Genomic DNA, 70,015 nt, shown 5'->3' with positions numbered 1-70,015 from the left:
CATGTCCAAAGTCAATCAGTGCCATTACTATGTACACCCATGTCCTCCTGCTCTGAAACTTTAACCTCAGCTGCACATGGAGCTGAAGACGTTAAAATATAACAAAGCATCAGTGGGATTCTATGAATTATTGATGCAACGACGTAGACTTTAGTTTCACCTGAACATTCACTGCTCAGATTCACTCTATGTACAGGTTTATTTACAGTTTTTCAGTCTGTCCTTTCCACTTCCCAAAGTAACTCTTTAGCATTTATGACCATTCTTGCAGAGGGGTAATGGAAGCCACCACAGCCCCCTTCCTTTATACCAGTGTTTTTCAGCCTTGGGGTCGGGACCCCACGTGGGGTCACCTGGAATTCAAATGGGGTCACCTGAAATTTCTAGTAATTGATAAGAATAAAAATAGAAACTTACTGATAAAAATCTGTGTTGCGTTGACAGAACCAATACCAATCCATAGCAGACAAACTGTGAGTGTGAAACTGAAGCACTGCGGTTCTGTTTATCTGTCAAATGTTCGTTGTGGTCGGTTTCAGATGCTGCAGCTCTTTCATAATTCATAGCAAGGTTATTATCGTTAACAAAAACTAATGAAATGACGAAAACTAGAATTGTAAAAACATTTTCGTTAACTGAAATATATAAAAACTATAACTAAAAGAAAGAACGATAACTAACTGAAACTGTATTGTGTGCTTACAAAACTAACTAAAAAGTATAACAATTATGGATAAAATTCCCTTCATTTCGTCTTTGTCAGTGTTGGATTGATATGAAATCGATTTATTTCCCTCAAGCAATTTTAGCTGCTGGCACCATATAATAATAATAATGGATTGGATTTATATAGCGCTTTTCTAGACACCCATTATTCATTCGCTCTCACATTCTCCCTCTGGTGGTGGTAAACTACATTTGTATCCACAGTTGCCCTGGAGTAGACTGACAGAAGCGTGGCTGCCAATTTGCACCTACAGCCCCTCCGACCACCACCAAACATTCATACAGCAGTGTAGGTGGCACTGGAGGCAAGGAGGGTGAAGTGTCTTGCCCAAGGACACACCGGACTGACTAGGACAGAGCGGGATTCGAACCGCCAACGCTTCGGTAATCGGACAACCCGCTCTACCACCTGAGCCACAGCCGCCCCTGTATGATATCTAACGGTCCGTCACTTGTCGTCATTTGTGGTTTCCAGTCGTCTTCTGGTCCCCACTCTACCTGGAAACATGGAGACTGAAGTTGGGAGAAAGCAGCAGAGTCCTGTCTGGGATTTATTTGAATATGACAGCGAAGAAGATAAAAGACAAAACTAAAATTAATACTAAAACTAACCTAAAACTAAGCATTTAGAAAATAACAAAAACTAATAAAAACTAGCAAACCTGCTCTAAAAACGAATTAAAACTAACTGAATTAGAGAAAAAAAAAGTCAAAACTAAATCAAACTAAACTATAATAAAAAATCCAAAACTATTTTAACCTTGATTCCTAGTTTGAGTTCTTGTTTGTTCAGTATTAATTGTCAGCCTTGTAAATCCAAGCTGGACTGACTGTACATATCCTGACCAAGGAAAATGAAATTCTCCCTTTGTGCAGTAATCTACACCTGGATTTACTGCCTCCGTCCACAATAATATACATTATATAGACTAAATGTCATCTAAAATTAACCTGTGTTTGAAACATAGGATAGAAAACTATTACAGGATCAAAAACAAATTAATTTTAGCAAAATTAAAAAAAAAAAAAAAAAAGGCTCTGTTTTGAATGTCTGGGGTTGACAGAAATTTGTGATGTTAAAATGGGGTTGGGAGTAAAAAAAAAAAAAGGTTGAAAAACACTGCTTTATCCACTGGCTCACAGATGTTCTGTATTTTCTCAAATTGGAATAAATGAGAATGACACTTCATGCCTCTGCTGAGAAATTCTCACAAATCTGGAATCCTCTGTTTCAACTAGTCAAAACAAATTCTCATTTCCCTTTGTTCCACATTGACCTTTACGATAATTTTTCCGCCTGGTCCTCTTCTTTGGTTTTCTTTTACCTTCTGTAACACATAACGCATCAGTATTCTAAATGTGAACCTTTCAAGCCTTTTTTGTGTGTTAATGAAGAAGGTTGGTGTAGTTCTTGGGTTTGTTTGTTTTGTTTTTGTATACATGTAAAAAAAAAAAAAAAAAAAAAAAAAAAAGGAAATTATGCAACAGTTCATTTTCAGTTGTTTTGTCACATATGATACAGTGTTTGTTTTGGCCAGTTTCTGCAAAACTCCAAATAAACAAAGGTTGGAAAAAAAACAAATTTTCATTCTGAAGAGGACAGACTTTACATCCAATCCAATCCAACTTTATTTAGAAAGTACTTTAAAACAACCACAGTGGACCAAAGTGCTGTACAGAAGAATAAAAAACGTTACAGTTCTGCTGCTGGTCTGTAAAGCTCTGAATGGTTTCGGACCTAAATCCATCAGTGACCTCCTGACCCAGTATGAACCCACCAGACCCCTCAGCTCATCTGGATCCGGTCTGTTGTCAGTTCCCAAAGTCAGAACTGGACCTGGAGAAGCTGCGTTCAGCTTCTATGTTCCACATGTCTGGAACAAACCTCAGATCAGCTGAAACACTGCGTTTATTCACAGACCCACCTGTTCTCAGCTGCATTGGAATAGAGCCTGGATTCATCAGGTCAGATCTGCACTGTTTCTATTAAGATTCAAGTTTTTATTTGTTTATCTGCTTTTAGGGACTGAGTCCTGGAACAGCACAGCCAATTGTATTTAATTTGTTTTGTCTTTTTTTTTTTCTTACTCCGCTCCGTTCAAGCGGAATTTGACCCCCTGAACATGCTCAAAAACACACCAAATTTGGCAGGCATGTCACGTTGGCGAAAAATTTGATAAAATGTAAAAATTAGCCCCATCAGTGCCAAAATGTGCTCTCTTGCACCACCTATGAAAAAAAAAAAAAAAAATGGCCCTAGTTTTTTTGTTTGTTTGTTTTTCGTGCCTGTACTTTTTATTGCTTCCCTGCTGTAATGCTTATAATGTTTTATATAAAGCACTTTGAATTGTCTTGTGTTACCGTTGGTGTTGGACTCTGCGTTGTGTTTTTAAGGGCAAGACCTGCATGTACAACTTTGGAGGCAGTCTCCATTTATTGTTTTCGGCTCCTGACAAAAGTGGCATAGACACAAAAACCTCCAGTCTAGAGCTGCATCTGATTAATTGACTCAAAGGGATCCAAAAAAATAATTCAACCACAATTCTCCTGAATCAAAGCTTTGTTTCCTTCATTTCTCTGCTGTTAAACATTGGTTCCACTGTTGTGTTTCACACGGATGCTTATTGTGACGCACAAAGAAGCTTCAATTCAGGAAAACTGCAATAGAATATTTCCCTTCAGTCAATTCCAGTCGATTAATTGAATCGTGAATTTTTACATTCGCTTCAAGCACCTAATCGATTAATCGGTTGCAGCTCTACTCCAGTCAGCGACCCCCACAAAACATGCCCCGACACAAACCAAATGATCCTGAAATGTTTTTCAGCACATCATAAGCACCTCATACAGTTTGAACTAGCCAATTCATTTAACACTGAAATCAGCAGAGGTTAAACCAGAAATTTCCCCCGGACTGCACGGCTGCTTACCTCTCTCATAGAGATCAGGAACAAAAGCGAAGAGGTAAAGGCACGAAAACGGTAGCGCTAGCGGGCAGTGTCACACTGTAAATCACTCGTTGGGGAACAGACCAAGGTGATAATAGTTTTGGATTTTTCATTATAGTTTAGTTTTATTTAGTTTTGACTTCTTTTTTTCTCTAATTCAGTTAGTTTTAATTAGTTTTTAGAGCAGATTTGCTGGTTTATATTAGTTTTCATTTTTTTCTAAATGCTTAGTATTAGTTTAGTTTTAGTTTAGTATTCAAATAAATCCCAGACAGGACTCTGCTGCTTTCTCCCAACTTTAGTCTCCATGTTTCCAGGTAGAGTGGGGACCAGAAGATGACTATAAACCACAAGTGACAAGAAGTGATGGACCATGAAGTGTTGTATGATGCCACTAGCTAAAATTGCTAGAGCGAAATAAATTGATTTCGTATCAATCTGACATTGACAAAGACAAAAATGAAGGGAATTTGATCCGTCATTTTTATATGTTTTAGTTAGTTTTGTAAGCACACAATACAGTTTCAGTTAGTTATCATTTTTTCTTTTAATTATAGTGGGGTTTTTTTTTATTTCAATAACGAAAATGTTTTTACAATTCTAGTTTTCATCATTTCGTTTGTTTTCGTTAACGATAATAACCTTGGAACAGACTCAAACTAAAAGTTCCACATACTGACTCAGAGGTCCATAATGTCAGGCATTAACCAAAACAAATGAAATTAAAATGAACAGATTTTTGTGTAATTATAACAACAAACAATACACAATATCATCTGCATACCCACATTGCTGCAGAATAATTGACCCTGTTACACTTGTACATGAAATGCCTGCCTTGGCTTGAATTCAGTTTCCCCATTGGACACGAGAAACCAAAGAACATGAAGTTCTTGTGTCTGATCAGAGGAGCTGTTTGGTCTTCACCTGGACTCAGACCCAGGCTGTCTGATGACCACCAGACCGTGCACATCTTTCCTCTTGAAAAGCACGTAGTGGTTGTGACAGGAATGTAAAGTAGAGAGGCCGGGGTTCTTGAATGCAGCCAGACTGGGATGTGTCGGGTTAATGATTGACCCGATGGCATCTGTTTAGTATGAAGACCAGGCTCTGGGTTTGAAACATGGGCACATTAGTTCAAAGTGTTTTTATTAAATATGGAGTCATCCTGAAAAGCATAAAACAGTCATTGTTGTTGTTTTTGTTGTTTTTTATACTCAAACCCATGAACATTCCCACCCTGTTGCACCATAAAAAAGATGATAATTGACAATAATGATAATAATAATAATAATAATAATAATAATAATAATAATAATAATAATAATAATAATAATAATAACAATAATAAATAAATAAATAAATAAATAAAACGGACCTTAGATATTAGTCACAGACTCGTATTAAAAAGACTACTGTGGAATAAGTAATGGATCGACTTTTTTTATGTGATTCAGAACAGGCTGAAACATGGTCACATTTGGAAGGTCGTCATGTAGAGCAGAACGTCAAACTCATGTTAGTTCAGGTTCTGAATATGATCTGAAGTGGATCAGAACCAGTACAATAAGAACAGGGAAAAAAGATCAATGATATTATGAAAATGTTTACATCTACAAACTTCCTTAACCCTGTAAAGTCTGAACCATTAAATCATTGACAGAAAATTCCAGTTCTTTGAAACAGGAGCCTTTATTGGTCCTTTTTTTCAAACATCAATTGTCCATGTATGAGTTTCAGTTCTGTATCATATTTGATCCATCACGTCTCCATGCTCAAATATTCTTACTTTTGAACAAACAAAAACATGATATAACACAAACACGTCTAACAAAGTGTTAATTCCTTTTCTAAATGGTCCCAGTTCTGCCTCCTTCCTCATTAATGACACTCTTGTAGTGTCACTGGAAAGGCCCCTGGTGAATGCACTTCTCCCCCCTGGTGGATTATTTGTGTATTGCATGTATCTAATTGTATACATCATGTTTTTCAGGACAAAAAAATATCACACTGATCATGTAGAGGGCTTCAAAACTCATGGATCAAATATGATATGTTTGGCATTATAGGGTTAAAAATCTGAATAACATGAACGTCCTCAAAACATCTTAAGAAAAATAACTATTTTAACCTTTTTTTTAATGCCTCAGTTTATCTTATACACATGTTCATTACAACTTACATTACTGTTAAAAATACACAAAATATTTAGTAACAGCAAAATATTGGTCAAATTGCATTTCTGTTAAGACATTTCAGGTTCGTTCAGATTATTCACATTTTTTGTAAAAGGATACTTTGTAAATTTTCATGTAATTTTACATTTTTATACTAAAACAAAGAGAAGATTTGCAGTTTTCTTTATTTATAGGTTAGGATGGATGGATGGATGGATGGATGGATGGATGGATGGATGGATGGATGGATGGATGGATGGATGGATGGATAGATAGATAGATAGATAGATAGATAGATAGATAGATAGATAGATAGATAGATAGATAGATAGATAGATAGATAGATAGATAGATAGATAGATAGATTTACTTTAATAATCCTGAAGGGGAAATTCAAAATACGGTCGCCACTCCACAGAAACAGTCATAACCACATCAACAACTAGAAGCACTCGGAGAGCGCAGACCTCCGCCAACGCTGATCAGTGGCCCCCCTCGTGGGCCCCCCCACCCCCGATCACCACCAAAATTTAATCATTTCTTCCTCATCCCATTTCCAACAAACCCTGAAAATTTCATCCAAATCTGTCCATAACTTTTTGAGTTATGTTGCACACTAACGGACAGACAAACAAACAAACAGACAGACAGACAAACAAACAAACAAACCCTGGCAAAAACATAACCTCCTTGGTGGAGGTAATAAATAACTAAATAAATACAGAGTGTAAAGAGCTAAAAATAAGTTATCATAATGTTTTACTGGTCTGACCCTCTGGTCTGAATGTGGAACCTGAACTAAAATGAGTTTGACTCCATTGATTGTCAATATCTTCAGTGTAATCTTTTGTATTTCTCGGATCGGACCCTTTGGACGGCCGGTTTTAGCCCACGGACCTCATGTTTGACACCTGTGATTCAGAGCACAGAAACAGTTCCTTTTTACAGGTAATTTAATGCATTAAATGTTGAATGAGTACCGTCCTCTTGGCTCCAATAATCCGAGTCATTTCCAGGATGATTGATTAAGCAGAATAAACAGACAGATTTCTAAAACTTGCACAGGAAGTCCCAATAAACACAGTTTTACTACTAACAACAAAGCTCACTGGTGGAATATGTAAACATTTCCTGTCAGTGTCTGTGGTGAGTCAGAGGAAGCTTTTAATTTTACAACCACATGTGCTTTTGTCTTCATCTGGAGCCACTGACATGATGATGTTTGTCCTCCTCTAAGCTCTGACCCACTGACTAAAACCTACAAAATAATAATCAAGGTCAAGGTTACTTTATTTATACCCGTAGGTAGATTTGTTTTGCAGTCTAGGTGATTGCCTTGGCATTACAACAACACATACATTGAACATGCAAGACAGGCACTTGATCACACTTACAGACAGGACAAAAAGACAGGACAAAAAGTGCTCAGTGTTCCATCATTCATCGGTATAGCAGCATGGATAAGTAAAAGAATAAAATAAATAACATCAAATAAATAAAAACAAGATGCAATAAAAACACAATAAAAACCAAAAAAGATAAAATAAAAACAGTCAGGGATAAAAACCAGGATAAGAACATAAAATTTAAAACTTTAAAAATTTTAAAAATTTGAAGTCACAATAATAATAAATAGAGCAAAGAAATGGAATAAATAACTAAATAAGTTAGTAAAGTGCAATGTCACTATTTCTTATTGAGCTCAGTGATGGCGACAGGAACAAAGCTATGTGGCTAATGTGGAAAAAAATAAGCAAAACATTGACATCAAATAAAGTAACAGAATAAAATAAGGATCACAATGAACAATAACAGTTAAACTAATGAATGAAATCAACAAGAATTAATAATAAATCAACAAAATAATAAGTAACATGAAGACGGTGAAGACTGAGTCGGTTGTTTCAAATGCAAATGCTGCACTAAATTTTCCTCTAACATGAAAATATTTAAATGCATTTCAGCTCAAATTCAGTAATATTTCAGATATTGTTGAAATGGACAGAGTTTAAATAAGAACTTGAAACAAATGTTCTTTTTCACAGGAAGAGGCAACAGCACAACAGCCAAAATGGAGCTTTTTAAATAAATTAGTTTCTTTATTTTATTGGATGTTGGATAAAAAAAATGATGCTGACTTTCATTAAACTGAATATGATGTCTGATAAGTGACCAACCGGCAGAAAGCAGACAGAGATGCAGAAATATGTAGAGAAAACACTTCACCATCGCTCACATACCTTCACTACTGTTTAATCAATATTGTTTTGTGGTTATCATTTGTCTTTTTCACATATAGTTACTTTAGAACATTGTTCTGATCTCAACAATAAACGGTGTCTGAGTGCCATAGGTCTGTCTGTCCATATTCCATTTTTAATAACTATTATAATGATAATGATCCGATATTTAAAATTATTTAGAAATATTAAATTGAGATGGTAGATAGGAATTTTTTGTTGTTGATTTTTTTTTTTTTTTTTACAGTGTGAATGTTCGATGCTTGATGTTCGATGCTGTTCATATTTACTTTGATGTAAGCGCTTTATCAGGTGAAAAGGATAGACAAAAAAAAATAGGCTTTTGCCTCTAGCCTATTCCTTTTTTGTTTTTTATGTTTATTACGATTATTGTACCAAGTGCAATGATTGTTGTACAAACCAAAATAAATAAATTCATTCATTCATTCATTCATTCATTCATCCATTATTTAGCAAAAATGCAGACTCTTTAGTCAAATATCATCCAGTTCTTCCACCTCTCCGACCCCTCCTGCCTCCACAGCACTGACCTCATAAACCTGTGGAATAGAATAGAATAGAATAGAATAGTGTAGTGTAGTGTAGTGTAAAGTAGAGTAGCGTAGAGTAGAGTAGCGTAGTGTAGAGTAGAGTAGTGTGGTGTAGAGTAGAGTAGTGTAGTGTAGAGTAGAGTAGTGTGGTGTAGCGTAGAGTAGAGTAATGTGGTGTAGCGTAGAGTGGAGTAGTGTAGTGTAGTGTAGTGTAGAGTAGAGTAAAGTAGAGTAGTGTAGTGTAGAGTAGAGTAGTGTGGTGTAGCGTAGAGTAGTGTAGTGTAGAGTGGAGTAGTGTAGTGTAGTGTAGAGTAGAGTAAAGTAGAGTAGAGTAGTGTAGTGTAGAGTAGAGTAGAGTAGTGTAGTGTAGAGTAGCGTAGAGTAGTGTAGTGTAGAGCAGAGTAGAGTAGAGTAGTGTGGTGTAGTGTAGAGTAGCGTAGAGTAGAGTAGGGTAGTGTAGAGTAGAGTAGTGTGGTGTAGTGTAGAGTAGAGTAGTGTGGTGTAGTGTAGAGTCATGTAGTGTCGAGTCGAGCTGAGACAAGTAGCGTAGAGTTGAGTAGCATAGAGTAGCGTAGCGTAGAGTGGAGTTGTGTAGTGTAGAGTAGAGTAGAGTCAAATAGAATAGAATGCCTTTATCGTCACTATACACATGTACAATGAGATTTAAAAAATAGCTCCTTTCAGTGCAAAACATATGCATAGAATAAAAAACAGATTTCAGTACTAAATAAATGTATCTTGAATAAATAAATGTTTCCTGCTGTATCCATCTGCTGTTCAGTCTATAAATCCAGTCTGAATGTCTGCCCTCTTCTTCTCACTCCTCTGTTGTTTCATTCTTTCAGGAGTCAGCTGCTGGTCTGAACGATGCGTTTCTCTCTCCATCACACCTGGAGGTAACCCTGCTTCATCCCAGCTGCTCCCCCCTCCCTGTGCACCCCTTAGAGGACATGGTCCACTGGTCCACCCAGTGGGGGACATGTGTCTGTCTGCAGACTCTGCTGGCCTTGGCCGGGGCCACCTGTCCCTCTCTGGCCCCCAGTCCCGCCAACTTCTCGGTGGTTTACACCATGCCCTTCTTCCAGGCCCGAGGTCCCATCCAGAACATCGTCAACAACTCACTGTTCCAGGAGGTCTACGTAGCATCTGTGAACGTCATCGAAGCTGTGAACAGGAGTTTGGAGAAGGTGTGGCAGCTGCGCACGGGGCCGGTGGGAAGCCCCGACTGTCACATCTGTCATCTGTGTGACGTGGAAAAGGATCCCAACTTTCTGGAGGAAACGAACAATCAGGTGTTGTTGTTGGACACGTTCTTCATGTATTTATATTCTTGTGGAAGTTCTCAGTACGGCGTGTGTTATTTCCACCAGCTCAACTCAGATGGACAACCCCCTGCTCTGTCCAAGTGTCTGTTCAGAAAAGACTCTAACTCGGCTGCGTACTGTCCAGATTGTGTGTCCAGTCCTCTGGGGACCAAGGTCACCATGGTGGAGGAGGGCCAGACCGTCTATTTCTTCGTCGCTGCTTCTGTTAATGACAGTGTGACCCAACGTTACGGTCGGAAGTCCTTATCGGTGCGTCGTCCTCTGGCCACGGAGGACGGTTTCTATGGAGACGTCCGCGGCCTGACCGTCCTGCCCGGCCTGCGGAGGACGTATCACATCGAATACGTCTACAGCTTCTTCACTCAGGAGTTCGTCTACTTCCTGTCGGTCCAGAGAGAGAGCCCGGACCAGGACTCATCCCCCTTCCAGACCCGTCTGGGCCGACTCCCCAGGAATGAGTGGGAGATGAAGCGCTACAGGGAGGTGATCCTGGAGTGTCGCTTTGAACCAAAGCGCCGCAGACGGAACGTGGTCAGTGAACCTTATAAGGACGTGGTCTACAACGTGGTGCAGGCCGCGCATTTTGGCAAAGCGGGCCGGGAGTTGGCGGAGGAGTTAGGGGCAGAGGAGGAGGATGACATCCTCTACGGGGTTTTTGCCGTTACTGATGACAACGGGGTGACAGAGCACGACTCGGCCCTGTGCGCTTTTCCGATGGACAACGTCAACAAAGCCATAGTGGACGGAGTGGACGACTGCTGCGAGTCTGGGCCGGAGCAGCTGTCCAGGGGTCTGTGCCACTTCCAGCCCTGTGAGAGCTGTCCACATGAGGTGAGCAGAGGTTCAGCCTCACACAGGTACCAGTCATATGAAGGAGACGAGTCCAGACTGGAGCACAGACACCAAACTAACACACAGTTTAGCATAGTTTATGAACCTGCTCATCATATGGAAACTATGAGAGGCTGTTTTTACATTTTGGGGATTTAAATCCAAATATTCTTTTCCCAGAACATAGTGCACAGGTGTTCAGTTTTTACAGACAAGTTGTATGAATAAATGCATGTCAACAATAAGCACATTAAGACAAAGAGGAGTAAAATGAAATAAAATAAAATAAAATAAATAAGATAAGATACGATAAGATGAAATAAAATAAAATAGAAAATAAACAAAAACCAAAAATAACCCCCAGTCACTAGTCTCTTTTCCACTGACCCTCAAACTGCACAAATAAAACTTTGGGTTTTAATTTTTTTGGTTCGCCAACTGATTAGAGAGAAGATCATAACAACTGTGTGACAGGAGTGTTTAATTTCGGAATTAAAATAGTGGAAGACCGTTTTATGGAAGAGTTCATGAATGGTTTGTAAAAAAATGATGTAAGAAAAATGATGTAAAAGCCATAAAAAGATGAAAATGATGTAAATGTCTCTTTTTAAACAACAGGGGTGTCAAACTCATTTTAGTTCAGGGGCCACATTCAGCTCACTATGATCTCAAGAAAAATAAGTGCAATTTTAACAATATTCTGCCTCTGTTTATCATTAGTCGCTTTTCCATTGACCCTCAAAATTTACCTATAATAATAATAATAATAATAATAATAATAATAACTTTATTTGTATAGCACCTTTAAAAACAAAGTTTACAAAGTGCTTTGACAGAGGGCACAACAGCAGGATACACGAAGCAAGTAAAAACACTAAAACAGAAGCAACACAATTAGAGAGATGTATGAACAAATTACTAATCAAACAGGATCAAATTTAAAAATTAAAATTAAAAATTAAAAGTTAAAAAGGGACAGACATCACATAAAAGCAAGTCTATAAAAATGTGTTTTAAGAAGTGATTTAAAAGATGTCACTGATTCCGCAAGACTTATCTCCTCGGGCAGGCTGTTCCAAAGTCGAGGGGCCCTGATGGAAAAGGCTCGGTCACCTTTTGATTTCAGCCTCGACTTTGGAACAGCCAGGAGCCCTCTGCCCGAGGATCTAAGGCTGCGTACTGGCTCGTAGTCAACTAGCATTTCTTTTATATAACTTGGGGCCAGGCCCATTCGGGCTTTAAAAGTGATTAGTAAAATCTTAAAATCAATTCTAAAACACACAGATGCAAGGATGCAATGATAGGAGTGATATGATGTTGTCTGTTAAAACCAGTGAGAATACCTAATGGAAAAACCACAATGTTGCCAAAAGTCAAATTTTTCGATTAAAAGTTCTTGCGCTGGCAAGAGGTGGTTTTCAGGTGTAGCGCAAATGGTATATCACGCAAAACTGGAATGGAAAGACCTTCTTTTGCACCTAGAGTCAGGTGAATTAAAAAAAACGTATGTTGGCGTACGCTACAACAAGAGAAGAAGAAGAAACATGGTGCAGTATGTGTGGACACACCAGGAAACCCAATCATTTTAGAATTCAGTAGGAGATAGAGGGGTAATATATAATAATAATGAATATATCTGTAAATCAACACCATATTTACGTTCGTCACCATGTTTATGGAATGACTTATCGAGATATCTCGCGATAATAAATAAACAAATCACTGCATTTGTGATTTAATGGCAAAACCGACATTACGCACTTCTGTTTTTTCAACATTTAGTAAATATCGGTAAAGTTTTGTGCAGATGTCCAGTGGAAAAGATATTACTGCCAGTGAGTTTTGGAATATCAGTATTCCAGGTAAGATTAGATTCAGATCTTTAATTGTCAGTATATTGTACACTTTTTACCACACACTGAACTTCAACCTCTGCTTTTAACCCACCTCTAGAACATGCAGGAACACACCACACACTAGGAGAAGTGCACTTGCAATAGCAGGCACCCGGGGAGTAAATGGAGGGTTAAGTGCCTTGCTCAAGGGCACATCAGCCAACACCTTTTTCTGCCAGTCTGTGGAATTGAACTGGCGACCCTTTGGTCACAAGCCGACTTTCCAGCCCTCTGGGCCATGGCTGCCCCCAGAAAGTTAGGATCATGTCAAATGTTCAGCCTGAAACAAATCTATTTCAGGTTGTACTCCACTGTAAAAAGTCTATTTCAGGGGTACTCCACTGTAAAAAGTATATTCCAGGGGGTACTTCGCTGTAAAAAAATATATTAAAGGGAGTACTCTATTGTAAAAAGTATATTTCAGGAGGTACTCCACTGTAAAAAGTATATTAAAGGGGGTACTCCACTGTAAAAAGTATATTTCAGGGGGTACTCCACTGTAAAAAGTCTATTAAAGGGGGTTCTCCACTGTAAAAAATCTATTTCAGGGGAAACTGCTGTAAAAAAGTCTATTTCAGTGGTACTCCACTTTAAAACGTCTATTTCAGGGGGTACTCCACTTAAAAAAGTCTATTTCGGGGGTATTCTGCTGTAAAAGTCTATTTCAGGAGGTACTGCACTGTTAAAAGTCTATTTCAGGGGGTACTCCACTATGAAAAGCATATTTCAAGGGGTACTGCACTGTAAAAAGTTAGAGAACCACTGTCATATCCCAATAACTCATCCATGCTCCTAAATTTATGACATTTCAAAAGTACATGTGGGTGGTCTGCTTCAAGTTCAATTTCATTCTCTCCAACATGATAATTTTTTACTCAAATATTTACTCTTAACCTTAGGTGTGATTAAAAAAAAGAGTATCAAATTCTTCCCAGAGAACTCCCTCCATATAGGTGAACGTCTGTTGTATTTTCCACATTTCTTGCCAGTCACCATCTGAGCAAATGGGGGGTTAAGTGCCTTGCTCATCAGCCAACAACTTTTTCTGCCAGTCCGTAGAATGGAACTGGCAACCCTTTGGTTACAAGCTGACTCTCCAGCCTTCTGGGCCATGGCTGCCCCCAAAAAGTTAGGATCATGTCAAATGTTCAGCCTGAAACATGACATGTTGGTGTTGTAACATGTCTGTCAGCTGTTATAGTTTATAGAACTCATATACTGCCCTTAAAGTAGGAATCAACTAATTTTTAAATCTGTTTTCATGAAATGATTGTGTCAGTGGGACTTATTCTTGTGGAACTGGGCTGAGTATGTGATCATTGTCTCAGGTCAAAGGTCATGACTTGTGTATAAATAGAAATAAAAAGAGGAACGCATGTGAGAATAGAATTATTCCAACTTTATGGGCAGCGGCGTATGTAAAACTTTTATTTGTTGAGAGCTCTGGAACACAAATAAAAACTGCGGTTCAGGTTTTGTAAACAGCAGCTATTTTCAGCAGATGTGGGTCAAACATGCGGCCCGTGGCCCAAAACCGGCCCATCAAAGGTTCCAATACGGCCCACAGGATGAATATGCAAGTAAAATAATAAGATAATAACTTATAAATAATGACTCCAAGTATTGTTTTTGGTTAAATGTGAAAAAAATGATATTACATAATGCCTATGATTAATAAGAACTTCCATTTTCTTTCTTTGTTTTAGTGCAAAAAATAACATTAAATTATGAAAATATTTATAGTTATAAACTATCTTTTAACAAAATGTGAATAACCTAAACAAATATGAACAAGACGAACTGCCTACAGAAAATTAGGTATAATTTTCACAATATTCTACCTGTGACTAAATGTTTTGTGGTTTTGTAGATCTGATCCATAATATTGTTAAAATTGCATTGATTTTTCTCAAGAAAGTCAGTTTTTTTCAGATTGTTCATATCTTTTTTGTTTGAGTAGTTTATAAATGTAAATATTTTCGTGATTTATTGTTATTTTTTTTGCACTAAAATAAAAAGAAAAGTCTGGAGCTGTCATTATTTAAGGCAGTTCTGCTAATATTTTACCAGTTTGGTCCAGTTGAGCTCAAACTGGGCTGAACGTGAACCCTGAATTAAAATGAGACTGACCGCTGTGACATAAATAATGAAGCCTGTGTTCTAATACTGTACATAACAATACAATAAATACAATGTACACAGACAACACAATAAACTGATAAATAATAATTAACATGACATAATTTATATCATATGATAATATACATTTTATATTATATTATGGTCATTTTCTTTGGTGGTTATGATTAACACAATTTAAATTTAATACCATGATAACTATATATATATTTTGTCTTTGTGCTTTTCTTTGCTTTCATTGTCTCATAAAACATTAACTGTTTCTTTGTCGTTTCATTTAATTTTTTTTAACATTGTAGAAACATGATATTACCATTTTGTTTTCAATGCTTTACCTCAAAATTTCTGAACACCATAAATAACTACATTGTTTTTTCAAATGTCACTCATGATCTGAACTTTTTGCCATGACAGTATTTTTTTTATATATCCGACCCCTAATGACAAACACCAAAAGGACTGAAGTATTTCAAAAATAATATGGAAATATGGAAATACAATATGACATGATAGTTTCCTGCAACTATTTATATATAAATGAACAGAGATGGTTATTATGATGATGAAAAATAACTGTGGTTACCTCAAATTGCACTATTACTGCTACAAAAAGGACAGAGTTTACTTAAATGGGAAATGCTGCTGCAAAATGGACAGTCTATCCTTGATATGTACAGAAATTTTGTGTTTTGTGTAGGAATTTAGGGTCAGTAGAAGGATGGGGTACGGGGGCGGGAGATTATAAATTAAACTTCATCCTAGTCCTTTTCAAATGTTGGATTTTCTTTTACGTAATTCTTTTGTTGTTTGGTTTTAATGCAAATTCAAAATAATGAATAAATAAACAAACAAATAATAAGGTGATTCCGCAATAATTAGGTCTAGTTGAAATTATTTTAGTTTATTTCAACAGTAACTTCCATTGATAAAAGCTGCAGATGAAGTGAACCACGCTGAGATGTTTACAAACCTTCACAGATAAAACCATGTGACTCTTATATCAGACGAGTTCAGACTGGAAGGTACAGAACAAAGACGGATTTATTATGCGTGACTGATGTGGTGAGTATGAAGGAATGTCCATAAAACCACTGATACATGAGCATCAGTGACTTTCAGAATGACAGCTTCCTTAAAATAGAAAAGATCTGAGGTTTTATTACCGTTCAGCTGGTACCTCTGCTGACTCAGTATGAAGGTGTCTTAATCTGAGGGGCGGAGCTTCAAAAGCAGGTTTCCGATAAGTATTTGTTGTTGTTTTTTTTTATTATGACCCTGGACTCATAATAATTAAACCCCAGATGCACCACTGAGTTGATCAGTAACAGTTTGACACTTTGAAAACAAATAATGAAAGTAATAAATAGGGTTCAGTTCAATGGAAGTACTGCTCTTATGTAATGTGACGTCTATCAGCATAAAAAAAAAAAGGGAAGTGTGGTATTAGTTTTGTGGAGACAGGACAGTTTATGGGTTTATTTAATTTTTAATATTTTCAACATTTATTTTTGTAAAAATACATTAGATAAGTCATCATCTACTGAATACAAAATAAATAATAATGAGAATTAATGCTGAAAAAAAAACCCACAATAAATACATTCATATAATAGTTTTATTGTCAATCATCCTGTTGAAGCTTTGGTAACATTTGAAGAACATTTATATTTTATATGATTCAAAATGAGTTTATTTGAGTAGACAAGGAATTACTTTTGGTTGATGAAAGGTTCATTTATTAATTAATGACCAATTTATTTATTTTTCTTATCAATGAAAGAGGGCACTTTTAGTTCATATTTTACACAAAATTTACTTTTAAAAATGTGTTATTTTTTATCCATTACAGTTAAATATATGTTGTTTGTTTATAAAGTTTTTGAAATATAAACAGACACATTTGGCACAGGAACACATTTGGAATCTTGTTTTTTTTTTTCAATCAAAATTGCTGAAGTGAGAGTTGAGGGTACTTGGATAAAAAAGTCTATTTCAGAGGGTACTCCACTGTAAAAAGTCTATTTCAGGTGATACTCCGCTGTAAAAAGTCTATTTCAGGAGGTAGTCCGCTGTAAAAAGTCTATTTCCGGGAGTACTCCACTATATAAAGTATATTTCAGGGGGTACTCCACTGTAAAAAGTCTATTGCAGGGGTACTCTACTGTAAAAAGTCTATTTCAGGGGGCACTCCACTATAAAAAGTATATTTCAGGGGGCACTCCACTGTAAAAAGTATATTTCAGGGGGTACTCCACTGTAAAAAAGTATATTTCAGCAGGTACCCCACTGTAAAAAGTCTGTTTCAGGGGTACTCCACTGTATAAAGTATATTTCAGGGGTTACTTCACTGTAAAAAGTATATTTCAGGGGTACTCCACTGTAAAAAAGTATATTTCAGCAGGTACTCCACTGTAAAAAGTCTGTTTCAGGGGTATTCCACTGTATAAAGTATATTTCAGGGGTTACTTCACTGTAAAAAGTATATTAAAGGGGGTACTCAACTGTAAAAAGTCTATTTCAGTGGGTTCTTCATTGTAAAAAGTCTATTTCAGGGGTACTCCATTGTATAAAGTATATTTCAGGGGGTACTCCACTGTAAAAAAGTACATTTCAGGGACTACTCCACTGTAAAAAGTCTATTTCAGGGGTACTCAGCTGTAAAAAGTATATTCCAGGGGATACTTTGCTATAAAAAAGTATATTAAAGGGATACTCCACTGCAAAAAGTCTGTTTCAGGGGGTACTCTGCTGTAAAAAGTATATATCATGGGTACTCCACTGTAAAAAGTCTATTTCTGGTGGTACTCCAATTTAAAAAGTGTATTTCAGGGGGTACTCCACTGTAAAAAGTCTATTTCAGGGGGTATTCCACTGTAAAAAGTATATTTCAGGGGGTACTCCACTGTAAAAAGTTAGAGAACCACTGTCATATCCCAACAACTCCTCCATGCTCCTAAATTTATGACATTTCCAAAGTACATGTGCATGGTCTGCTTAAATTTCTCCACATTCTCTCCAACATAATCATGTTTTACTCAAATATTTACTCTTAACCTTAGGTGTGATTAAAAAAAAAAAAAATCTAATTCTTCCCAGAGAACTCCCTCCATATTGGTGAACGTCTGTTGTATTTTCCACATTTCTTGCCAATCATCATCTGAGGTTTTTGTGTTAAACTCTGCTCCTCACTTTTCTTTTATGTATTTAGTTGAATGTTTATTTAGCATCAGGTTCTTATATAGAGCTGATATGATTCTAGTTTTAATTTCTTTATATGAAATGATTATAATTTGGGTCTTAGTTGCAGATACTGATAGAATTCCTGTTGACAGTTGATGTTTTTAATGTAAATTTCTTTATCCTTGCTTTGAAATCATGCAAATTCCTTCAAAAGTTCAGTTCTTTTTGGGATCCGTCTTATTTTGCACATCTGGACCACTTCTGAAATGTCCAAACTCCCATGTGCAGCTGTGTTTGGTTCGAATGTGTCTCATCCCTCTAATACAGACTCGGTGCAGGTTATTGCATCAGACAAAAAGTGAAAGTGTTTGGATTTTCCGTGACTCAGTGAGAAGGTCATGACCGGTCTGTGTGCGTATTTACAGGCGTGTGTTTTCCGTGTGATCAGTGTCAACAGCTGATGGAGGCGGTCCGGGTTCATCTAAACGTACTGTCAAACATTTCCTCTGTTTGGGATTTTCACCATGTGTCAGCGTTTCTAGATGACCCCAATAAAGCCGTTTGATCTCCAACAGGCAAAGGAATGCAGCCCAAGAAAAGCAGGATAAATGTGGAAAAAAAAAAAAAAAAAAAAGTCTGCCTACACATTTGGCATCCTGCCCCCGCTACTGTGGAATGAATATTGGATTAGAGCCTGTTGGGAGGAAAGTTAGTCGATGTTTTGACTTGTTTCCTTCATCGGTCGTATATATGTGTTTCTCAGATCAGAACAGGAAGAGGCTGTTTTAATACACTTTTGCTTTTTCTCATGTCACTCACAGATACACTTTCATTCCTTTTAATATAAACGTCTGTCCTTTTAAGGCCATTCTGGCCTTTTGGACATACTGGAGATTTTATTCAAATCAGTCTCAATGGTAATTTTCTTGGGAAACTGCAGGAAAATAGCATCAACAGAATGGTAGATGGTAGATTCTTTGAACCCTTAAAGACCCAAACATCCACCTTTAACCCTTAAAGACCCAAACGTCCACCTTTAACCCTTAAAGACCCAAACGTCCACCTTTAACCCTTAAAGACCCAAACGTCCACCTTTAACCCGTAAAGATCCAAACGTCCGAATTTACCCTTAAAGACCCAAATGTCCACCTTTAACCCATAAAGATCCAAACGTCCACCTTTAATCCTTAAAGACCCAAAAATCCACTGAGAATCAAACCATCTACTGATCTAAACTGTTTAATACCTGTTGATCCACTAATCCTATCAATCCATGTCAATAATTGGTGTAAAATACAGTTCTTCATCTTTTCATGGTCATCAGATATGACCCATTTGGACGTTCAGAGGCTCCGTAGTTACCTATGGAAACACCATCATCTTCTACAACATTGATTCACCAGTAAAACTAGGGATGCACCAATGCCGATTAGGGATGTCATGATACCAAAAATTCAGGAATCGATACCACTAAAAGTACATAATTCTCGATACCAAATTGATACCATGGTTAAAAAAAAAAAAACACAACAACTAGAAAAGCACTTGGAGAGCGCAGACCTCCACCACGGCAGATCAGCCCCCCCCCCCCCCCCCCCCGATCACTACCAAAATTTTATCATTTGTTCCTTGTGCTAGTGTCAACATTTCCTGAAAATTTCATCAAAAACTGTCAAAAACTTTTTGAGTTATCTTGCTAACTAACCAACAAACAAACAAACTCTGATGAAAACATAACATCCGCTGTTCCTTGGTGGAGGTAAAAACCAGAAGAGCCCATAAACTTCAACAGAACTCCTTTCAGTATTTCCATATAAATGAATCTTGCTGTTTGCTCTAACTCTCTCATCTGTTCCACTGTCAGTCACAGTTTACTGCTTTGAATGCCCACACCTGATTGGCTGAGTGGGATCATGTGGGATGGTTCTACATACATGTCGCTGGTCTGTGTGTTTCCTCATCTACTCCACCTTCAGCTGCTCTGGTTCAAATAGAAGTGCTCCACCACCGGCTGAAGATCCAGGTCCATATGGGATGGCTTCTGGGTCCAGACCAGGACCATGGTCCCCCTGTTAGTGACCGCTGGTGTAGTTTCAACATTTGGTATGGGCTGTGAAACCTGTGTGGGGCCATTGGACCAGAACCAGTGTGGAGCCCTGATGGTATCACATGTCAGATGTTTAATGTTGAAGAACAGAACTCACCTTGGATTCTTTAACCCTTTCATGCATGAATTATAAGAACCTTAGTCAAGATTTTTTTCCCGAGTGTTTTTATTCCTCTTTAGGCATGAAAAAGCAAAGTGATTGAAATTTTTTTCAATCTACAAAAACGTCCACTCAGCTGGACACCATGCCTTTAATTTTTGAAGGTAAGAAACCATCATCAGAAAGTGATATACAGTGCAAAAACTATGAAATAAAAACATTTTTAATGCAGCTCATTGGATGTTTTCTTACATTTTAATGTACTCTAATACTATTACTCACTTCATGGAGATTATATGCACAAAAAAACCTTTTGATTAAGAAAACTGTTAATTACAGTCTAATAACAGCAAATATTTACATTAAAACATAGTACTGCAGATTCGGTTTATTAAGAACAGCAAAGTTACAGTAATGGTATGAATTGCAGTGTATGGGATGGTGCATAAGTGTCCACTGTGTTGGCTGATACGGAACTAAAACAACAAAACCCATGACTGTACAAGAGAACACCTGGAGAATAGCTGTCCACTGGAGTGACCACTATGAATGAAAGGGTTAAACAGATCTGGGGGTCTGTCTACAAGGTGGTTTGATAGGTTCGTGCCCCCCCCATTTGAATTCTGCGGTGTAAGCGTTTACACCAGGGGTCTCATACTCAACTTACCTGGGGGCCGCTGGAGGTAGAGTCTGGGTCAGGCTGGGCCACATTATGTGTTCCACAAAAAAGGGTTTCTTTACATTACTTGCAACTAGTAACATGCATTTTTTGATGAATGATGGATTTCCAGCCCTAGCAGCAATTATCTCAATCACCACGTAGCTAGCTTCAACTGCTGCCTCATTCTCTTTGTTTGCTTTCTTGAATAAATCCTGTTGCCTCAAGAGACATTTTTTAAGATTGGCGACCCAGTTCTTTCTCTCATCACCCTGGTATTTTGTACACTCCTCAGCATGTCTAGCTGAGGCATGATGTCAGACGTATTCCTTATACACCGCAACTGTCTCTGTGCATATGAGACGTGTAGAGGTGCCCCTGTGGTCCACAAACAAATATTCTGTCTCCCACTTTTTCTGAAATTGCCTGTACTTGTTGCCAGCCTTTCTCTTCATGGCATGTTTTGACAGAGACATGACTTGAACTGGGTGATGGCAGATATTTTCCGTCCACTTGGTGTCACTCCGGAATATGTTTCAACAAAGTGACTAATGTTCATACTTCCCCAAGTACCTCGCGGTTGGCTAGCTTGACAACTGTTGACAACAAATGCCACCAGAAGCTGTCACCAGACTATCTATGGTAGCCAATAAGTGATAAAAATTAATAAAATAAAAGTGTGGCAACACTCAGCAAAAAGGTACGTTTGAGAACTTCATGTGGTCCACACTAACACTAAACTTTGATGTCAAGTAGGGGGCCACAAAATATCATCCCACGGGCCCCGAGTTTGAGACCCCTGGTTTACACAGTGGCTTATGGGTGTCCATAACCACATCATGGTCGTCTACCTGAAATACTTTCACACATGACTGTTGGTCCTTTTGTGTCCATTAGAGGAGGCGGAGCTTTAGCTACAGCTGTGTCCATTAGGGGAGGCGGAGCTTTAGCTGCATCTGTGTCCATTCTTTCACCAGTTCCTGTACCTGTTCCATGTGTTCTGTCGGAGCGGACTGACCACATCAGTTCTGGAACAGTAGTACCCTACCCATGGTACCAATTCTTACACAGGCATCGGTTTTTCCATTTATTAAAAAAATGAGTATCGATGATTCTTTTTTCCTCATAGTATCGAATCGTATCGTGAGTATTGGTTCTCATGACATCCCTAATGCTGATATCAGTATCGGTCCAATACTGAGCATGTGTACTTCTACTCATACTCGTAAAAGTGCTTTGATACAAACACACTGATACAGATTTTACAGATCTTGTGACTCTTCCCTCCAGTTGGAGTCTTTTCTTTCTCTGAATTCCTGAATATTTCCTCTGAGCTGTGTTCTGTTGTGTGGTTTTGCTACTGCTCTGACAGTTGTGTAACCTGCTGGTGGGATTGTCCAACATTCTGAAACCCTGGTTCTTCTCAGCAGATGAACACATACTTACCAGTAAAATAATCCTCTGGGTTTAAATAAACTGAAAGTGACTGTTTTTTCTGCTGCTCACCATGTTTAGTTTATTAGTTTGATCCCCTTTAGCTGCTGCTCACCACAGCAGCTGTTACATCATCATCATAAGAGGATCATGGGAAATAGAGTTCTGTCCGTTACGAAGTTACAGAGTTTTTGTTTTATGGAAATCATGAAAAGTAAATAATCTAGATCAGTTGTTCCTTGGGAGATTTTTCCAGCTCAACAACAATTTTAAATACACTTTTTTTTTTTTACATTGATTTTTAATGTGCCTGGGAATGGGCGACATGGTGGTGCAGTGGTTAGCACTCGTGTCTCACAGACAGTCTTGGTCCTTGGTTTGATTCCAACACCAGTTGAAGGGGGTGGGACCTTTCTGTGTGGAGTTTTGCATGTTCTCCCCGTGTCTGCTTGGGTTCTCTCTGGGTACTCTGGCTCCTCCCACCATCCAAACACATGCACTGATAGGTTAATGTGTTAATCTAAATCACCCATAGGTGTGAATGTGAGAGTGACTGTTTGTCTCTATATGTCAGCCCTGAGGTGAATTGGCGACTTGTCCAGGGTGTACCCCACCTTCATCCATAAGTAGCTGGAATAGGCTCCAAGCGACCCCTTTGACTCTAGTGAGGATAAAGTAGGTTCAGAAAGTGAGTGAATGGATGAATGATTGTGAATGTGTTTCTTTAGTTATTGCCTGGCGATTAACTCATAAAGACCCAGCGCTACTTTTATGTCAGTTCCCAAATGACATGTTCTCTATATCTAACCTTTCTTAAATGATTTATCACCACTTATTTATAATGTAACTTGTGTAACTTGTATTTTATCTGTAAAAATCACGTATTTTCCTATATTTAATTCACTGATCATGTAGATGTTCAGTAAGCCAATTATTTTTTTCTTCCTGACACTCATAAAAAAATACTAAAACACAAACACAAAATATCTTACAATGTTCTACCAACCATATTCCCTCCATGAGACGGAGCATGTTATTCATATTCTATTTTATTCCTAATTACTGTCTTTATATCAGCTGTGAACCTTTAGTGTTTAGACTCCACTTTGGGGTTCTGATGCTACTTTTTTCTCCTCTCAGATGTAAAACCGTCCCTTTAATCAAACACTGACTCGTCCTGCTCCTGTTTGAAGACACAAACCCAAACCCTCTGGTGCATAAAACAGCACATCCTCCTTCATAACAGCCTCTTAAATTGTCAAATGATCATATTATAACACATTATCCTTGTGCTTCTGCTGCTGTGCAACACACTTTATTTTCCCACGGTCACCGTGGCAACCGCCGCTGGTCCTACCATGTCCTCACGCAGCTCGACCTCTGCTCTTATGATAATATAGATAATATTAGATTATTGTGTAAATATTATATCCAGGAGCCTATAACGGCCTCACAGCTGAAAACACCAAATAAATGCTCCTTTATTTAGATTCTATTGTTTGGATGGAAAACTATGAAAAATGTGATGCTGAATATTTAATAAATCAACTGTTTTTCCCACTAATTAGCATAATTTAACCCTTTTTATTCAGATGTTCAGTAGGTTTTTTACAGGCTGAATAAATACATGACTGGGTTAGTCCAGTTGTAAATAATAGTACTTCTCCTCGCTCTTTTCTCTGTTTTATCTAATGCACTACCTGTCACAATCATGATATAATCACCATATTACAACCCTGTATTATTTTGGGATATCGTCTTCCATTCACCTGCATGAACATAACATCCATCATTTCTAGTTTTTAGCATCAGTCATGTCTTTGTGAACATCAGCTGAAGCTTTTATATGTTTGTTTATGAAAAATCTGTGCAGTGACTTTTTTATAATCCTAAAAATCTAAATAATAATAATAATAATAATAATAATAATAATAATAATAATAATAATAATAATAGATTAGATTTCTATAGTGCTTTTTTTGGGCACTCAAAGCACTTTACATTATTGACCCATTATTCATGTGAAAATGTAGCTTTCATGTATATATCCCAGCATTCAATGGAAACAAATTGCTCTTCTTTTTAATATATTTTCTATAAATATGTGTATACAGTAAATATACTATTCATAGTATCAGCATATTCAATCTTCCATCTAGTTGTATTATTCAGAATCATCATACAGAAACATGACAACTAGAAAAGCACTTGAAGAACACAGACCTCCACCAAGGCAGACCCCCCCCCCCAATGCAGCTCAGTCTCCCATGCTGTAATCTACTAAAAATAATACCTAACGAAAATCACTTTTTCAGAAATGGCGGTTTTCTCCTGGATCTACCTCCATAGTTGTTGAAAACAAATCCGTTGACACACTTCAGATTTCACACTGTCATGGCTTTTGGTGTTTGTTGCATGTCAATACCATAATTTGTTCCCTTGTTAGGATGAAAATTCCAAAACTCCACTATTTTTTCCTGTTCTGGATCATGGTATCCAGAATTTTGTAAGGATCCAGATCAATCTTCAATATCTTGTAGAATCTGTTGGGAACTTATTTTGTGTTTTTTTTTTACCAAGCACCCTGACCATTCATTATGGAGTTACACATACATATGTTGAAAATATCCCTATCTCCCAATGATAAAGAATCCTTTTAAAAATTCCTGGATCCAGACAGTGATCCAGATTATTCCCTAAATGTAATCATTTGTTACTCGTCCCATTTCGGACATTTCCTGAAAACTTCATCAAAATCCGTCTATAACTTTTTCAGTTATGTTGCTAACCAACCAACCAACCAACCAACCAACAAACCCTGGCAAACATAACCTCCTTGGTGGAGGTAATAATAAACATAGATAACAAAAATGGGTTTAGATAAATACAAACCCTTTAAGTCTCCTTTTTGTCAGGTTCGTCATCTTGTCTGTGTGTTTTTATCAGAGCATGGAGAACAACGCCACATGCAGAGACCACCCCACCATGGTGTCCAAGCCCTACTACAGAGTGGACCTGTTCAACAGACAGATGACAGACGTTCTCCTCACATCCCTCCTGGTTACAATCATCGAGAACAAGACGGTGGCCCACATCGGTACCTCCACCGGACGCCTCCTGCAGGTACGTAACACAGGACACTGGAGATTGATTGGAGGACTGTCTTTATCACATGATCTGCAGCTTTTGTGTCTGTGTTTGTAGCTGGTGTTGACCAGATCCAGCCCGATTGTCTTCGCCAACTACTCTTTGGTGGAGAACCAGAGAATCTCATCTATCGCTGCTGTATATTCATCAGAGTATCTTCTCTTTGTGGTTGGAGACAAGGTACAAAATCCATCTATCTGTGAAAGTCTAAAAGTGAAAAGTCTGAGCTAAAGATAAAGGTGTGATAAAAAAAAAAATCTAAAAATAAATAGATAAATAAATAAAAAAGATATAGGTGTGAATAGTTTTGTCATCTGATGCAGTGTTCCCCAACCTTTTTTGGGTCGTGACCCCATTTTAACATCACAAATTTCTGGCCACCCCAGACATTAAAAATAGAGACTTTTTTTTTTTTTTTTTTTGCTAAAATAATTTTTTTTGATCATGTAATATTTTGCTACACTATGTTGCAAATAAATGTAAATTTTTGACAACATTTAGTCAATATAATGTATATTATTATGGACGGAGGCAGTAAAGCCAGGTGTAGTTTACTGCACAAAGTGAAAATTGGATTTTCCTTGGTCAGGATATGTACAGTCAGTCCAGCTTGGATTTACAAGGCTGACAATTAATACTGAACAAACAATAATTCAAACTATGAATTATGAAAGAGCTGCAGCATCTGAAACCGACCACAATGAACATTTGACAGATAAACAGAACCACAGTGCTTCAGTTTCAGCTTCACATTTTGTCATGTCTTTTATGTACTGTGATTGTTTCTCTCAACTCACCATATATTTTTTTTGTAAATTTTTTTTATCAATTACTAGAAATTTCAGGCGACCCCATTTGAATTCCAGGCAACCCCACGTGGGGTCCCGACCCCAAGGTTGAAAAACACTGATCTGATGACAAGTGGAGTGTGGGATCTTAGGTGGAGTCAGTGAGGCTGAATGACCTCATCGTATAGTCAGCTTCACTGTGTGGGCTATTTCATGCCTTCACCCAACACATGTGGAGCCTGGACCAGCACACTTATGGTGCAATACATACTACGGCTGAACCTCAATTCACCCCTTGGCCCCTCCCCCTAACCCCTTCCCCTTCGTTTTTCACGTATACGTGAAGGGGTAGTGTTGTCCCGTTTCTCGATTAGATGGAAGGGAGGGGCTAAGGCGGGGGGGCTGTGATTTTCCAGGACCACACTACGAATGCAGGGGTAGGAGAAATTTCCCATAATTCTGTTGGAATCATTGGTCAGATGGAAGTAAACACAGTCAAAAAGAGCAGCAGTGAAGAAAGAAACACACAAATGTACGCATTTTCTTCGTAAAACACTTACTCATTTGATCATCCGTTTAATGCCATTTCAATGTGTTATAGATCGCATTTGTGTGGTTTTTAGCATCTGTTTATAGTGACATCGATGACTGAATGATGATGGAACAGGTCTGGAAGGGTTGGACCATTTCATAGGAGAATGTTTACACCACTACCCTTTACAACTGTGTTTAAAGGGGTTGTGCCAAGTGCAAGGGCTAAGGGGGAGGGGCCAAGGGATGAATTGGGATTGGGCCTATGTGTATTCTGTGTACTATGTTCCAGTTGCTCTGTGTCTACGGTGGCCGATAAGGTCCAAACACACTGCACCGACCCAAAGCGTGTCAGTTAGAGAAAACAGCTGCAAGTACAGAAACAATGCAAATTCACAAACTCAAAAACTCACTCACTGAATGGTGATAAATCACACTGGAAAGGTTAAATATAGAAAAAAATGAATTTGGACGTTATCTTAAAAAGAGCTCTAGACCTTTAAGGGTTAAAGGTGTAAAGGTCTTCAGTGCAGCTTAGTATCACTTTACATGACTGCACTTTGAAAGCCATCAATTATTAAGTAGAAAATGAAGACCATTTAACTCTGCTATATTTATTTCATACACACCAGCCTTAGATACATGAGAAGAACCTGAGAATGACTTAGAAAACCAAGACGAAATTAATAAATGGTTAATGGGGCTAATAGAATGTACATGTTACATTAAATTTTTTTGTTGGTATGTTTTTTGTTGTTGCAAGTGAGAAATAATAGTTTGTTTTTACCTACCCAAACGTATTAATGTAAAAACTTGGGATTATAATGATTAAACATTTCATACAATTTCTTATATTAACTAGCGCGTTGACCCACTGGTTCTATATGTGGTCGTTTTGATGCTGGGTAGAGCTGACTTTTGGGAAAAATGTGAGTCTATATTTTATAAGTACTGACATAAACACTGTTTGGAAAATCATTCATTAAAATTTAAAGGACAATTAATATATTAAAATATTAATACCGACATCTAGGGACTGAAGTTAGTAAATGCGTCGTTCCTGTTTTTAACGTCATATAGAATAGAATAGAATAGAATAGAATAGAATAGAATAGAATAGAATAGAATGTCTTTATTGTCATTGTACAGGTACAACAAAATTAAAAAGTGCAATCGTCCTAGGTGCCATAAAAAAAACATATAAATAATGTATATAAAAGAGTATAAATACTAAAATATAAAAGAAAAACCCTGACGGCATAGATATCTTAAAAAAAAAAAAAAAAAGCAGCATACAAAAGAGTGTTACTAGAAGTATAAAAGAAACATAAAACACCATCATATACTGTGGACAACATTCAGCATTCCACACAGTTAATTAATGTCCAGCAGTATTCAGTGTAATTATGGCCCTGGGATAAAAACTGTTTTTTAGACAGTTTGTGCTGGACTTTAGCGTCCGGAAACGTGGGTAAAAGTTCAAAAAGTTTCCCGTCATGCAGCATGGTACTGCACTTCCCATCAGCCATCATGGCCATAGCAACGTGATTGTAAGGATATTGTGTTCCAAAATTACTAAGATCTGCCAAAATATTGGTCCTATCAACTTGCTGTTTTCACTCATCTGTTCATTGACCAGAAATACAAAAGTATAATAACACGCACACGCACATGCACATGCACATGCACACACACACACACAAACTTCCCTTTTATAACGTAAAGATGCAAAACTGTACAGAACACCTGTGGACTGTTCCTCAGATGAACTATGTTTCCATAAGTCTGTGTTTTTGCTGCAGATGTTCCAGGTGCCTCAGAGAGGACCAGGATGTCAGCATTTCCTGACGTGTGCCATGTGTCTGACGGCTCCTAAGTTCATGGGCTGTGGTTGGTGTTCTGGAGTGTGTTCATGGGAGAGCGAGTGCCGCAGCCGCTGGAGGAACGAGTCCTGTCCTCCTGGGATCACCGGGGTGAGCTTCGATCAGCTGAAGCTCTTCTGTCCGTTCTGTTCAGGTTGGAACTATATGTTGTGTTTTATCAACGCAGTTCTTTCCACGGACCGCTCCCCCTGATGGTCAAACAGAGGTAACGGTGTGCGGATGGGAGTTCCAGTCGCCCATAAGACCTGTGATTACGTCCAGAACCCACCAGGTCCGACTGGGTCAGACCGCCTGCACGGTGCTTCCACTCAAAAGCAACAACACACAGTGAGTGACCTAGTTTGTTCCAGGTACACGGTGTTCTGAGCCAGCGATGCTGTGGGAAGTCGACTTAAAATGAAACAGATTAAACTTTAAAGGTTTGGTATTACTCTACCAGAAGAGAAAGGAACAGAGCAGGACTGGTCTGTTCTGCTCCAGGAAATAGTCTGATCACTCCACTGTCTGTTGGAAGCAGAGTCACACATGTGTTAAAACTCTAGTCCTGGGGGGTCAAACACATTTTAGTTCAGGTTCCTCATCCAACCAATATGATCTAAACTGGGACGAATCAGTAAAATAAGTTAAATTACATTATGAAAATGTGTACATCTACAAAAAAATCTACTTTAAAAGACATAAATAACATGAACGACCTGAAGAAAAAGGTGCAATTTTAACAATATTTTGCTTCAGCTTATTATTTATGCATGTGCATTACAACTTCTAGATCACAGTGGATCTAGAAAGGAGTAAAACATTTAATAACAGGTTTAATGTTGTTAAATTTGCACTTATTTCTCTAAAGACATTTCAGTTTGTTCATATTTGATCAGGTTAATCACATTTCTTGTGAAAGGACAGTTTGTAAATAAAAACATTTTATTTTTTTACACTCAAACACAGAGCAGATTTTGGAGTTGTTATTATTTATGCTACTGTTTGACGGGTCTGATCCACTGGAGCTCATATTGGTCTACATGTGGAACCTGAACTAAAAGGATTTCAACATCCTTGATTGTTCATATCTTCAGTATAATTTTTGCATTTCTTAAAGCTGTGGGAGACTTTGATGAAAAATAAAAGCTGCTCCAAACAAAGACAAGTATGACTTCAACAAGGCACTGTTTATTATTTTTTTAATAACATATAATCATTCATGAGTTGTGCGACATCAGAAACCCTGCTGTTACAACTTTAGATCAGTTTAATGGTTAAGGTTTGATTAGTGGAGGAAGAGGTGGCAACGCTGAACTCCTTAAGGGTGCCGGAGACTTTCATGACCAGTTTTTCATCAAATCTGTAAAACCCCAGTGTTATCCTCAGTATCATGAATCCATTAGTCTTTCTGTGATTACTCATCTGAATCTCTTCCCTCACAATGAACAACTTCGAAGTGTACTCCAACATAAACAAACCATTTGTTTACAAAAAGAGCCGATAGGTAACTTGGGCATTGTTACACCCTGGCTAGGGGACCCTAGGGCATGGCATGAATTGGTGGACACCGTTCCTCACTCCCAAGACACAGAGAAAACCCCAGGGCTCGGGCTGTGCATTTTAACAAATAAGTGGTTTATTTACAAACTATATAAACACAGGTAGTGAAAACTCAACAAAACGGCAGCTTGGTCTTCGGGGTGAGCCCAGGCCAAAATAACAAACATAACTTCACTAACCCCGGAAGCGAGGCTGACCTGCAAAAGAAATGTAACCAAAATACAAAGTCTGACCTCCCTACTTACTTAAATGTGAGAAAACAAGGCGAAAGAAACTGGCAGCCCACCCCTACTGCTGCAACTGGGAACAAAGGAAAAATGAAGACGGGGTTGGGAGTGGAGGAACGGTGACGATAGACCGGCCCAGCTTCGTCATCTTTATAGTCCCTCCTCCGGCTCACTGGTCCAATCCGTGTGTGGGGTCTGGGACCTGCAACATATTAACCACTCATGCACAGACAAACTGACACACCCACAGACAGACACCTAGACCCACATATGGGTCATAACAGGCATCTTCGGAATTTTGTTGTGACATGCATTGTGGGAAGCGGAGGTTCACGCAGCTGCCTGGCAGCGGCAGTGCAACCATATGATATCATATGGCTGCAACAAACACGACGCAGAAACAGCTGGAGCTCCACTCATTTGGGAACTGCCACAAAAGTAGCACTGGTTATTATGGGTTAACCTTTAGAAGAGAAATAAATGTGTACGCTTATTTCAACTCTGCAAAACGAACAAAGCCAGAGGTGAACTCGGACTTTTGGACCGTACTGTATTTAGTGATTCTACAGTTCAATTAACACTGAAGTTCTCTTTCTCATGTACCACAGCAGCTCTACTGACACTGACATGAGTGTTTTGTTGTTCTGCTCTTCAGTCTGGTGTGTAAAATTCGCTCGGGAGTGACTGAACTGTCCAAGCCGGTCAACATAACAGTGGAGGTGCACGAGGTCAAGGCAGACGGACGCTATTCTATTGATGGGAGGGCACAGACACCAGGGTTCACATTTGTGGTAATCTCACATTTCCTTGTTCTTTTTGAAGAACACGGGTCATTAAACACCACTTCATGTACTGAGGTTTAATGTTCTTTTAGATTCCAAACATCACAGACATCCAGCCCAACTACGGACCTCGTGTGGGTGGAACGCTCATCACAGTGACTGGACCACATTTAGATGCTGGACGGACCAGAAGAGTGACCCTCAATGACCTGCCCTGTCCCATAACGAGGTCTGGGATGCACCGTCGTGTTCTTTTCAGTCACCATTTTCTGTAAAGTGTAAAACAAACCAACCTACTTTGTCATGATTTAGTGGATGACTTACAGCTCAGCATTTCTTTCTTTCTTTTTTTTTTTTCGTTCCTATGACCTAATTAACTCGTCCCAACATGTGTCTAGTGTAATTATAGCTTTGGAAACTCCAGACTTACAGATATTAGAAACCATTTGACACCTGAACAGTGAGTCATAGCTTACCCATGTTCTGCAGAAGATATGTTTTGTCTGAATCTACAAAATATACACAAAAAAGCACAATGTCTTTGGATGTACAGGACTACATTTGGACAGTTCTGGCTTATTTTCCTCTGAAATGAAGTCATTCACATACCTCTGCAGGATCACAAAGCCTAAAGGCAACGTTTCTTCCATCATCTGCCTGTCCCAGCCCATGTCCGAGGTGAGGGACGTCCCACTGAGTGTTTTCATAGACAAGTCTCCTGTCCTCACCACTAAAGTATTCTACTACAAAGAGAACCCCAGGATCACAGCTGTCCTGCCTGACTGCAGCTTTGACAGGTACGTACCAAACTATCACCATAACCTTTTGTTCCGTAGACCAGTGGTTCTAACCTTTTTTATTCTTGAGCCCATTTTAGGATCACAAATTTCTTTAGACCCCAGACATTCAAAACAAAGACATTTTTTTCGCTCAAATTAATTAGTTTTTGATCCTGTAATAGCTTTCTATCCTATGATTCAAATACAGGTTAATTTTAGAGGACATTTAGTCTATATAATGTATGTTATTCTGGATAGAGGCAGTAAATCCAGGTGTAGATTACTGCACAAAGGGAGAATTTGATTTTCCTTGGTCAGGATATGTACAGTCAGTCCAGCTTGGATTTACAAGGCTGACAATTAATACTAAACAAACAATAACTCAAACTATGAATTATGAAAGAGCTGCAGCATCTGAAACTGACCACAATGAACATTTGACAGATAAACAGAACCACAGTGCTGCAGTTTCACACTCACAGTTTGTCTGCTGTGGATTGGGATTGGCTCTGTCAACTCAACACTGATTTTTATTTGTAAGTTTTTTATTGTTATTTTTATCAGTTACTAAAAATTTCAGGTGACCCCATTTGAATTCCAGGTGACCCCATGTGGGGTCTCGACTCCAAGGTTGAAAAACACTGTCCTATAGGCATGTGTCTGATGTGACATTTTGTACAATTTGACTGATTTCAAACAGATTTATTGATACCACTAGAGCGTTGAGCGGGAACCACGTTTGGCTTAGAGTCTGGTTTAGACCAACTCGATATGTAAAGATAACTTTTGATATGATTTGACGCTATATAAATAAAATTTGATTGATTGATTGATTGATTGATTGATTGATGTTGTAGATGTGGTAGTTTTTCTACTGGGGAGAGCAGACTTATGGGAAAAGTTCTTCCACCTCCTAGACTTCATCATTATCAGTACGGAGGGTGGGATGTGAAGAGGGGGGTGTTTTTAAAATCCACATCCCAACCCTGAGGGGCATCATCCCAGTCCCCCAGGATGGATATTTGTTGTGTTCATACATGCTGTACCGCATTTGTCCAGCAGTCACTGCCAAAGCGTAACATTACCCCATTGTTCTGAGTGTAGGCAACGCGAGTCTGGACATAGCAACGCGATTGTAAGGATATTGTTTTAAAAATGACTAATATCTACCAAAATATTGGCCCAATCAACTTACCGTTTTCATTAGTGTGTTCACTGAGCAAAAATACAGAAGTATGACAAACTGCAGCCGTCAGCTCTGTATGGATTTAGTGTGATGTCCGAGACACACACACACACACACACACACACACACACACACACACACACACACACACAGTCTACTATAAGATAACCTTAACATTTTCTGTATCTTGATTTTATTGTAAAAATTATTTGCTATGCTCAACTGTCATGAACCATGTCATATTTTATTTTATCTTATCTTAACTTATCTTAACTAATCTTATCTTATCTTATCTTATCTTATCTTATCTTATCTTATCTTATCTTATCTTATCTTATCTTATCTTATCTTATCTTACCTTATCTCCAAATTGAAGGGGGTCAAAGATTGTGATTGAAGGAAAAAACCTGGATTCCGTTTACCGCACCGTCCTCCGCTTCAAACCCAATGAGAGTCACCTGAAACCTGTGACAAGGGTACAGTTTTTATTATCAGACCATAAACGACATGAATTCATATCAGGTTCCAGTTTCCTCGTTTCCTATTTTAACTGTATTTGTGCTGTTTTGTTGCAGGAATGCATTGGTAAATCCTTACCCACGAGGATGGAGTGCATTACTCCTGTTTTCCCCAGGGATGAGACGGAGGAAGGAGAGCTTTCCTTCGACATGGATGGAGCATTAGGACTGTGGAACAAATCGTTCTCCTACCACCCGTACGGAGAACCCATACCTTTTGAAACTGAGGGACATGTGCTTAGTTTGTACCCTGGGTTTGATGAAGTCTCACTACATGTAAGGGATTGCACTCAGGGTATTTGCATTTAAATTCACCACAAAATAACAGCAGATTTGTCATTTTATTTCAGTCTTATATCTTCGGACATGACTAGCTCCATGTTTTTATGTTTCATATGTTCAGCATCAGAAGTTGAACCTGGTGAGCTCCTGCATGACCATCATTATGACCGTGGCTGGTGTCGACTGTGATGCCAAAGTCCTGGATAATGAGATCACCTGCAGGATCCCCAAAAACATGACCATCCCCAGTGAGGGACTCCCAGTCAAAGTAAGTCAGTCTGGATGTGAAGAGTATTCAATTCAATTCAGTTTAATTCAGTTCAATTCAACTTTATTTCTACAGGGTGTATCAAAAAAAAAACTTTACATTTTGAAAAATTATCCCCAGTTCCGCATTTGATAATTTTTGAAATTTTCTTTTCTGGAGGTAGGTAGGGAATTGGTGGATATTTGTCCAAATTCACAGACCCAGGTTTTCATGCATGAGTGAGCAGGAGCAAATTGTGCAATCCAAGTTAAAACTGGTTTGTGCGAAGTAGTGGTGGAATTTAAATCCAATCAAAGGTCATGGGAGGGGACAATGTTAACCCTAACCCTAACTCTAACCCTAACCCTAACTTGGCCTGTCCTCAGTGACATTTTCAGGCCTAAACAAGTTGAATTACCTTTGAAAGGCAGGAACAGCTGCCATGGGTAAAGAAATGAAACTGACTTGGAGGCCAAAGTGTTAATGCTGTAACCTGGTAATTTTGTGGAAAACAAAATGGATGCCCATTGTCCCCTCCCTTGACCTTTGATTGGATTTAAATCCCACTGCTACTTTGTTACTGAAAAAATTATTAGACCATCCAAAGTCATCATAAACAATGGTTCTGTAATCCAGTCCTAACTCCTGTGTGTGTCATGTGACTAAAACAGAAAGAAGAGAAAACATGGAATGCCTAAAAGCACTGTTTTTGTCAGTACAATGGCATGGATATTGATGGAAGAACTGAAGTGAATTTGGTTATTATCAAGAAAACATGTTAAATGGATAGATATAAGGTTTGAAATTAAACTACTATGAGCTATTTTTGTTGGTATCATTATATTTGTCCAAACGAATGTACCTTTAGTTGGACCAGGCATTAAAATGAACAAGAAACTGAAGAAAACAAGGGGTGGTCTAATAATTTTTTCTGTGACTGTATTTCAGATCTCCATTAATGGACAGGTCCATAACGTTGGTACAGTGGTTCGGGTCAGTAACCACTACATGGTTGGGATCGTTCTGGGGATCCTGGCGGCTCTGGTGGCTGGCGCTGTGTTGGCGTTTGTCGTCATGAAACATTTGAGGAAGAAGAAGAAAGGTGTGTTCCTGACTGTAGGTGGACCTTGATCACACATGTTTATGTAACTTCAGTGAACTACGGGTGGGAGTTTGCGATGAAGTCTTTCAACTAGAACATCTTGAGTGTTGCTTCGGATGTCCCTCTGTTCTTCTTCTTCTGTGGTTGATGATTAGTTGTGAATGTGTTGTGAAATGTTTTCAGCCTCCATGGTGGAGTCCCGTTTGGCCCACGGTGCAAGCCGATCTGGGACCAACAATGTGGAACTGACACCTGTTGGAGACTACAGGAGAGGTAACACATCACACTCAACGACACGCACATATCTGTATTATAAAAGACAAGTGTGAAAACAGTAAGTTGATCGGACCAATATTTTGTCAGATATTAGTCATTTTTAATACAATATCCTTACAATTGTGTTGCTATGTCCAGAATACTTTGGCGGTGACTGCTGGACAAATATGGTACAGCATGAATGAATACAGCATAAAAACTACCACTTCTCGAACCTGTGGATCCACACGGGTCAAGACACTAATGTGTATATATTTATATATGAACGGATAGTAGTTCATCAGGCTCACAGAATCGGTAAAGATCCATCCCGTATCCTCCACCTGGAACATGAGTAACTATCCTCAGGGAGGCGCTATAGAGCAAACAGGTACAAAACCAACTGTTATAAACTCTGTTTTCTTCCAGCATCCATAGGACTGTTAAATAAGGAGCTGGCTATGATTAATGGGCCCTAACCCTAACCCTAACCCTGACCCCTAATCCTACCCCTAACCTTTTTTCTTTTATTTGACCTTCCTAAGGTCTGGCCTTTAAACTACACGTGTTCTTACTATTTATGTGTTTTAATGCTTTTACTCTTTTTAATTTTTAGGAAATGGAATTACTCACATCTTTTTAAATTAATTTGTTGTATCAATTAATGGTATTTATTCTCTTTATTTTTACCTTGGAGGGGAAGGTGCAATGTATAGGTTAGGTGTAATGCGTAATTGTGATTATGATGACTCCAAAACTTTGTGACTGAGTGTGTTTTGTTATTGTATGTGTGTCCAAAACAAATTAACGGGACAATAAAGTTGATCCTGATCCTGATCATTTATTTCTACCTGCCTTTTCCTTTGCACTGGTGTATTGCATATTGCTGCTGTATACTGTTAAATTTCCCCATGGTGGGATCAGTAAAGTCTTATCTTATCTTACCTTATCTTATCCTCATCCTGATCTGATGTCCTTTAATATTCCTCTGTCTTTCTCTGTTTTGTGTCAGTAGTATCCCTGAGTCCCCCCACCCCCCTGGTGGGACCGGTGGTGTTCCCCAGCCTGGCCTATGCTGCAGGCAGCATGGATCCCACCCTCACCCCGCTTATGCCTCCAGAGAAGATCTCCATCACCAACTTTAGGCCAGAGCTGCTGGAGGAGGTGAAGGATGTTCTTATTCCTGCTGAGATGCTTATAGTTCAGCACCATCGGATCATTGGGAAGGGTGAGAGGAACAGCAGCAGCAGTGGGGGGTGGGGGTGGGGGTGGGGGGCTCGTCAAAGGTCTACGAGCAGGAAGTCTGTGTCATTAACTGTCTGTGTGTCTCCTGCAGGACATTTTGGGACTGTGTATCATGGTTATTTCACAGATCACAACAGCAGAGAGATTCATTGTGCCGTCAAGTCTCTGAACAGTGAGTTATACCGAGTATTTGTAGAGTTGGAGAAGCACTCGTTCTTTGTCTTCTTTCTTTCTTAAAGTCTTCCACCTGCGTTAACAGGGATAACAGATGTGGAGGAGGTGGAGCAGTTTCTGAAGGAAGGTATAATAATGAAGGGCTTCCATCACACCAACGTGCTGTCACTGTTGGGGATCCTCCTGCCACAGGAAGGGCTCCCTCTAGTGGTGCTGCCGTATATGAAACATGGAGACCTGCGGCATTTCATACGCTGCGAGAAGAGGGTGTGACATGTAGTTCTTCATGTGATTTAAGTACAACCATCTGTTAATGGCCTTGTATTCTACGCAGCTATTTTCACTGTGTCTGTGACATGTGTTTGTGGAATGTGTTTAGAATCCCACTGTGAAGGATCTGATTGGCTTTGGGCTGCAGGTTGCCAAGGGGATGGAATATTTGGCTCAGAAGAAGTTTGTGCACAGAGACCTCGCAGCTCGAAACTGCATGTGAGTCACCAAGATACGAGAACAAAAGCATGAATCAATTAAACTGCTACTGATACGAAATAAGTCATGATGCAACATTATATGGAGTTGGATAAGCAGTGTGTTTTGATTACATTTCTGTACGACACTGTTTTTAATTGTACAGCTGCTTTATGTCTTTAATCCATTCTTGTATTTTATTCTTTTATTTTGTTTTTTTCCCCTGTAAGTCACTTTGGAAAAATGCATAAATGTAAACGTAATGTAAAAGAAAATATTTGTTATAATTTGTAGGTTGGATGAGTCCTACACAGTCAAGGTGGCAGACTTTGGAATGGCAAGAGATGTTTTTGACAAGGAGTATTACAGTGTTCAGGACCACAGAAAAGCTAAGCTTCCTGTCAAATGGATGGCCATCGAGAGTCTGCAGACGCAGAAGTTCACCTCCAAGTCCGATGTGGTAAGAAACATTTGAATCAAATAAATGTTGTATTTATTGAAGGAATGTTACTTTTCCATATAAAATGATATAGATACAATGTCTAAAATGTACTTTATCAATGTAAGTGATCACATTTGATTCATTTCATATGAGATGTTTTAAACTGGACAGTAAAGCATCAGTATGAGCTGGATATTATAAACTTATAACAGCACTGAGCGTCATTTGGTTATTAATTCAAAAAGACCCAGTGCTCCTTTTGTGGTACTATTTTTTTTCCTCTGTATTTAACCATTCTTAAGTAATTTGTCACCATTTATTGTACTATTATGCTCTATATTTTGTGTTTTCTTAGTGTAAATCATGAGTTTTCCTACAGGGGTTGGACAAAATAATGGAAACACCTTCACCTCAAGATGATAATGCCCCAATCCATACAGCTAGAATTGTTAAAGAATGGCATGAGGAACATTCTAATGAAGTTGAGCATCTCATATGGCCGGCACGGTCCCCAGACCTCAACATTATTGAGCATTTATGGTCAGTTTTGGAGATTCAAGTAAGACGTCGATTTCCACCGCCATCGTCTCTAAAAGAGTTGGAGGGTATTCTAACTGAAGAATGGCTTAAAATTCCTTTGGAAACAATTCACAAGTTGTATGAATCAATACCTCGGAGAATTGAGGCTGTAATTGGCGCAAAAGGCGGACCTACACCATATTAAATTATATTTTGTTGATTTTTTAAGGTGTTTCCATTATTTTGTCCTACCCCTGTATATTCAATTTACTGATCATGTAGATGTTCATAAAAGCTCAAATTAAAGTTAATAATAATAATAATAATAATAATAATAATAATAATAATAATAATAATAAATTTTATTTGTAATGCACTTTACATTTTTACCTCAAAACCTCAAAGTACTACAAGCAGGGTACAATAAATAAGATTAAAAGGAAAGTAAAGAAATATAAAGCAACTAAGACAGATAAAAACAATGAAAAACCCAGTTAAAACAGGTGAAGCATGCATAGACCAGGGAAGATTATGGATATGCTTTCCTGAAGAGACAGGTCTTCAGACCTTTTTAAAAGTGTCCTCAGTCTGTGGGGCCCAGAGGTGGTCTGGCAGGGTGTTCCACAGACGGGGAGCAGCAGCCTTGAGAGCCCTGTCACCCATGGTCTTCAGCTTTGTCCTGGGGGGTGGGGGTGGGGGGGCGGCACAGATGGTGTGATTGGCCGGACCGGGTTCTAGAGGTGGTGTGGGGGGTGAGTGAAGGAGGATCTTATATTCGATGTGATGAGTTGAGCATTATTATATCAAAAACAGAGAAAACTGAATAAAAACAGTGTCTTTTTCAGTCCATTCTGTCATTAACTGAACATAAACCCAGTGTGTCCATCCACTGTCACTGATCCAACTCCATGGGTTTTACCGGTGAATAAATGTTGTAGAAGATGATGGTGTTTCCACGGTAACTACAGAGCCTCTGAACATCCAAATGGGTCATATCTGATGACCATGAACAGATGAAGAACTGTATTTTACACCAATTATTGACATGGATTGATAGGATTAGTGGATCAACAGGAATTAAAGAGTTTAGATCAGTAAATGGTTTAGGTTAAAGGGGAATGTTTGGGTCTTTAAGGGTTAAAGGGGAATGTTTGGGTCTTTAAGGGTTAAAGGTGGACGTTTGGGTCTTCAAGGGTTAAAGATGGACATTTGGGTCTTTAAGGGTTAAAGGTGGACGTTTGGGTCTTCAAGGGTTAAAGATGGACATTTGGGTCTTTAAGGGTTAAAGGTGGACGTTTGGGTCTTCAAGGGTTAAAGGTGGACGTTTGGGTCTTCAAGGGTTAAAGGTGGACGTTTGGGTCTTTAAGGGTTAAAGGTGGACGTTTGGGTCTTTAAGGGTTAAAGGTGGACGTTTGGGTCTTCATGGGTTAAAGGTGGATGTTTGGGTCTTCATGGGTTAAAGATGGACGTTTGGGTCTTTAAGGGTTAAAGGTGGACGTTTGAGTCTTTAAGGGTTAAAGGTGGACGTTTGGGTTTTTAAGGGTTAAAGGTGGACGTTTGGGTCTTTAAGGGTTAAAGGTGGACGTTTGGGTTTTTAAGGGTTAAAGGTGGACGTTTAGGACTTGAAGGGTTACGATTCCAGACCAAAATAAGTAAATAAATATGTCACAAGATCCAAAATAAATACGAAACAAAATGTAAGTAGAACTGTTCATATAATGTTCTTGTTCTGTCTTTATACACTTTTTCCCTTTTTTATTAAAGTCTCGCACATAATCCGTTAATGACATGTGCTTTAAATGTCCGTGTGTCTGTCCTGGTGCAGTGGTCCTTTGGGGTCCTGATGTGGGAGATGCTGACCAGAGGAGCCAGCCCCTACCCAGAAGTGGACCCTTATGACATCACCCATTACCTACTGAAAGGCAGAAGGCTTCCCCAGCCCCAGTACTGTCCTGACCCTTTGTAAGTACGCAGACCTAAACACCACATTGCCCTTTTTACTGATTCAATTTAAAGACGAATATTGCATTGTGTGCTGGATTTATGGACAGTCCGGTAATACTAAGAACAGATTTTACAGCAACAGGAACATCAGTCCACATGTTCAGCTGGTCACTCAGTAATGTGAAAGCCGTGAATCGTCCACTACTTGTTATTCCAGGATGGTTAAGCAGAGTGTCTGTGTAGGGGTTAATGAGTATATGTCAAAGCCTTCACACACAAAAATTAGTGTGAGTCCGCAAAGAAAACGGTCCTGACGTGTTAATAAGTCAAACAGCCTGGAAGCATCCGACAAGTGACTTAAAGAGTGACAGAGAATAAATCACCCATTCAGACCCGTGTTCACTTTGCCTGTTTCCCACACCCACTGGGAGGTAGGGGTTCAAAGGTGTGTGTGTGTGTGTGGGGGGGGGGTGTCTCAGTGTAACCTATGAGGAATAACCACCTGGACGCGATGATCCATAGGATTAAAATGACATGGAGTTAATGAAAACTAACGAAATGACGAAAACTAGAATTGTAAAAACATTTTTTGTTAACTGGAATAAATAAAAACTATAATTAAAAGAAAAAAAAAACGATAACTAACTGAAACTGTAATGTGTGCTTACAAAACTAACTAAAACGTATAAAAATTATGGATAAAATTCCTTTCGTTTTCATCTTTGTCGATGTTGAATTGATATGAAATCGATTTATTTCCCTCAAGCAATTTTAGCTGGCGACACCTTATTATATTTAACGGTCCGTCGCTTCTCGTCACTTGTTTAGAGTTGTCTTCTCATTCCCAGTGTTACCTGGAAACATGGAGACTAAAGATGGAGAAAGCAGCAGAGTCCTGCCTGGGATTTATTTGAATATGACGGCGAAGAAGATAAAAGACATAAAAAAACCCCTAAAACTAAACTAAAACTAAGCATTTAGAAAATAATGAAAACTAATAAAAACTAGCAAACCTGCTCTAAAAACGAATTAAAACTAACTGAATTAGAGAAAAAAAAAAGTCAAAACTAAGTAAAACTAAACTATAATGAAAAATCCAGACAGATGTAAAACATATGGTCTTGTTTTTTCTGTTTCTACACGTTCTATCTCTGTGTTTTTCAGGTATACCATTATGCTCCAGTGCTGGGACCCGGATCCAGAGCTCAGACCCAGCTTCGCTACGTTGGTGTCGGCCGTCTCCACCATCCTGTCTGGTTTGGAGGGTGAACACTACATTAGTCTGAACGTTACGTATGTGAACCTGGACCAACCGCGGCCTTACCCCGCCCTCACAGAGTCTGCAGACGAATACGACTCCACTGATATCGAAGACTCGGGATCGGTCTCTTCCTGATCCTCCCGGTTCGTTCGGCTTTAACTGGTATCGGTGCTAACAGCAAGAGAACCAACACTCTGCTCCGACATATGAAGCATGTGTGAGTGTGTGTATGTGAGGTATGTGTGTGTGGGAGTGGTGACTGTAAACTGACTGGAACTGACAGAACACACACACACACACACACACACACACACTGGAAAAATCTAAATCTGACCAAGTGTATTTGTCTCATTTCTAGTCCAAATATCTCATCACACTTAAAATAAGACAGAATCACCTAAAGGGGAACTTTTCAGTGAGATATAAGAACTGATTTATAAACAATAGATCTGGAAAATCTGATTTCAACAAATCTGACCAAGATAATTTTCACCTGTTCCATTGGCAAATTATTTTTAGCATAATTCAAGGATTTTTTTTTTTTTTTTTTGCTTAATTCAAGATTCATTTGCTTAATTTAACTTTTTTTTGCCTAATTTAAGATTTTTTTTTTTTGCTTAATTCAAGATTTTTTTTTTTTGCTTAATTCAAGATTTTTTTTGCTTAATTTATGAATTTTTTGGGGGGTAATTCAAGATTTTTTTTGCTTTATTTAAATTTTTTTTGGTTAATTCAAGATTTTTTTACTTAATTCAAGATTTTTTTTGTTTAATTCAAGATTTTTTTTTTTGCTTGATTCAAGATTTTTTTTGCTGAATTCATAATATTTTTGCTTTGTTTAAGATTTTGATTTTTTTGTTAAATTTAAGATATATATATATTTTTTTGCTTAATTCAAGATCTTTTTTTGCTTAATTCAAGATTTTTTTTTTGCTTGATTCAAGATTTTTTTTTTTTGCTTGATTCAAGATTTTTTTTTTTTTTTTGCTTAACACTTTCAGTGCCACGGGCCGATCAGATCGGCTTTGGAGAACACGCCATATTTGTGTACAAACAAACCATCCACCCCCATTTCTTTCTCACATTTCGATGACGTTCTTTCTGTGTCCCCCTTTTGAGACCAAGCAGACGGGAATTTGAGGTCACGCGACCGAATAATATTTTTATATCTTTTTAATGTTTCTTATTCTCCGGTGTTTCATCAGAGGGAGCCCTCCATGCCGGGGGGCGGCTGTGAACTCCGGGGGCTGTGGCACCTTCTCTCACTGGGGTCCGCTCCTTTCTGGTGGGTGGGGGTCCCAGTTGGCCCTCTCCCACTAGTTGGGATGCGGGGCTGTGTTGCTGGTGCCTGGTCGCCGGGGTCGGCAGCTGCCTCCTGGTGCGGATGGCTCCCTGAGACAGCGCCTCCTAAATTGATGTTTTACTTTTACTTGTACATTTTTGTTCTGGTCTACCCGTGCTCAGTCAGTCTTCTTAAGTATGTGTGAGCTTGTGGGTTTGCATGTATGTGTGTGTGTGTGTGTGTGTGTGTGTGTGCGGGTGAGTGGGTGGGTGTGGGTGGGGGGCGGTACTGATTTTTAAACGGATATGTAAAGCACTTTGTGCTACAGTTTTTAATGTATGAAAAGTGCTATATAAATAAAGATCATTATTATTATTATTATTATTATTATAAATTATGCAAATTACGATCAATAATGAATCGGCTGCGTCCGGTGCGTTTTGGATCTAATCAGCAATCGGTCGGATGTTACCGAGCGGTTTCCTGCAGGATTCTTCAAATATTATAAAAACGATGCGAAATACTGAAAAACAGCCAAATTCTGTGGCACTTTTAAGGCTTGTTAGCCCCTTAACTGTCTGGCACTTAAAGAGTTAATTTATGACTTTTTTTGTTAATTCAAGATTTTTTGCTTAATTCAAGATTTTTTTTGTTTAATTCACAATATTTTTGCTGTGTTTAAGATTTAGATTTTTTGCTTAATTTAAGATTTTTTTTTCTTAATTCAAGATATTTTTTGCTAAATTCAAAATTTTTTTGCTTAATTCAAGATTTTTTTTTGCTTAATTCAAGATTTTTTTGCTTAATTCAAAATGTTTTGCCTAATTCAAGATTCTGTTTGCCTAATTCAAGATTTTTTTTTGCTTGAATGAAGCAAAAAAAAAAAAAATCTTGATATTCTACTGCCTTTATTTTGAGTTTCAGTGAACCACATTTCGATGTCGGACCTGACAGGAAGGAACGGGGGAAGGAGATGAAAGGGGGAGGAGAGAAGGAGAGAGTGAAGGGGGGAGAAAAAGGAAGAAGAAGATGACAAAGACCCTCACAAGAGAATATCAATAATACCAACAATAACAACTATGGTGATAACTACAATGCTAACAATAACTACAACCAGAACTGAGTGAACTGGGAAGAAAAAAAGGAAGAAATTCCAATGAAATAAAATAAATTAATCGAATTAAGCAAAAAATCTTGAATTAAGCAAAAAAATCTGCCAATGGAACAAATGAAAATTATCTTGTATAAGATTTCTTGAAATCAGATTTTCCAGATCTATTGTCTAAAAATCAGTTCTTATATTTCACTGAAAGGTTCCTCTTTAGGTGATTCTGTCTGATTTTAAGTGTGATGAGGTATTTGGACTAGAAATTAGACAAATATACTTGGTCAGATTTAAATTTTTGCAGTGCAGAGGCAGCAACGTTAGAAGTCCATCACTGTGGCAACTTGAACATTTCTTTGTATTTTACAAACTTGGTTGTTTCAAGTTTTTAATCACTGTAGTTTCTGTCTCATTATCAGTGACCATTCAGTTTTGTGATTAGTAAACAGATGCTACCTTCACCATAGTGTAGTGTTACTGTAGCAGAGCAGATGCGTTGTGTATGTACAGCATGTGTAGGCGTCATGTTCCAACATGTACTTTGAGCTTTGACAGTGTAGTGAATTTTCTATATACTTTGGATCATTCTTCTTTAAGGTAAAATGTTGACCACACTGTTCTGAGAGAAATCTGACATCACCATGTTGTTGTATTTCTGGCACAATGTCTTTGACATAGTATAATAAATAAATATTTATTTGTTTACAGAATTTCTTGCGGGCTGTGTCCTTTTAGGAAACTGGAGAAATCACACAAACTCTGTACAGTCAGTTTATTTCTCTGATTTTTAAAACATAAATTATGTGTAGGAGTTATTTGTCTCTTTAGTTTTTGCTCAAAGTTAATTTACCTTTTGTTCACTAATTTAGTATTTTTTGCTAATTGTTTATTTTTGTTTGTAGATAGATAGATAGATAGATAGATAGATAGATAGATAGATAGATAGATAGATATTTTATTTTCATGGTTATTGCTTTCATTCTTTAGTGTTTAGCACCTTTTTGTTTTCTTATTGGTTTAGACCGATGCGTCGCTGTTCTCTTTTATCTTTTTTCTCTTTATTGATTTATCTTGTCTCTTATCTGTCATAACTCTCTCTTTTTAATTAATGTGCTGTAATATATGTTTTTTAAGGTGCCTATTGTCATCAAGCTGGGGAATACAGCAGGATACTAGCCATGTTGGCTAAAGCTGCCCTTTTTACTGTTATTGATGCAGTTAATTAATTGGGATTGTCCACAATATAATAAACTAAACTAAACTAAACTAAACTAAACTAAACTAAACTAAACTGTTGATCCACTAATCCTATCAATCCATGTCAATAATTGGTGTAAAATACAGTTCTTCATCTTTTCATGGTCATCAGATATGACCCATTTGGACGTTCAGAGGCTCTGTAGTTACTGTGGAAACACCGTCATCTTCTCCAACATTGATTCGCCAGTAAACCCATGGAGTTGGCTCAATGACAGTGGATGGACACACTGGGTTTACTTTCAGTTAATGACAGATTGGACTGAAAAACACATTGTTTATTCTGTTTTCTCTGTTGTTGATCAAATAACCCTCAACTTTAATCTGAACTTTTATGAACATCTACATGATCAGTGAATTCAATATAGGAAAATACATGATTTACACTGAAAAAATGAAAAATACGGAAGATAATACTACAATCAATGATTATAAATCACTCAAGAAAGGCTAGATATAAAGAAAAATTCATTTGGGAACTGGTACAAAAATAACACTGGGTCTTTATTTAAGCACATCGCTGGACATGCGGCACTATTAGTATCATTAACTGACGCCAACAGTTCAAAGACTTTCCAACCTCTGAGAAATAATGGAATAGGGTGTAAACCTCTGGAGCTGAGGACTGACCTGAGAGTGAACCAAAGAGCTGACCATACAGAACTGTAGAGGTGTTTGACATCCACTGGAGGGCAGAATAGACTGTGGTCCTCAGACTGTTAACACACAAACACACACATACACACACACATACGCACACTGCTCTACACTAGGCTTCACATCAGCTACACAACATTCACTATTATTTCTATGGAATATACAGTGAGCATTCAATACATTTACAAATCTCAGAACAGACACGTAGGTCCATGCACATCTTTGCAGGTAATTATGTCACAATAATACCCCCTTAATGAATGTAAATGTCCATGTATCACTGCCATTTTGATTCTGTGCATATGTATGTGTGAATGAGGAGTTTTCCAGAGCGCTGCCACGTAGTTGAAAATATATAAAAATATATAATGTATGAAAATATAATATATGAAAGTATATTGTCTGCATGAAGGTTTGGGAAGCATTGCATGTTTTCAAATTGACTCATGTTCACATTTAGTACAGTAATGTAGCGGTAATGAGTTCAAAAGCTTTCTCTTTTTTTTCAAGATAATGTTTTATGACTGAAAAGAGCAGAGAATGTTAATAACTTGGGGGGGGGGGGGGGGTTATTGAAGGGCTCGTAACAGAACGGTGGTACAAAAACAACCAAATGACTGCAAAAAACTGCACCCGGTACAGCGGTGTATGGAGTATACCTACTTATTTTTCAGTCAGTATTGCGTATGCCCACTTCTAAATCCCCCTAATGTGCACCATTCAGTCGTATATCTGAGCCAAAATGTCCACGTTTTCCCCTATGATAGTAAAGCCATGACCCGCCCTACTCTGCCTCTGATTGGCTAGTACATGGTTCCTTCACTGATTAGATTGGTTAACTCTAGGCATGAGGACTGATGAGCCAATCAGAGGCAGATTAGGGCGGGTCATGCCGAGGAAAATAATGCTAACTTAGCGCCAGAGCCAGGGCTCTGCTTGGCGCTGTCCACCTCTGGAACCTGACTGGACAGCTCAGGTGCCAGTGCCACCCCAGTTGATTGACATGTCACTGCACCTCTCATTGAAAGATGCATGATTATTGGAAACGTGAACAAGAAAGGCCGAATAAACGCCTTTCAAATGAGTGACACATATCAAGAAAACCTACTTTCATGGAATACATAATTCTGAGGTAAGTTTTAAGGTGGTTTCAGAATGAGTCACTGTTTTAAACTACTGGTCATATGATTGCACATTTAGAGAAGAGATTTTTTCGCCAATAGTTCAACTATGCAAGTAGGCTAACGTTATGAAAGGCTAACATTATGAAAGGCTAACGTTATCCTATGTTTGCCTGATGTTGAATCTATTTCCATTCATGCAGCTGCTTGTGTGACCAGTAATGCCTACAAACTGCTCCTGATCAAATCATGATAATTTTATGATAGTGAGCAAATACTACTGAAAATTTTTTGGGTAAACTAAATAGAGTCGTCTGACATTTCACTGTTTCTAAAACGGTGTTTTCTGGACCACTTTTTATAAACAAAACAACAACAACAAAAAAACAACAAAAAAAAGGGGGGCAAAAATTTAGAGTATACCCACTTCTCCAGGGACCACTACACCACTGCACATTTGGTATAATATATATAGTATAATAGAAAAAAAACTTTTTATTTGCACTTTATTTGTGCAAATATACTCTGATAATTAAGACCATAATTATTTTACATTTACGAGCTGTATCCCTGTGTGAATATTGGAGAATAAAGGGGTGTAATGGTTAGTGGAACCTTTGGCACTGTAGTCGTTGCCCCCGGTTGCCTATGGTGGACCAATTTCCTGTTCCCCTTTTATCTGGATATAGGTACTCCACCTTTAATTTACAGGTCAGTACTTGGTTACAGCACCCATGGATGAAAGCCTTATGCTTCGTATGACTTTACTATTAACTGAAAATAATGTTGTGATGATTTGTGTGACTGAAGGCTGAGTTTTGTGAAAGTTTATTGAACCGCGGGGAAAAACTGTATGGCGCAGGTAGTCTCGCGGGAGTTCGCGTATTATCGCGAGCATACGATGGGGGCGTTTATTTCACTGTGATCTGTATATTAACAATTATATGCAGTGTTGGGCAAACTACTGGGAAGATGTAGTGAGCGGAGCTACCAGTTACTCTGCCATGAATGAAGCTTGAGTACACAGAAGCAGAACCATGTCAAATGTAGGAAGATAAATTACATAAACACCGCAGACGTGAAGTTACTTAAAGTTACTTAACATGGTGATAAACATAGGAAACTACATGTTTAAATTACTAGACTCATGTAAAGTCAATTCCACAGGGTCATCAACATACATGCTAGAGTAACTATAATTAAAAACCATAGATTGCAGGTCAATGACTGACATATGCAGATGAGGATGTTGTTAACAATGCTCACTATGGTCCGACTGGAGTTCAAAATCACAATGAAGTTCACCTCTGGGTCTCTCAGGTGCCCAATTTAGAAAAAGAAGAAGAGGAGAAATGGGCAGTAGATAAAGTCATACAGATGTTCTGTCCATATGACTATGCATGCCATTAAAGCAGGTCTAAGGTTAATTAGGCAGGTTATAACTTACATTTGTCATCTTTAACTATGATACCTACTCTGCTCTACTACAACTATATTTCAGATGAACTGAGCTTGAACTGAACTACTACAACTATATTTCAGATGAACTGAACTAACAAACATAATATATAATTTCATCATAATAATGTGAGGTGGAACAAGACTGTTAGTGCTACAAGTTCAGTTATTATTTCTGTCGATTATTTGGGTTAACCTTGTTGGGTCCTGTCCTGTAATTAGCTAACGGAATTTACAATGCTGTAAAGTAGTTTCAAAGATGAACATTTGTTAATTGCTAAAGCTCTAGTTCTCGATAAAGGTAACCTATATCTTAAAAATTCATCACTGACAGTGTGTCCTGTTCTTTCCTGAAAGTTAGATTAAGAGTGTTTAAGGACAGACAGTAATAACATGCAATGGTATGTGTATTTAAATGTACAGTTCATGGATGTTTTGAATCAGATTCACAGTTATATTTACTGCCTTTTGATGCAGTTTCAGGGACACCTCTAAATTATTTTGGATCATTCACCCCATGCCACTGGTCAGGATGAGCCACCATCTACCCCCCCCATCTTCTGGAATGTTCTCAATGCCTGAGGATGAGGGGCTACCATCTACCTAACACCTGAGGGACAGCCACCATCTGTGTCCTCAGAGACAGTGTCTCCACAAATGTTTGATACTGAGGATGACGACTGGTGTGCTTCTACTTTTCCCCAGCTCGGGGATCCTTCAGGTGGGTTTTCGCAAATGTGTGTGAGTGTGTGTGTGTGTGTGTGTGTGTGTGTGTGTGATTGTTTTCCTGCAAACATTTTGACCAGACAATAATTATTTTTTGTGATTTTAATATTTCTGATCCTGTCTGAGTAGGCTTATGTGTTATGTCCCACTGTAATATGCTGATATGCTGTTCTATAGAAATGCCTGGAGCTGAACCCACTGCAGCAGGAGCCTCTGTCAGCTGACCTGCTAATTGGCCCTCACCTCTGACTGACAGGATTCGGACAGAGTTGGTTCGCAGAGGACCAAGTGAGGTACCACCTGACTTTGTTTTGTTTTTTTATATATATCTGGTGCGTGGTGCAGGTCTCATTCCCAACTCTGCCATGGAAAACTCAGCCCCACATGATGCACCTGGTCTGCTCCGTCCCGTATCTACTGTCTGCTCACTGGATGCAGGATGTTTGGAGAACATCGGTAAGGAAGTGGGGAAAGCTCCATCACTGCCCGGATTTTGCTACGTGGTCCACAAGCACGGGCATGGTGCTCCAAGAGTGAGCACGGTGATGTTCCAGTAAAACACGCCCACTGTGGGTAAAACGTCTGGTTTTTACCCATTGGCCGATGGGTATTGTAATCATTTTGTCGTCTGTCTGTCTGCCATTCAACGACATAATCGCATTATCTGAAGAACACATTGATACATGCGCTCCACATTTATCTTGTCGATGCATCTGATCATGGAGCAGAAGAATATTGAACATAGGTGACATTTGACCTACTGTTTCAAGGTGAAATGTCCTTGTGCAGTTCTAATATCTGAGTACTTTCAAATATGAATATGTGTGGAATAAGGTTTACACAAAGATTTGTTTTGAACAGAAGAAAAAAATTAAACATTTTTTATGAACAGCTAGCTAATATCAGAGCAAATACGTTAATAAATAAAGATGATCAAGACAAAATAGCAATTTCCTTGTACACTAGTAATAACAAAATAAATTCAATATGTACTGCTCAAAAAGGAGGGGGGAGAAGAAAACTTATTAAATCCCACCCCCATCTCACATTTATACAACAGAACACATGACTTTTAATTCCGTAATGATATAGTAACATCTGTTTAGAGTCCTAATAATGTAAATAACTGATAGAAAACAGATTAAAACTGATGTATATTACACTTAGTAACTATCTAAATGATAGTCTGCAGAACTTACTATATAATATATTTAATAATAATCACAGACCAACAAAGGTAAGACAGAGCCAAGGATGGAATGGCCCATTTATTTTTTACTAATATTTTACTGAATTAGATTAGTTTCAACTAAATGTTCCTTGTGTTATTTCATCTTCATGTCCGCTGTGGGACCATACTGCCTGTTTATTTTCGGGGGGGTTGGTGTAATCTGCTGTACTCGACAGGAAGTATAAACAGAACACACAGTGAGAAGCTGCATTACAGAATGATAACTGAAGCTTTAAGAGTCCAAATGTTTTCCAAAGTGTCACTGAGCTGTTGTCCGATGAGTGCTTTAAAATGACTCGTGTCTCACTTTTGCATTGTTCAATGAGAGACAAAGTTCAGATGTCGCGGTGATGTCGTGCTTGAACGGTACTGAGCACGCTCATTCCTCTTGGCCACACAGCAGGCAGGTCGAGGAGGTTGCTGGGGGCAGTGCATTTCTGTCACTGAGACAATTCATTGTGCTCTTTGGAGCCTTGATTGAGGATATCCTCTAAACAATTGCTGTGGGTGTTGAAACTGGTTCAAAGTTTTCAGACGTATATTCTTCCTCCCATCCATCTCCCACTTACAGGAGGCTCTGAGCCACAAACAATTGCTTTTATTGGCCTGAAGATCATTCTTCATGTCTTGTTAACATGCAGCTCCCCAGGCTTCCTTACGTTTTTTCCCATGCAATATATTTTATGTGTTGTTTTGTGAATAAAGGGGACGGTTATCGCGGAGCAATCTCAGGTTACCTTTGATTACTCTGTGGCAAACCTGGGAGTTGAAGGGAAGTTCACAGTGGGATTTAATTACTAGATGCAAAAATGCGTGGAAGTGTCTTTGACAAGAATGGGAAGGTGCAAAGTATAGATAATTTCTTGTTTTCAGGAAGCTGTGGTTTACTTTGTTTTATATTTTACATGAGCACTTTTTATTTTTACACCCTACATTTGAACACAAGCGTCTAAATCTCTACTCCTCACATAATACTACTACTACTACTACTACTAATAATAATAATAATGATAATTAATAATAATTAATAATAATAATAATAGATTAGATTTATATAGGGCTTTTCTATGAACGCATACTCAAAGTGCGTTCAGTGGATCCATTATTCATTCACTCACACATTCTGGTGGTGGTAAACTACATACGTATCCACAGCTGATGGAAGTGTGGCTGCCAATTTGCGCCTATGGCCCCTCCGACCACCACTCAATACTCATACGCGTTCATACACCAGTATGAGTAGCAGCAGGCAAGGAGGGTGAAGTGCTTTGCCCAAGGACACAACAGCACATGACTGGGACAAAGTGGGATTCCAACTGCCTTCAGTTATTGGACGACCCGCACTACTTCCTGAGCCACAGCCATCACATTTTCAGCGTTGGCCCTTTACTTTAGTTTGAAGAAACACTGATTTTGCATAAGGGTCAAAACACAGTCATGTCCCATCAGAGAGTGAACTTTAATTGATTTCCATTCCAATATTTATTTTAATTTAAAGTAGCTTGTTGCTTTGAATAATTCCTTATGGTCCAACTAAAGCAAAAATGAATTTAAAAGTAAAAATGTGGGTCATTTAGCAACACTAATCTGTCAAACTGTCTCTAAAATGTCCTGTCAGAGAGATTTTGAATTCCGTGTTTTGACCCAGAACTATTTTACATCATTCTTCTGTGCATTAAGATTTATTTGGGTCTAAATTGATGGACAATACCGCGTAGAAAAGACCATTTTTTGGATTTCACCCATCAGACTGTATAACAGTACACAGTGACCTTCCACTGCCCCCATATCACATCACGTACAGTGATTCCCCCACTGCATTATAGGCCTGGCGGGCCGCCAGGCCTTCCTTGCCCCCCCCCCCACCAGGCTAAGCGTTGCTCGTTTATTATTTTTAAAGAAGTTTATACATAGTAGAACTAGTGGAACCAAAGACACTATTTAAGCTTTCAAGGCCTATCTGGTCATACAGTTGACAGCGCAGTGGCGACATCTTGCTGCTGTAAACTGTTAGATTTCCCCTATAAAGTCTTATCTTATCTTTCTATCAGTGCATAGCATATGACAATAGTGAGAAGATGAAAACAGTTCAACACAATGAAAATTTACTTTATTGATGCAACAAGATAAAAACTACACAGCAGATGGGACAAGATGACTCCAATTCACCAACTCAAACTTATATTTTTATACTCTGTATAAAACTGACTAATTTGCACAATGTGAAATACTCTGACTATTTGCACTATAATAATATATACATAAACATATATTTTTACTGACTGTATCCCTGTACACATCCACTCACTGCATAAAAACTCACATTTGCTCTTTCTGTACATATTACATTATAAACCCATTATAAATCTCAACACATTGTTGTCCTTGTCTCTAGTTGAATGTTTGTCTATATTATGTCTACGTCCACATGTGATTGGGTTCATGTTGTTCTGGGTTCTTGTTGGAATTGTACGTCGTGAGCAATGTGAAAACTGAAGCCAAATTCCTTGTATGTGTTCACATACTTGGCCAATAAAGCTGATTCTGATTCTGAAGATGGCATTAAAGACATAACAATAGAAGACATGTTGTATTTTGTATTTTACATTTTATTTGAAGGTAGAATAGTTTAGAATAGTTTCACAGCCTTCACCTCTTTACTTTTTACTTTGTTCTTTTTTCCTTTTCCTTCAGTTGAATCTGTGCCTTTCCTTCTCAATAATCAGTTTTATTGGCCGTAACAGTGGAAGCCAGACAGTGTAAAACAGCTTTTTTGCGTGAAGAAAAAGTGAGAAAAGAAAAAAAAATAAAAGGCTGATGATCTTTCAGTCACAGTTCCATACTTAAGGAATATTTTGGGCTGTAATGGATTCCGGAAACCTGCCTCTTTCCTCCTTCAGAGCGGGTGGCGCAGACATATTGTTGTATTATTTTGACAGGGTGGAGAAATCAGGCCTCAGATTAGTCACCTTTCACCTCTTCATTAAGGACCGCCGCCCTAAGACTGAGCAAAAAGAGAAGCAGAGCCAAGCAGAGTGCAATCAGAGCCCTGCCCCGGTGGACTGAGACGGTCTCTGCTAACGTCTCAGGTCATAACACTGTTTCCTCCCAGTGCATGTTGGGAGGGAAACATGAGTCCCACAAGTGTCCGCTGCAGAGGGGAGAGTGTGTCAACACCACAGCCCATACAGGACACACACACACACACACACTCATCTGCTGTTTGACCGATACATCAGTGTGCAGATACTGACCTTTGATTGCAATGGTTTACACCTTTAGAATTGGCGTAGTAATATTCATTAGATTAACTGTCACAATTTTTATTTTCTAATTGTAAGTATCAGTGAGAACTGGAATAATTCAAGTAAAACTAAATATGTTTTCATGTAATAAATAAACTGTGTGGGAAGAGTCAGTTGTATTCTGTATTTTCACATAATATTCAAAGGTTATAGTCATTACACATGAACCTAGAAATACCAAGTAAGTTTTAATAGACAATTGAAACTGCAGAAAAAAATATGTAAAATGTTGTGTAAATGTTACTTATATATTGTCCATTAATAAAAGTTAGAAAAAGTATTGTAGCGAGACACACCGATTGTAATGGGGGCAGTTTGTGCCGAGTCATGTGACTCACGTAGTTTACAGTGTCTCTGAGTCATGTGACAGTGCGTTACCTTCCAAGTTGTAAATATTGGTTCACAGCCAGTGTTGGTTCTGTGTTCTGTAGTTCTATGACTCATGTTCTGCCTATAGGGGAGAGTATCTGAGTGAACTGAAGGAATATTTCAGTTTGACGCCATGACTGATCGGTCTGTGCTACTGTCAGACAGTCTGGGCTGTTTTATGTACATGTAGTTTAATTAAAGTAAATACCATTACCTTTTCATAAGCGTGTGGTGTACTGGGATGTGACAACTGCTACCAGTGTTCACTCTCCTGTAACTTTGTTCTACCAAAATGTCATAGTATTTAAAAATTACCTTGAAAAGCCATTGGTTTTAGGTGCATTAGCATTTTTCAGTTTGAAGCAGTCAGAGTCTAAGTAAAACTTACAAAGAAGGAGAAAGACAAATTCAACGACCATATTAATAATTATCAGTAAATTACCTGAGGTTTGTCAGTAAAATAAACATATATCCGCAAGTAAAGTTTACTTGATGATCGCCCTTGTAGGATTGACTTAAAATTCTAAGTGCAAATACTTTCCAAAGTTTTTCAGAGTAAATAACACCTCCAGTTTTCTTCAGTGTACTTTAAAGGAGAACTTTGCATTATTTTTACCTTAATTAAACAGTTTCAAAGTAATAGTGATGTTTAAAAGGCTTATTAGGGGGAGAATGGAAGCCCTCTGCCTTCCAGGGTTTGAGAACCAATGAAGTACCAGATGTAATAGTTTAACCCTCATTCCATAATGGTAGTGGGTGGAGATAAGACTGAGTCCTCCAACGCCACCAGATCCACACATACAGGTGGTGATCAGTCCACAGCTCATCTCCTCTTAGAATATGATTTACAGCCAAAGTTTGGTAACAGTAGTCTCTTTTCCATTGACCCTCAAATTACACGAATATAACTTGCGCATAAAAATTTACCTAAATGAAAAACGACAATTTCATCAAAACTCTCGTTTTTCAGTGAAAAGTTTGGCAAGGGAAAGACCTTTTTCTGACACTAGAGTCACATGAATAAAAAAAAAACAACAAAAAACAGATGTTTACGGATGTTACAACAAGCGAAGAAGAGTTTTAAAAGAAACATGACTTTATTCTCATAAAATTACGGGTTTTATCTTGATATTTTATGAGTTTATTTTCATAAATTCTGATATTTTTCCCGTCTGTTTTTAAATTACAACATTATTTTCATAATATTACGACTTTATTCTTGTAAAATTTGGATTCTTTTTGTATTCTACTTAATTCTCATAAAATTACGGGTTTTATCTTGATATTTTACGACTTTATTCTCGTAGCGACCAGTGTTTTTATTTTCATAAATTCTGATATTTTTCTTGCATGTTTTTAAATTCCGACATTATTTTCATAATATTACGACTTTATTCTCATAAAATTCTGACTCTTTTTATACTCGACTTAATTTTCATAAAATTACGGGTTATATCTTGATATTTTACGATTTTATTCTCATAGTGACCAGTGTTTTTATTTTCATAAATTCTGATATTTTTCCTGCCTGTTTTTAAATTACGACATTATTTTCATAATATTACGACTTTATTCTTGTAAAATTCTGACTCTTTTTGTATTCGACTTAATTCTCATAAAATTACGGGTTTTATCTTGATATATTACGACTTTATTCTCGTAGTGACCAGTGTTTTTATTTTCATAAATTCTGATATTTTTCCCGCCTGTTTTTAAATTACGACATTATTTTGAGAATATTACAACTTTATTCTTGTAAAATTCTAACTGTTTGTATTTGACTTAATTCTCATAAAATTACAGGTTTTATCTTGATATTTTTTAACTCTATTCTCGTAGTGACCAGTATTTTTATTTTGTATGCGACCCTAATATGCTGTCGAACAAAATATTGCCGTCACTCATCTGCCAGTAAAACATGTTGATACATGTGTGCGTTGGTATCGTCTTTCCACTCGTCCTATCAGTCGATTGTGTTCGACTACACACACACACACACACACACACACACACACACACACACACACACACTGTACACTATCCCTCCTCTCTCTGGCTCACATTTTGCCTGTTTAGCTCCTGCAGAGGATTAGGTTGCTCCCTCTTCTCCCACTCCACCCATCAATGGAAAACAATCATAAAAATCGGAAGCAGCCGATCCAAGGCTGCAGTCCCATGAAAGAGCCCACAGTGCGTGTCCGATGGCGATTAGCTCGTCTGACGGAGCGGCTGGCCCGACAACTATAGGGTGAACGGGAGGCGGTGAGGGGGCGGAAAGAGTGGGCCTTGTCAAACAGTTGAGCTACAGCACCATAAGGGTCTGTTTAGGGCTGAGTGTGGTGGGGGGGAACTGGATCGCAGTCTTATAGCCCTTCCTATTTGCCCCATGGTATCCTCCACTAATTCTTTCCATATGGGTCTGAAGATCTGGAAAGCGCCACTGACGGCTTTGACAGAATAATTTACGCGCAGATGGAACTTTATACTGTCCGGTTTCGGGGATATCACTAACCTGAATAAGAAACCACGCCAGACACGGCTTTGTTTTATATCTCATGTGTATTTAAAGCATTAAAAATAATCTGCGCAGATTTCTCTCACACGCAGTCTCACACAGGCCAGGATATTAGCAATTATGTGGTCGTGAATCCAAATCCACTGAAAACTCATAAAAGTCTGATCCAAAAACTGATTAAAACATCGTTGGAATGTTTTACTTGTGAGTATTTGTACCATATTTTATATTTTAATGCATAATCAATCAGAAACTTTACATTTTACTGAAATCTCCAGGTTATTTATTTCTATTTATTACAGTTTGATGGTTTTGTCTTCAGTTTGACGCTGCTGTTTGTTTTTTAAATTAGTCTTTGTGCACTTTTTAACCTTTTACTGAAGTTTAGCATTTGCTTTTTATTCATCACGGTTGACGTCTTCTCTTCAAGTTAATGCTGCCATTTTTTAAATGACTCTTTGTGCACTTTTCTTAACCTTTTAACATTTTACTGAGGCCTATTAGTGGCTACAGTTGGACATTTTTCTTTGTCCTGGTATCTTAATTTATTTGATATTTTATTTTTATCTGAGTCCAGATCAGTGAACCTCTGTGAATACTTGCCCATGTGTATTTGTATGTGTATTTGTTTTGTCTTCTGTGTCAAACGTGATAAGAATTGCGTACAGAAAACATGATACTTTTAACTGGCGCGTTATCTGTACTAGTGGCATTGTACCCGTGGTGCCATTGTATGATAGCGCCCTCCCGTGGTGCAACAGCGGCATTGCACCCGTATGGCCTCCCGTGCGGCAACATCGGGACACACGTCGGACACGTGTCGGACAAAGATGCGCCGGACACAGAACGTCCATTATAGTAGGATGCAGTTCATAGTATCACGTTGATGTACGCCAAGATCTCCAGTTTACATATCTTTATTTATTTATTTATTTATTTATTTTATTTATTTATTTTACACAACAGCAAATCAAACATTAGGACAAACAAAGAAACAAATTCTGCAGGTGAGATCAGAAAACCAGTGGGGCTTAAACAATTAATCTGACCTCATTACAGCATTAGCTTAAAGAAAGACAATAGGAATAAAACAATAATATACAAAGTACGATAAAAATATAAACCAACAAAGTGGAAGTGCTGCTGGGTCTTCTTGGTGAATATCCACAGGTGCTCTTTGGAAACTTGTGGTGTGTCTTTCTGTTTGGAGTGAAAAAAAAAATAATCCGCATAAACATGCAAGATTTCAAAAAGTATTCCAAGGCACACTATAGGATTTGTGTAAAAATAAAATGCCTTTATTACTCCATGGCAATCTTTTAAAAATAAATATAAAACAATATAAACAGAATAAAAATATCCTTAACCCCTAACCCTAACTGCTAATTATACTAGCTAATTGCGCTAAGGGTTAGGCTTAGGGTTAGCGGTTACGGATATGTAAATTGTTGAATAACGTGAAAGGATGAAAATGCGTACCTATAGCACACCAAATACCATAAGAACTGACGTGATGTACAACGCGATTTCATGAGATCAGTTCTCTGGGTCTGTGTTGTGTTTTGTTTTAATGTGATATAATATCGATGCCCTCTCCTGTTACTGCAGAACTCATCAACCTACAGCTACAAATAAAGTGACCTTAACCGTGATTAGGCATCATTTACCCTCAGGATTTTAAATTCATTTTTTTTATCTATCTATCTATCTATCTATCTATCTATCTATCTATCTATCTATCTATCTATCTATCTATCTATCTATCTATCTATCTATCTATCTATCTATCTATCTATCTATCTATCTATCTATCTATCTATCTATCTATCTATCTATCTCAAACATGCAAAGAAACAAAATAAAACAAAACACAGCAAATTAAGACAAAAACGAAATAACATTTAAATGAACAGAATCTATCTTCAAGTATGTGCAAGTCTGAATTTTGCAAAAGGAGCAGGAAGAAGTATAAACTGATTTAATCCAACCCCTCATAGGATGATAAGGATATTTCTACATCACTTATTGAAATCCAAATTTGGTCCTCATCACCTTCAGAGAAATTGCTGGAATCAAGAAAACTTAAGTTATGAATGAGAAATTTTATGCATGTGATGCAGTGTAAATATAAAGAAAACAAATACAAATATATTTTCTGGCATTAATTAACCCTATACTACTTACCTTTTTCACTGCCTATAATTGGATAATGATGAAAACTGTTTCTCAGTCCTTGCAGAGCTTCACGTTGCTATAAATAAAAGTCTTGTACTCTGTGGTTTTGGCAAAGTCGTTCAGTTCAGTTGCTCCGTCCAACTTTTTAGTCCAATAACTGTAATTCCTCAATAACTACTGGATGGATTCGATCTTAAACAGATACTCATGTTTTCCATTGGATGAATCCTGATGACTTTGCTGATTTCCTGACATTTCCTGAGGATTATAGTTAAATTGATGCATATGTTTAAGTAATTATTGGAAGGATTACAATAGAATGTGGCACCGGTGTCCATAATCCTCCTGAAAATGACTTTTTAAGAACTTTGTTGAGTCCCTGATTTTAGTTCCGTCACCAGGTCAGCATTTATTATGATCCACAGATTAAGTTTTGGTTTATGATCGGCCTCAGCAGCACTTATTATTAATGCTGATTAGGAAATGTTTGCATGTTAATACTCTAGGCTACGTACATAAGCACACAGTCTGTAACTTCTGATGCTAGCGGTCACTTAAACAGTCATAAAACACATAGTAATAGTTGGATGTTGTGAAGAAACAAGGCATGATGGGAACTGTTGAACTTGCATGGCATCTACTGTGACTGAAACAGATGATGGAAAGGATTAAAGTTCTATTCACATTATGTGTTTTTTATTCCATTGAAAGAAGCACAAATAACATTAAATGGACAGAAAATACATATGACTCCAATAGCTGAACAAATCACCAGATTGATAATATAAATTTGTTGAAATATTTGATATCATGTAAATCAAAACAATCTTTTTTTTCATGCATAAATAAGTTACAGTAGTACACATTAAAACATCTTTATACCAGCTATCATTCCATGTATTAGCATTGTTGTGAGCATATTAGCATGCTGATGTTAGCATTTAGCTGTGTAATTTTTAAAAAAATTCTATACATATAGTTCCCAGTAAAATAAGCCAGACTTTGATATAACAAAAAGACTATATTAGATTTGCTTGAAGACATGCGTACAGTGGTGGAAAGTAATAGGAACAGATAGTAACAGATCAGAGTTTTAAGTGTCTGTACTTTTTATGATTTTTTATTTTGCATCATAGTGCGACTTCCTAATATTGCATCCATATATTTTTATCGATGCTAACCTAAACCATCTACTGATCTAAACTATTGAATACCTGTTGATCCACTAATCCTATCAATCCATGTCAATAATTGGTGTAAAATACAGTTAATCTTTTCATGGTCGTCAGATATGACCCATTTGGATGTTCAGAGGCTCCATAGTTACCATGGAAACACCGTCATCTTCTCCAACATTGATTCACCCGTAAAACCCTTGGAGTTGGATCAGTGACATTGGATGGACACACTGGGTTTATGGTCAGTTAATGACGGATTGGACTGAGAAAGACACAATTTATTCAGTTTTATCTGTTTCTGATATAATAACCATCAACTTTAATCTGAGTTTTAATGAACGTCTGCATGATCAGAACGTTAAATATGGGAAAATACCTGATTTTCACTGGAAAAATGTAAAATACTGAGGATTATTTTGTAATAAATGGTGATAAATCACTTAGGAAATGTTAAATAAAGAGGAAAAAATCATTTGGGAAGTGCCACAAAAGTAGCACTGGGTCTTAAGATAACAAATTGTAGTTTTTTTGTGTTTTTTTTTCATTTTATTTGTTTATTTAGACGGGGACAATGCACAATATACATTAACCTTAAAAAGGAGAGATGTAGTGTGCCAGGTTGTAACACTAGTGCTAATTTCCACCTGTTGTCCCTATGCAGGCTGATGTTATCATAAAAAAACAGACATTAATAAAAACTAAAACATGAAAGAATAGTGAAAAATGCATTTCTATAATTTCATCTATATAAAATATTCATTCACATCCAACCGTTCACTCTTATTCGTCCCACTGCAGTCACTCTAAGATATGGTCACTAGAAGACCTCATTAAAAGGTTAAGAAGAGCACAAATACTTATGTAATATTTAAAGCTGAATTATCGAACACATTAAGTGTAAACTGCTCAGTGACTCAGACTCAGATTTGGTTCATGCTTTCCCACCCAGGAATTAAAAAAAGCATCAGCTGAGAGCAGTGGGCCATCTGGACCCGGATCAAAGCTGGCACTGACCCAGGACCCAGGGCCCCACAGGGAGGGTCCGTGCAGGGTCGAGCACTCAGGCCTTTTCCTTCCTGTTCCTCTATGACATCTTCCTGCCTGGGGGGGCCTCTGGGAGCCATTGAGCGGGCTGGGCCAGGCCCTCGGAGCGCCAGGATAAGCTCACACAGCAGCTTCTAATTAGGCTTCAGCTCTGACAGGTGGAGAGAAACTGGAGAGTTGAGATGCTTTATGCAAGTGTGAAATTATTTGTGCCGCCCCCGAGGACTGAGAGTGCAATAACTTTGTTGCAGAGGGTGTACCTCCAAACTTCACTTCAGCTGTGATTTAAAGGATTCAGTTTAGTCATAACCGTATTGTCAAAAGTTTTAAATCCACCATAAATCCACCGGTTGGCTCTGAACGGGGTGTTGTACTATTATTGTATTGTTTGACTGCTATTAAACAGAGTGGGTATGACAGAGTAAATATCAGACTGTATAATACTCTCAGTATATATAAGTCATAGATGTTGACAAAGGACAGGATTCTAGAGTTGCTGTAGACTTGAATGAAAACATAAATGACTTTTTTTTTTTTGTAATTCAAGTTTTTATTGGAGTTTTCACTTGGTACACGACAATCATATAATGTTGCTTAATGTTAACAAACAGGGCTTCTATACATACCTGAAAAGTATCAAAAATGCTACAAAGCGTGGAAGTTCCAAAAAAGAAAAAATAAAATAAAATAGATAAATAAATAAATAATAACCATGCGGCTTGTATCCTTGAAGTATTTCAATGTTGTCGCCATTTCTTATGGTCAAAAGTGTAATCGAAGTACTACCAAAGTATTCTGGGATAGAGTCAATCAATATTTAGTTTAAGGTAGGCGGATGAATGCGAATTAGGCGATTAAATTAGTAGCGGGTGATCAGGGCTCTCCTACAGTGCAGGTGTACCCACGGGACATCATAAATGACTCATTTTAAAAGATTTATCTCTTATTTAACACCAAAAGAAATACAGGGACACAATGGATGGTTGCTGTTCTTTTTTTTTTTTTGTCTTGTCTTGACTTCCATCTGTTTTGTCCAACTGTTTTGTCTCGACACTGCCATCTGTGTGAGTCCTCCCTCTATGTATATGTATATATAATATGTGAATATGAAGTTGGAGATGAACACAAGCTGTAATTAAAAATAAAGTTGTACTCCGAAGAGGGGTGGTGGTAGATTTCAGAAAAAAAAAAACAAAAGTTATACTTTGAGCAAAATCTCTCTAATGTCTTCTAATGTTCACAAGGTCACATGGTAGATCTGACCAGGTTTCAGATTTTATTAGTTCACTATCAGTGTAAAATAGCACACTGTGAAAATGTAACAACTGTACATTCAAAAAAGTAAATATTATCAACCAAATGTACTTTTAGCTGAAGTTTGAAAAGTCAGAGGTCACTGTGCAGTAAAATGGTCCTTCGTATTAATTAGGATGTTTTAGAGTCATCATTGTTTGCTTATTTATTTATTTATTTATTGTGAATTTGCATTAAAACCAAACAAGAAAAGGATTATGTTAAAGAAAGTCCAACATTCGAAAAGGATGATGTTTAACTTATAACCTCCCACCCCCCCACCTCATCCTTCACCTATCCTAAATTCCTACACAAAACACAAAATTGCTGAACATATCAAGGATAGACTGTCCATTTTCCAGCAGCATTTCACATTAAACTAAACTCTGTCCTTTTCGTAGGTGTAATAGTGCACATATCAAAAACAAAAATAAACTCTGTCCATTGCATTACACTAATACCCATATAAAAAAGTAAACTGTCCATTTCATGATAATAATACACATATTAAAAAACAAAAATAAACTCTGTCCATTTCATAACAATAATACACATATTAAAAAACAAAAATAAACTCTGTCTGTTTCATAATAATACACATATTAAAAAAAACAAAAAAACAAAAATAAACTCTGTCCATTTCATAACAATAATACACATATTAAAAAAAAAAATAAACTCTGTCCATTTCATAATAATACACATATTAAAAAACAAAAATAAACTTTGTTCATTTCATAACAATAACACCCATATAAAAGAACAAAAAAACCCAAAAATAAACTCTGTCCATTTCATAACAATACCTATATAAAATAACAAAAAACCAAAAATAAACTCTGTTCATTTCATAACAATAACACCCATATAAAAGACCAAAAAAACCCAAAAATAAACTCTGTCCATTTCATAACAATACCTATATAAAAAAAAAACACAAATAAACTCTGTCCAATTCATAACAATAATACACATATAAAAGAACAAAAAACCAAAAATAAACTGTCCATTTCATAAAAATAATATACATAAAAAAGAACAAAAAAACAAAACAAAAATAAACTGTCCATTTCATAACAATAATACACATATAACCCCCCCCCCCCCCCAAAAAAAGCAAAAATAAACTCTGTCCATTTCATAACATTACATATAAAAAAAAACAAAAAAAAGCAAAAATAAACTCTGTCCATTTCATAACAATAATACATATATAAAAGAACAAAAAAACAAAAAAAAAAAATTCCGTCCATTTCATAACAAGAATACACATAAAAAAAAAACAAAAAAAGCAAAAATAAACTCTGTCCATTTCATAACAATAATACACATAAAAAAAACAAAAAAAGCAAAAATAAACTCTGTCCATTTCATGACAATAATACACATATAAAAAAACAAAAAAAGCAAAAATGAACTCTGTCCATTTCATAACAAGAATACACAGATCAAAATAAACTTTCCATTTCTTTGCAGTCATATGTACATATCCAAATTAAACTCTGTCCATTTCATCATATTTACTCCACATATTGGATTTAATTGTCTAAATAATAACCTACTACTGCATGTTTCATGTTTACTGATGTGCATTTTCGTTTTTGTGATTGTTTTATGTTCATATGAAGTTTGTGTTGGGACTCAATCACCTCAGTGTCATTCATATCGATTGTGTGTTTTACTTTTACCTCAAAACAACATATTAGTTGAAATGTAGCCGATCTAACGGACCTGCTCTACAAACTGAATACATTTGATACTTTCAAATATTGTGTGACTCCTGCATCTGTATTTGACTGTAGATAAGATTTATTCCGTTGTATTGTGGTGCTTTCACTTTCACTTATGGGACTGATGGCTGCTGCTGATTTCCTGATATTTATGGATCCAGTCATCCATCACAGTGGACGGTATGTCAGCCTTTATTTTAGCGACATTCTGTGCCTGTGTCAGGGTAATGCAGTGCAGACATTCAGCATCAGCCCACTGGCATTCGTCCTGGAGGTGCTTGTGCTGCTAGTGTTGCTTTTGGCACAATGAAGTGAAGGAATCCTGGATTTCTATCTGTGTCTGTGTCCGTCTACAGATTCTCACACATCCCACGGTGCTGCTCTCCTGGTGTGATCTATACCATTAATTCATCAGCAGCTGTGTTTGTCTGGACACAGGGTGCTAGGTGATATTAGCTGTGACTGATCAACACCACATGTGGATCCCAACCCCACAGATTTACTACCAGAGCCGTAGTGTGCCAGAGACCAGCCCTCGGATTTCTGTATTTTTTCCTGGATACAGACTCCAAAAGCCCAAATCATTTAATACAGCGTTATTTATGAGAAGGGAACATTAGTGACTCGTGTTTCAAACTGCGTTCAGAAAAAAACAGGAAATGATTTAAGGTGAATGACGTCCCTAAAGTAAGTGGGTTCTATCCTTTTTTGGCTCCTGACCCCATTTTAACATCACAGATTTCGGCCGACCCCAGACATTCAAAACAGAGAGTTTTTTTTTTTTTTGCTTAAATTAATTTGTTTTTGATCCTGTAATAGTTTGCTATACTATGTTTCAAATAAAGGTTAATTTTAGTGGACATTTAGATATCCTCTTGAGACCCAGCAATGCATTTTTGTCCTCTGTAGGGGACAAGAGTTTCACAGTTTAACTGAGAACGAATGAATGAATGAATGAATGAATGAATGAATAAATAAATGCTGTCCACTGCAAAGGACATTCCGTAAAAATTTTAAAAATGCATCTGAAAAAACTGTTGCATTGTAATGTTTCCAATAAAGGCAATTATTTAATGTAAAAAAGCCAAAACTTGTACTTTCCTGGGTCTCAGGAGGATATAATGTATTGCTCAAATTAATTAGTTTTTGATCCTGTAATAGTTTTCTATACTATGTTTCAAATACAGGTTTATTTTAGATGACATTTAGTCTATATAATGTATATTATTGTGGACGGAGGCAGTAAATCCAGGTGTAGATTACTGCACAAAGGGAGAATTTGATTTTCCTTGGTCAGGATATGTACAGTCAGTCCAGCTTGGATTCACAAGGCTGACAATTAATACTGAACAAACAAGAACTCAAATTATGAATTATGAAAGAGCTGCAGCATCTGAAACCTACCACAATGAACATTTGACAGATAAACAGAACCACAGTGCTTCAGTTTCACATTCACAGTTTGTCTGCTGTGGATTGGGATTGGCTCTGTCATCTCAACACAGATTTATATCAGTAAGTTTTTATTTTTATTTTTATCAATTACTAGAAATTTCAGGCGACCACATTTGAATTCCAGGTGACCCCACGTGGGATCCCGACCCCAAGGTTGAAAAACACTAACTTATTCTTATTTACTTATACGCTGTATTTATTTATTTATTTATTGTTGATGTGGTATGACTGTTTTTGTGGAGCGGTGACTGTATTTTGTATTTTGAATTTCCCCTTGGGGATAAATAAAGTAAATCTGTCTGTCTGTCTGTCTGTCTGTCTGTCTGTCTGTCTGTCTGTCTCTCTCTCTCTCTCTCTCTCTCTATCTATCTATCTATCTATCTATCTATCTATCTATCTATCTATCTATCTATCTATCTATCTATCTATCTATCTATCTATCTATCTATCTATCTATCTATCTATCTATCCATCCTTTTAATAGAGGTGTTTTTCAGCACTAACTTCAAACTCTGCGTCTGTTCTTGCTGGCTTCCATCCAACTCTGTGTTCCAGACCCTGATGGTTCTATGAGTAATCATCCGTCACCACAATAGATCCAGTGACGCTAGCTTGTGTCTTTCCTGTTTTGCTTTTACCTTTTCCAAGCCTTGCGTCTGATTCATGCCTTCCTAACTGGCACCGTGGATCTACCACCATGACACTCCTCCTCTCTTTGGTGGGACTCAGCTGGGATATGACCGTTTCACAGGGACATGCTGAGCAAAAGATTGATTGCTTCCTCTGCTCAGATTCTTTGGCATTGCTCAAAAAGAGAAGGTAAACCCTCAGTGAAACTCCCCATATAGGTTTCCTCCCCTGGGCGGTGTCAGGCAGAAGATGCCAGTAATAGTTGCAGAGTTTTAGTCACAAGAAGTCCTCAACGTCCATGTACGCTGATTTATGGTCATTTTAAATTCATGAAAATAGAAACAGGAGGAGGAGGAGGAGGCGTACGGTTACAGCTTCTTAAACCGAGGTTCACTTTACCCAAGCTATGAAAACACAATTTAACCGTGAAAATTATTTATCTATAATTAGGTCCAGTTTACATACTATATCAACCTCTTAAATTTCAACCTTTAAGCCAAAATAATGAGCTGAAACACTTTTCACTGGGATTAGTTACGCAGAAGTGCAACTAAAACAGCTGAGGTCTACGATGTTCTGAAGTTCATGCGTCATATCAGTGCTACAGACTTTCCTCTGCTAATTGGTGACTGAAGAAAAACAACTGTGTGACCTTTGTTGGATCCACAGTCTAACCTTGAGAAACGCACACTAGTGCAGGGCTGTCAAACTCATTTTAGTTCAGGGGCCACATCCAGCCCAGTTTGACCTCAACTGGGCCAGACCAGTCAAATATTAGCATAATAGCCCTAAATAATGACAACTGCAAACATTTGTCTTTGTTTTAGTGCAAAAAATAACTTTAAATCATGAAAATACATGTGAATAATCTGACAAAACTGAAGTTTCTTAAGAAAAACTAGAAAAGCAGTCTGACCTTTGCAAAGGCATACCCCCCCCCACCCCCCCCGCCCGATCACCACCAAAATTTAATCATTTGTGCCTTGTGCCAGTATCAACATTTCCTGAAAATTGCATGAAAATCCTGCCATAACTTTTTGACTTATCTTGCTAACATACAAACAGACAAACCCCTGATGAAAATATAACCTCCTTGGTAGAGGTAATAAGTGCAGTTTTAACAATATTATGCTGAAACTTCTCATTTTTACATGTGCATGTTTGGATCAGATCTGCTAAAGCACAAAACATTTAGTAGCAGGCAGAATCTTGGTCAAATTGCACTTAATTTTCTTTAGGCAGTTCATGTTCATATTTGTTCAGGTTATTCACCTTTTATTGTTAAAAGGTAGTTTGTAAGTATGAACATTTTCCAGTATTTAATGCTATTTTTTTTAAATTAAAACAAAGGAGAAAAAAAAATTAACTTCTCATTATACTTTTCTTTTTTCTTTTGTTCAGACAAGGTATAGTTTTTAGATGTTACCTGCTTGACAGTTTCAACTGACTCCAGGCGGGGGAGGCATGGTGGGCTCGACGGGCTCTGACTGGTCCGTCGAGCTGACCAGCTGATAAATGACACATCAGCAGCATGTCAGATGTGGCTTCTGTGGAAGACTGGAGTCACAGTCGAAACTGTCAAGCAGGTAACATCTAAAAACTATACCTTGTCTGAGCAAAAGAAAAAAAGAAAAGTATAATTACATTAACAGAAGACAAAATGAACATCATTAGCCTTCAACTTCTCATTATTCATAAGCATTATGTATATTTTTTTTCACATTAAACCAAAAAGAATATTTGGAGTCATTATTTTGAAGTTATTTCGCTATTATTTTACTTGCAAATTCATCCCATGGGCCGGTTCTCGATTCTCATCCCTATTATGATAGTATTTTACTGGTTTGACCCACTTGATCCGTCTGTGGAACCTGAATTAAACAGATTTTGACACCATTGGTTGTTAGTATCTAAAGTGTAATTTTTGTATCTCACAAACTCACTCCAGGGGCCGGATAGGACCCTTTGGTGGGATGGTTTTGGCACCTCGGCCATATGTTTGACACCTGTGGCATAGAGTTTTGCCAGTGATACGCGTTGATTCTTTGCATAATTATGATTTTCTAGTCTTTGAAACTTCTGAAATGCTCAGCGTGATGTCATGAATTGCGTAAATATACATTCCACTTTTAATTGGCGCATTATCCATACACATTATAAGCTTTCCTGTGTTCACACCATGTCAAATACTACACAGTGAACGGTTAGGGTTAGGGCTGATGGTTATGTAAACTGTGTGATAAAAGTCAAACATCTGCGATTTCATTACTTTTCAGGCAGTTGTTTGTAAATGTGTTTATCACACACGTTCACATTGTACTAGTTCTGTGTTCTCCTCATGATTAAAGGAGTGATATTTGTCTTTTTTCAATGGAATTCTTCCTTTTCCCACATTTCCCTGTGGTCTCCATAAACTGTAAATGCTCTGCTTGGGTCTGAATTCTTCATTCATTCAACTCCACAGGTCCATTTTCAACCCTGTTTCTGACAAATGACACCAGAAAGGTGGTTTGGAGCACTGGCCCTTTAAATGCACATGAGACATTTCAGGCCCCGCCCCCTCCAGGTTGTTGGCTGTGCTGCTCTGTCCATTCAACCAACAACTGAACATTTAAGGTAATGGGCTCCAAGTTTGGACATATTTTCAGTATGGACTACAACCGCTGCTGCTGACAAACAGTTATGTCGCACTCCAACGTGATATCATGAATTGCGTGCAGATAACACAGCACTTTTAATTGGCGTGTTATCTGTACGGATTATAAGCTTTCAGCATGTATATTTACACTGTATAAAATAACACGCCATTTGCGTGATTAGCGGTTAGTGATTAGGTTTAGGGGTTGGGGTTAGCAGTCAGCGATTAACGTGGTTAGCGGTTAGGTTAGGGGTTAGGGTTAGTGATTAGCGCAATTTGTGGCTAGCATGCCATCAAATGGGGTTAACACGCGAAAGGAAGAAAATGCGTATGTATAGCACGCCAAATGCTATAAACTGGCATCACACACAATGCGATTTCATGAGATCAGTATCCGTACTTGGAGAAATGTTCGTCTGAAGTCTGGACCTTATATGTGCAAATGTCAGGACAGAACTAGTTATAAAACGGAACAAATTAAGAAGGAATTCAAACAGGTTGTAGAAATCCACTGGATTTTTGTCCAAATTAATATAAAGATAGTTTCGCAGCAGCTGGAGGGTTCAAATTCAAACTGTATGAACTATTAGGGTTCAAATACACAAAGAAATGAACCAAAGACTAATAAAAGTGGGTTTAGACAAATATGAGCCCTTTAATATTAAGGCGCTGATATGTATTTATGTAGAGACGGACAGTAGAAGTAAAACCCAAGCTACCTTTAGTTTACAGTTAAATATGTTTGGTTTTCTTTCTTTATCATATTTAGTCCAGTTTTGTTTTTCTCATCATTCACTAAAATGACATTATTTTCACTAATACAATAAAATATTTAATTTAAAAAAATGCTTGAAAACACAGTCTATGTAAAAATAAATTTAATTTCAAAGTAGATTACAACATGGTAAGAAAAAAAAGAGCAAATAAAGTAGTGTTCCAGCAGCGTCTGGGAGATGAAAGGAGCTGTCACACCTCCCACAGAATGAATCCCCCAAAAACTGCTGTGCAAGTCTTTTTGTGAGCCAGGCTTCCTGAAAACTCCTCTGATCGTCTTAGTCTGAGGTTCATCTTAAAGAAATATGCAAAGGGCTTTGTCTCTTCAGTATTATTACCCACATGTGATGAATGAAGTGGCAAAAAACCCTGTGTGTCTCAGTCTGGGAGTCCTTCTAAAGTCTGTAAATCCTGTTTAACCCATAAAGACCCACAGCTACTT

General features: G+C 37.8%; 1 protein-coding gene across 1 annotated transcript; it reads left to right on the top strand.

The window, feature by feature from the left end:
• Window positions 1–9,592: 9,592 nt before the first annotated feature.
• Window positions 9,593–41,919, top strand: mst1rb (macrophage stimulating 1 receptor b). Its single transcript, XM_030133742.1, has 20 exons — window positions 9,593–10,798; window positions 25,258–25,434; window positions 25,516–25,638; window positions 28,580–28,750; window positions 28,827–28,987; window positions 31,082–31,217; window positions 31,301–31,437; window positions 31,826–32,005; window positions 33,550–33,649; window positions 33,749–33,967; window positions 34,095–34,241; window positions 35,169–35,322; window positions 35,506–35,595; window positions 36,590–36,805; window positions 36,914–36,994; window positions 37,082–37,263; window positions 37,376–37,485; window positions 37,759–37,924; window positions 40,251–40,387; window positions 41,534–41,919. The coding sequence occupies exons 1-20, from the start codon at window positions 9,593–9,595 to the stop codon at window positions 41,763–41,765; spliced, it is 4,125 nt and encodes a 1,374-aa protein (XP_029989602.1). The 3' UTR covers window positions 41,766–41,919.
• Window positions 41,920–70,015: the final 28,096 nt, after the last annotated feature.

This window comes from Sphaeramia orbicularis, chromosome 5, assembly GCF_902148855.1.
Source record: "Sphaeramia orbicularis chromosome 5, fSphaOr1.1, whole genome shotgun sequence".
In the NCBI taxonomy this organism is placed as follows: Eukaryota; Metazoa; Chordata; class Actinopteri; order Kurtiformes; family Apogonidae; genus Sphaeramia; species Sphaeramia orbicularis.
The sequence above is the reverse complement of the archived record's forward strand: the minus strand, read 5'-3'. Positions and strand labels throughout refer to the sequence as shown.

Bases quoted from the DNA above. Each gene is read 5' to 3' on its own strand.
- mst1rb (XM_030133742.1), top strand. From the start codon at position 9,593: ATGGTCCACTGGTCCACCCAGTGGGGGACATGTGTCTGTCTGCAGACT. The intron at 31,218-31,300 runs GTAATCTCACAT...ATGTTCTTTTAG, and splicing joins CACCAGGGTTCACATTTGTG to ATTCCAAACATCACAGACAT. The intron at 36,806-36,913 runs GTGAGAGGAACA...TGTCTCCTGCAG, and splicing joins CCATCGGATCATTGGGAAGG to GACATTTTGGGACTGTGTAT.